The sequence below is a fragment of the Zonotrichia leucophrys genome, chromosome 6 (genome assembly GCF_028769735.1).
Source record: "Zonotrichia leucophrys gambelii isolate GWCS_2022_RI chromosome 6, RI_Zleu_2.0, whole genome shotgun sequence".
Classification (NCBI taxonomy): domain Eukaryota; kingdom Metazoa; phylum Chordata; class Aves; order Passeriformes; family Passerellidae; genus Zonotrichia; species Zonotrichia leucophrys.
This window is the reverse complement of record NC_088176.1, coordinates 29881157-29953245: the sequence shown is the minus strand read 5'-3', so window position 1 is coordinate 29953245 and position 72089 is coordinate 29881157. Positions and strand designations below refer to the sequence as shown.

At 43.0% G+C, this 72089-nt stretch overlaps 1 protein-coding gene across 2 annotated transcripts; it reads right to left on the bottom strand.

The window, feature by feature from the left end:
- Positions 1-33265: 33265 nt before the first annotated feature.
- Positions 33266-64621, bottom strand: IPMK (inositol polyphosphate multikinase). Of its 2 annotated transcripts, XM_064716493.1 has the most exons (7): positions 64500-64621; positions 64229-64302; positions 60071-60156; positions 47031-47127; positions 44151-44323; positions 37155-37236; positions 33266-36208 (listed from the first exon to the last, which is right to left on the bottom strand). In XM_064716493.1, the coding sequence occupies exons 2-7, from the start codon at positions 64248-64250 to the stop codon at positions 35574-35576; spliced, it is 1095 nt and encodes a 364-aa protein (XP_064572563.1). In that variant the 5' UTR covers positions 64251-64302; positions 64500-64621; the 3' UTR covers positions 33266-35573. The 2 variants fall into 2 exon arrangements, with proteins under 2 accessions (XP_064572563.1, XP_064572562.1); XM_064716492.1 differs by lacking the exon at positions 64500-64621 and having other exon boundaries at positions 64229-64454.
- Positions 64622-72089: the final 7468 nt, after the last annotated feature.

Genomic DNA, 72089 nt, shown 5'->3' with positions numbered 1-72089 from the left:
ACAATAGAGTAAGACTTCTTTTAAGTATAGCTGAAGAAAACACAAGACTATTTTGAATCGATTTTTGTACTACATTCAGAAACTTGCAAGTTTTTTTTGTGTGTGTGTTGATAAACTTGTCAAGTAAAAAATACTAGGACTCAGCTCAAATATTTGACCTAAACCTGTAAATCAGCCTTCTGGATTTCAGTGGATTTTGAGGAAACCACATTGCATACTTTTAGATTTACACATTGTCACAAAGAGCAATTAGTAACTTGTCCTAACATTGGCTCTCCATAATGCAGAGCAGACTTCTTTCACAGAGAACATTAAAATCCACTTAAATGCAGGAAATATCATAAGCAACTAGCCAAAGACTGGCACATTTATTGATGTGGTACTCAGTGGTGCCCAGAGTCCCTTCTAACAGTCAGAGAGCTGCTACCTTATATAGGATGTTTCTTCCTTTACCCTTGCTATCATAATTAAAGACACAAAAATGCCCTAGTATTCTGAAATTCCTCTCCAATGCACTCTAGATACTGCAGAAACATTATCATAAATATAGGAAAAAAACTGCTGTCAGGGCAGAACTCAAATTTTAAGAAATACCTATAAAAAGTAGTACAGAAACTCAATGCAGTTCAATATATCACACACTAACACCCACTCATAGCTGGCTGGTTGGCCAGACTGCATTCCTGATAGCCCCCAGGCACAAGTCAATACAGAGTTGGCTGGTTGCATCCAAGTACTCTGTATTTATTTTAAAAAATTTTTAAAAAAAGAAAAAAAATCAGCATATTCATCTCAGTGAGCACTGCAGACTACATGAACTCCCCAAGGGACCCCTAAACCACCTCACCCAGTGACAGATGGAGACACCTCTTGGACACCTCCAGGAGTGGAGACTCCACCACTTCCCTGGGCAGCCCCTTCCAATGCCTGACAACCCAAACAGAGAAAATTGGGTTTTTAATATCTAATCTGAATCAGTCCTCTCTCATCTGAGGCCATTTCCTCTGCTGATTCTCTACTGGAGGAGAGACAGCCCCACCTCAGTGCACCCTCCTGTCAGGGAGTTTGGAGAGTGATGAGGGGCCCCCTGAGCCTCCTCTCCTCCAGACACACAGCTCCCTCAGCCATCCACCAGACCTGTTTTCCAGACCCTCCATGAGCTTTGTTGTGCTTCACTGGACACACTCCAGAACCACAATGTCCTTTTTCAAGTGAGGGGCCCAGAACTGGATGCAGCATCCCAGGTGTGGCCTCAGCAGTGCCCAGTACAGGGGGACAGCCACTGCCCTGCTCCTGCTGGCCACACTGATCCTGATATTCAAGATGCTCTTGGCCCCCTAGGCACGCTTGGCTCATGTCCAGCTGCTGTTGGCCAGCACCCCCAAGGCCCTTTCTGCCTTGAGCTCCTGAGCCACTCTTCCCCCAGCCTGGAGCTGCAGGACCTGGCACTTGCTGACCCTCACACCCTTGTCCTCAGCCCATCGATTGAGTCTGCCCAGGTCTCTCTGCAGAGCCCTCCTGCCCTGCAGCAGATCCAGACTCCCACCCAGCTTGGTGCTTGTCTGTAAGTGTACAGAGTGTGCACTCAATCCCCATTCCAAATCATCAATAAAGGTGCCCAACAGGATCTGCACCAAAACTGAGCTCTGGGGAACACCACTATTGACCAGGTCTATCTCCACTTTGTTACTTCTATGATGCATGGCAGTATAACAGCACAATACTTCCTCTAACTAGGAAAATACTAGGATGAACTTGGACTGAAGTACAGAACTTGACCCTACTGAGTAGATATTACTTCTGCCAATCAAAATCACAACATAAATCTCTAGAAATGCTTTAGTTCTTCATCCAACAAGCTAATCCACCTGTAAAAGAAGGAGTGGGGGAGGATTCTTTTTGATAGATTTCTTGGATGAAAAAAAAAGTGCAAATGCGGCAATATTATATCTGAGAACTGGTTTTTGGTAAAGAAGGGTAAGTGTTCCTACTGAAGGGGGATAGAAAAGAGAGCAGAGAGAGGAAGAAAGAGACAGAGAAACAGAAGACAGCAACAGAACATCCCTGCTGTACCCCAAGAGCCCTGTGAGTGTCGGCTCTGCAGATGGAGCAGGTGTGCTGTGAGCAGCAATGGGCCTGCACAGCTCTTGTGACCAGCCAGGTGCCATTTCCAAGCAGCAGCAGAGGGCTCCCCTTTGTTATAGACGAAAATCTGATGATTGGCTCCCAAAATTCAGAGACAAATACCATGTGTACATTGAGAGAAATTTTGTGGATGTACAGGTATATTATTGTAGTTTGTTGTTTGGACACCCTCTGTTCTCCCCAGTCTTCTTCCCCCATCCCATATTGTTGCCACCGGACAGCCTGGGTGGTGAGGCCACATGGAGGGAGGGTGTGCACATGTGCCCCTTGCCTGGGGCAGGTGGGAATGGGGAACACCTCCCCTCCTATCCAGCTGCAAGAAGGTCCCCATCAATGGACAGCAAAGAAGAGCTGACTGGGAGATTTTGGGTGGGGCCAGGGTTGGCTGATGCAACCCCAGGAGTATAAAAGGGGGAGCCTCTGGCAGTCAGCCACACTCCCAGCAGTGCTCCTTTTTCCTTCTTCAGTCCTTTGCTGAGGTTTAATAAACCTTTGAGATTTGCAAGTGAGCAGTTGTTTCTCACACCATCACCTGTATAACCCCCTAGGGTAATTTTTCACCCCATGTATAACACATGTTGAGGCACAAATAAAAATCAATTTGGTCCATCTCATCAGCTAATGAAAAAAGACATAACACTTTGAAACAACTGGTTGCCCAAACTGCAAGGACCTCTTCTGTATACTGCTAGAAACTACTAAACATAGTTTGACTTATCTTAGCATCTTTAACCTTCAACTACAAAGGCCCTCAAAACATTCTAAAGACTATTTTATTGCAGCAGGAAGCATAGCATGATTACTACACAATCTCCTGGTCACAGCTATAAATGAAGAAAATCTCATTATTTCTGAACATTAGCCTTCCCAAATGCATTTATAATCAACATTGGAATAGTCTGAGAATTAAGGCCTTGATAACAAAGGCTTTGAGAAATGAGGTAGAAAAATCCCACCATTTCTGGGCTTCCAGATAATGCAAATTATTTGAATAAAGCTGCATAATGGAACTGCAAGAGAATTCCATTCATGAGGGCAGAATGAAGTATTTCTCATTATCAAAAAAAATAATCAAATCAAGCATTACCTAATTAGGGATTACTTATGGAAGCAGCACTGGCCAAGATTCAGGTGTGTGACCACAGTCACAACAGCAGGAGGGGTGGGAGTCCCTCTGTGACACACAGGTGGAGGACCAAAGGCAGTAGGAACTAATAAGAGCATCTCTTCAATGTTTTCCCTGCATGTATTTGAGTTATTTCTCTAAAACTAACTAAAATTTCTTTCCCCCTTTCCAAATCCTTAATCCAAACTGCTCTAACTTCATGGCAAGTTCCTACTCCTGCAGCACAACAAGGCAAAAATATTTTTAGGAAGATCACTACCTCTGCCACACTTAGAAGTTTTATGGGTTGTGTTAATAAGCCAGTTTTTTAAAAAGTAATTTGAAATGCAGGATAAAGCAAGCACTGCAGAAGTGGCTGATGACTGCCCCAGTTCTTTGGACTACCTGGTGGATAAGTGGATTTAATACCACCTGAGTTATAAGTTTCCATAATGCATTTTCAAAGTGTATCTGTCCATGAAGCTTCAAATCATTTTCCAATTTTATGCTAAATAAAAAACACATACAAAAATACTGCAGATAAATCTTCCCTGCCGGTATAATTGAAAAAATGCCACTATGCAAAGATAAGTTTGCACAGAACTTTCTTTTTAATACGCTATACATGAAATATTATTTGAAATATTTCAACTGAAATATACTTTTTCCCTTTGGAGGTGTTTTAAAGATCACATAGGTGTAGAGATTGAATAATTTGGCATTGCTTAGCCCCAAGAAAAGGAGATGAAAGAGGAACAAAAGGACAGACTACAAAAAAGGTTGCTGCATAAAGGCAAGGAATAATCTGTTCAGTGTCCTTGTGGATAGGGACAGAGATAACCCACTTCCACTGGTGCAAAGAAAACCTAAGTCAGGTAAGAAGTGAAACTTTTAAGAATTAAGGCCAGGGCAGTACTGGGGTTAGGCTTCCTGAGCTACCCTTGAAATATCTGACATGGGAGGTGATGAAGAAGCAGAACAGGGCAAACATTTATCACAGAGGGACTCAGGAGCAGCTGATTCTGGAAAGAAGACAAAAGACAGCATCTACTTTTGCCACTATGGATTTCTCCAGTTGTCTCCAAAACCAGCAATTACGATCACCAAGCAGCAGCAGCCTAAGAAAACTCCAGCACACAATACAAATGAAAACATGGAAGGGAGAAAGTTAGCCATTTAAACCTCTATTGAAAAGCAGCAACTACTAAAGGGACTCATGCCAAGGGTTCTATGCTTTATCCTGCGTGCAATAGTGCAGGAGGGGTTTGACACTGCAGCTCAGATGTGTGATTAACAGCATCAGCAGATGGACACAGTTTTGCCCGAGTCTGAGGCAGAGAAACACAAATTTCAGCACATGCACAGGCTGAAAACCCAAGTGTTCCCTGGTTTGACAGCAGAAGCCTCACTAAGAACCTCTGCCAGGCTGGACAGGGGAGCATCAGCTCAGCCATCTCACTTTTAACACTGTAACACACCCAGCACTCATGGAATGTGCTGAACTGGAAGGGACTCACAAGGATCATCAAGTCCAACTGCTGGCCCTGCACAGCACCAGCCCCAGAGTCACTTCTGTGATTGAGAGCATTGTCCAAACACTCCTTGATCTCTGCCAGGCTTGGTGCCATGGCCACTTCCTTGGGGAGCCTGTTCCAGTGCCCAACCACCCTCTGAGGGAAGAACCCTCTCCTGATATCCAACCTAAACTCCCCTGACACAGCTCCAGGCCATTCCCTGGAGTCCTGTCACTGTCACCACAGAGCAGAGATCAGTGCCTGCCCCTGCTCTTTCCCTCATGGGGCAACTGTAACTGAAAACACAAGGAGAACTTGTTTGCCCTTATTAAATTATTCAGAACCATAACTATGCAAGAAGAGTGTCGTGGTTTGACCAGGAAGGAGTGGGAATTCTGGGAAGCTGTGGTCAAACCAATGAAGGTTTTGGGTTTGAGACTGGCACCCGGTGTAGCCAGTGGGGTTTGGACACACCTCCGAGAATACACAGGGGTTAAAAGCAGGGCACTGCCCTTGGCACTCTCTCTCTTGGGACGTCGCAGCGCAGAGGTCAGATCTCTTCCCCCCGTCCAGCCTCTGCTGCTGGGCGGGGGAGGGGCAGCCATGCGGTAGGCCCGGGGCCTGGACAGAGATGGGGGTGAGGGGGCTTCGAGGATGGAAGGGTGGAGGAGCCCCAAGAGACATCGGGCAGCCATTCCCCCCCCAGGAGGGAGAGAGAGAGAGAGAGTCGGCGGTGATAGCAGCCGGCCCAGGAGGAGAAAGGGGGGGAAAGGGTGCAGCCCGGCCGGCCGCAGCAGCAGCACGTGTGGGAGTATCATCGTCCCAGGACAAACAGAGACTGAAAACTTTTAACCCTTTCTTTCATGATTGGGGCCTTGCAAAAATGCTAATCCTCCTCGAAGCTGAATAAGAAGGGAGATAAGAGATGAGTTGAGACAAGGACCTGGCCCGAAGAACGTGGAGATGATTGAATGGGGAGAGATGATTTGGAGTGGCCTTTTGGCTGGACTTTTCTTGTGGCCATGGACTCAGTTGTTCCTGTGACACAGACTGCATTTAGGGGGAGGCAGTGCCTCAAAACCAGGAGGGTTCATTTGTGAGGACCCCCCGGCCCCAGGGGGTTGGAAAAATATGGGGGGGACAGATGTCCCAAAGCAGAGACCGTGCCTTTTTGGAGTGAGACAAGGCATCCTTGAAAGACAACCCTAAAAGCAGCTCTGATCCATGCACGGTGGTGAGAGCACTGGGCATGGAAGGAAGATGTCACAAGCGGCAAAAGGACTTTTTCCGGGCGGTGCCGAAGTGACAGGGAAGCACACGAGGTTTCAGTGTGTTTCCAGGGGAAGCCTATGGAACAAGAAGGACTCCTTTCCTCTTCATGAACTGCAGTTTGAGTATACTAAAGTGTGGGGCCAAGGCTGGGCAGTTGATGATTTGGGAGAATGTATCGGATTGGGAAAGTCAGGTAGTGAGGAGGAGGAAAAAGTTTTTTTGTAAGGTTTTCAATTTTTTTTTCTTTTCCTTATAGTCTTTCCCTATTTTCCTGTAGTTTAAGTAATAAAGTGTTCTTTATGTTTAAGTTAGAGCCTGTTTTGCTTATTCCTGGTCACATCTCACAGCAGACACCAGGGTGAGGCATTTTCATGGGGGGGCACTGGCTCTGTGCCAGGCTCAAACCATGACAAAGACCTATCAGAGGTCTTAAATCTATTAAATAAATGCAGCATACTAGGTTAACAACTGGACTAGATCTTAAAGGTTTTCTCCAACCTAAATAATTCTATGCTTCTTCCCTGGACCTTCCTTTCTGGTATAGGGAGGAACTTCTTTTCATGACCTGACCCCACTACCACAGATATGAGCCAAGAGAAACACAGACTCTGTTTCCAGATTCATCACCACGTGGGCTGAAGAATGCCTTCTTGACACTGAATTTGCTTAAAAAAATATCATCTTAATCATCTCATTGAGCTAGTTATACATAAACAAAAAGCTCTTAAACAACATGCAAACCAGATGGTGTCATTGTAAGTGTTGGCAGAAAATACACCTGTTAAACAAAAGAAACCAGTAAAATTTGGGGTTGAATGAGACACTTGTCTCATCCTCTCTCTCCCTAACCTGTCCCCCATCCTCCCCTTCCTCTTTCTCTTTCACAGATGTGTTTTCTGCAAATGCCTTCTCAGAGCACTTTCATGTCTCACATATCCTTTCATACCTTGAGCTGCACACCTAAGCTCTTAACACTTTTTATTTCAGCTAAGTTCTGGAGCCAAGCTCCCCCAGACCCAGGGAATCAGGAGAGATTATATCCCTTCTACTGACATGCATTTTACTTCCTCATGTGCAGAAAAGCACAGAGCTTTCACTAGAGACAACATATAATCATTAAACCATGTGCTACCCCTTGTTTCCAGCTCAAGCCAAAGCCTCTCTGCCATGAGAGCACACTCAGTGTCAGCCTGTGCATCAGCAAACAGCCTGCACAAGGGCAGCTGCACGGGGCTGATGTGTTTGGCACATTACTGCCTTCAACATAAGGTCAGACACAATGCTACTTAACCACTTTGTGCTGGGAATGCTTTTAGAGGCAGCTCAACTCCTTTTCTGTCTCACTTCTAAATACAGGGTAATAAAATTTAACTAAATATAGAGTAATAAAATTCTAACTGTAAGCCATTGGAGTGCTTAAAATGATGTCCAAGTTTGCTGTGAATAACACAAACCTCCTATCATTTGAAGAAAAACAAGAATCAGGCTCCAAATTTAGGTCTCTTTTTGTTCCTTTTATATCCACAATAGTATTCAAAAAGCAGGTCAAGTTTAGTAGGTGCAATGATTATATTAAAACACATTTCATAGCCCTGCCTACTATCCTTAAAATACAAGGATAGTATTTTTATTCTATTTCAATACATTATGCCACACAAAGAAGCAGCACCTGGGATGTTAGCACAATTTAGATACTTGTATCTTATACAGACTGACAGCCTTCTGTGATAGGATTTTGCAGTTTCACATACTCATACAAAATATCTATAAGACAGCATCAAGAGGTAAAACTGCCTCCAAATTGTATCCTACTCCTTCTAACCACAACTGGTGAGACACCAAGTCATTTTATCAGCTGCTCACCCTGTAAATGAGATGCAGAGGTTAAGTAGCTTATTGAACTGAAACTCTACAGATGATCTAGTTTACTTGCTCATTAATGACCATTTAAGTACTTAGTTAATCCTTTCCCCCCCTCAGTTAAATAAAAGGCTTTGGTGACAGCCAGGCTTAAATAAATACCTAGTCTGTTTCCTTATGAAGAACTGCACATGCCATTTCACACCCTGCTCACCTCTAAATTTGCTGTTATGGATCTACAATGATCAGGCTGCACATTACAGATTAGAATAGTAGTAGCAAGAAGCTTTACAGTAAATAGTTCCTGTGCCTGATCAGCAGTTTCTTCCTAAATTGTGTATCTGTGCTATTTAATCTGAAGGCCACAGCAAGCACCTAAAAAAGCTGGGCATACTTATTACATCATTCACCTTATTTAAACAGCTTCTTGCTTCTTGGGTTCTCAGCAAGCAAATCACACTTCTGTAACATGTAGAGCTGAGCAGCAGCATACAAAACCCAAAGTGAGCTACTACTTACATACAAAACTACAACATGAATTCTGCAAAGTTTTACTGATCCTGAAAAAAAACCCAACAAGAACTTCATATTTTCAAGAGCAAAGCCAGAAGTGCAGGGATTATCTCATTGGAGGTTATACTCACAATTCAACTCACCTGAAGTGATAAATATTTTTTTTTAATCAACAGACTTTGAATCTAATATTTATTGATTAAATTTAAATGTTAATTCAAAGACAAAAACTAAATGCAACAGCTTTGCATAACAGTTTTAGTCTAAAGGCTGTACTTAGAAACCTGTTGGGCTTAGACCACATTTGCAACACAGTTCTAGTAAGACTGTTCCAGTCATTAAAATATCATTATAACAGCAGTTTACACCATTAATTCTTCTCTTAAATGTAGAATTCATTTTACTACAAGCCAGTTGGAACAAGTGTCCCTGGCACTGCTATTTAAGCTGTTAATGATTCATTATGATAATAATTTCTGAAATTATTTTCCAGTAATATATTCTCTTTTTTTTCCCTATGTGAAAAACAGCAAATGCTTTGTACTGTCCAGAGGTGTTAGAACTAATCATCACTGGCGCACTAATTAATCCACTCAAAATACCCAGAACTCCTTCCTTGGGATAGGGAGGAATACACCATATCAACAGGACAAACATTTAAAGGATTTTATCAAAAACCATGTGGCAAAACATTATCCTAAGCCCGTGTTTAGGCACAGTAAGATCTTGGACTTGATCTGATCCACTGAGACAGATAAGCAAAATATTTTGATCAAATCCTTACTAAAGAAATCAGGTCAACTGAAATGATTCACAGAACAACTGTACTCTTCTGTATTTCACTGAATTGAGAAGAAACTCCATTGTGGGTTTTTAAACTGTGAAAATTAAAAATAATGTTCTTTCATTTCTAAAAATACGAGTAACTGTATTTGCCTAAATGAAACATTTTCAAGTCGCATCTTGCCTCAAAACTGAAAATTCCAGCACTTGGAAAGTAGAAATATTTTTTACTCCATTTAATTCTTACCTTTGTCTATGATTGTCTTCCTTCAACACACCAGTTTATCCACAGCATCCTGCTGATGACACGGGCAGCATAATTCACTTTCTGAAATACAAACTTGAAACCAGCTCAGATCCAAAACCAGTTACTGAGGAGGGGTCAGTGGTGGATCAGGCAATGTCCAACTTTCTACCACCACTGTGTTCCCTTTCAGTTTTTCCTTTTTTGGCTTATCCATTGGAGCCTAAGCCAATTTTTTAATAAAAATGAGATTGTAAAAGAAAAAATAATGACTAAAATAAAACATTTCTGTTATCCCACATGAGTAACAACAGTGTTTTACTAAACTTGAAAGTCTTGGGGAAGTAAATAGATTTCTGCCAAAACAGTTCAACTCTGGAAATCAACCATCCAAACCAAAGTTCTGTTAAAGAACACAAACCACACCAAAAAAAGAAAGTCCCACAATGACAAAACTCAAACAAATTAACAAAATCATTAAAGAGATCAGAAAAATATTGTTGTCTTCTCCTTTCAAAGAAGTTCAAAGGTAGAACATAGGCAAACTTATCTCAGAAATCAATTCTCCTTCAGGGAAATTTTGCAGGAACATGAAGCATGGTTCTGTGCTTTTGTGTGCCTACACACACGCAAAAAAGATTTTACAACATTCAGTCTTCAGCAAACAATCTCTCATGAGGATCAGCAGGACCATCAAACCTCCCTAGTCACAGAAGTAATCAGTCAGAGGTGGTTTTTTCTCATCATCTAAATTTTTTTAAAAAGCGTAGATTATTATTATGTCCAGTCAGACTTGTGTAACATCTCAAAATATTATTTTCCTTAAAAAAAAGGCAGAAATAGTTTTCTTCATAGATAATAATTGTAGGGTACAGTAGTATACTTGTCAGCTACAAGTCCTCCAGAGCCCATGTGCTTTCCCATCACATTCCCCATTATAACAGAAATATTGTAAGAACTCAATATCTACTACAGAGCTCTGAGGAGAGAGACAAAGGAACTGAGAGGAGGCACTGACCGACCACAGGAGTGCTCACACTGGGGGTTGTGGCATCACAGGTACATGGGAAAACACCTTATCCCTGCAGGGACAGAAGCAAAGCCATCCCAGCTCCAAGCCAGCCCTCCACCACAGCCTGCAGCATCCATGCCCACAGTTCCCTCCCTGGCCCCTTGCAATCCCACCAGTTCCTTGAACACCTTGCAAGTAAGAATCAGGAGGGTCCCACCATGAAGATAATTTGTACACCAACAGCATACACAGCACACTTTGAGACTAAACTTAAAGCATGCTGTAACTGAGTTATGTCCCTAAGGAGACCATATGGCATCCTCCTTGTTAATGTTCCCTCAGCACTTCTCTGGAAAAAGTGCCTATGGCTCAGGATTGAAAAGAAAACATTGACAAAGTGTCTTCTCTGCACTGAATTAATACTGGGAGAAAAAAAAAATCAAATTTCACCTCCTGCAGTTTTGAATATCAGGTTTGGATAATAGCAAATCTTCTTTTATCAGGCCTGCACAGTCTGAAGGAACAGATATGCTGCTGTCCTCATTTCCCCTGTACAACTAACCCAGAGCTGCTGGAATGTTGCTGGCAGTGGCAGAGCCTGCAGCATCCTCCTGCCCCACAGCCTCCTTCAATACCATTGCCAAAGCTTCTTCCAGCCCAAGTTGACATTTGGGGATGTCACTGGGGCCCTTTTTCTACTCTGGCACCTCACATCAATGCCACCTTCCTGTTCTCTTCTAAATCACATCTATCTCTGATTTGCCTTTTCAAGATCATTAGCAGCAAAACTGCCAATACAGCGCATTCTGTGTGGGTTGCCTTGCCAAGGGAACACTCATTCATGCTAATTCCATTCCTGCATTATCCAGGCTTCATACAGAACCCATCACCTCATTTGGAGCACATGCAGACAGTTCTTATTCTGGGCTCTGCCTTGTTGAAATTCTTCCAATGCATGAATTTCTTTGCCTGTTGAGTCTGACAGCAGGTCATGGTTGTTATTTGCTTTTTGCTCATGTGGCTGGTTCACCTTTCATGTGGTGTCACACACTAAATTTTTAATTCTCATTTTTCATGCCACAATAGGTTATCACTAGGTGTCATAAAGGTTAGTTTGAATTTAACAGGGGTACAAACTTGCCCAGCTGTATGCAGCTTCTAGCCAAGCCCTTCTTTAAGAACTTAGTAACCCTCTTCAGTTAGGCAGCAGCTCCAAGGCTTCACTTTTCAGACCTTGATTAGCTATTCATTAACATGGCCAAGTCCAAGTCATTCAGCACAAAAATATTCTTTTTATCTTATGTATCAAGCTGGGAAGAAATCATTTCCACATTGTGAAGGCTCTTTGAAAACAGCAGCACTGAATAACCATTAAATCACAGCCAACTGAGGCTCTACAGGAAACATTTTTGCACATGAACACAACACTGAAGGATAATGGATCTCCACAGAGACAGAAAATTCTGCAGAGGTAAGAGATGTTTTACCTAGACAAGTAAGAGCTGCCAGAACATCATTTGGAAAGAGAAAACAACAGAAAAAGCTGTCAATAATGCAGCATGGAGACTCCAGCATTGCAGGGATCCTTGATGTGACACAAAATGCAGAGGCAGGCTGGCTGTGCTGCCCCAGTACACAACAATGCCATGCATGGCACTGCACCACAACACAGGACACAGTCCCCGATGCCACAGCCCCAAACACAAACCTGACCCAACTGATTGCCCCCCCCTGAGGAAAGGCTGCACGCAGCCCCAGAGGAGCATTCTGCAGAACCACTGGACAAACAATTTCAAAATTTTTCTCCAAGTGAAGGAAACCAACATTTTTTCCTTCCAGCTTCCAGCCAACCTGAGTTCTGATCGCCATAATGCTGCAAGGAGAGACAACTCCTCCTAGTGAATAGCCAGGAAGAAGAAGAAACTCCCACCATCAAGCTGATGTTAATTACAGTTATTTTATAATGCAATGTTTGACATCATGAAACAAGAGCCAATGAAAAATGGTTTTAAGGAGTAAGGACTCCAGAAAACACCAGTTCCCCAATTGCTGTTTCTCATTTTTACTACTCTGAATTTAATTATGCTAAGCAAAACCCATAATCGAACCATTTCCTATTTAAATTATTTAGAGGAAAAAACACAAAATGAAGGGGACACATGAACTGGCTTCATGAATCAGTACTCTAGATTGACCATTAATAAATTTTTCTCTTAAAGCCCCAAACATTAGTGGCAATTTTTTCCACTGTACTCCCTAAAAATAATAAAATTTAATTCTGTCATAATTCAGCATTTCCTCATGAAAAGCAGAGCTGAGAGCTTAAGTTTTCCCTCCTATGCCTGCATTGCCTTATTAACTGTCTTACCTGTCAGTGAAGGGTTAACTTAGCAATTTTCTCTGAGAACTCTTAGTGTCACTCCATGTTCTATTCACTTCCTACAAAGTATACTCAAAGTGTACTCTTTATTCACAATATTTTAGTACTTTTTCAGCTTTGTTGCATTTTCTCCCTTGTGTGAGGCATCCTCCTTCTCAACACCTTTCTCAGCTAGGAAAGAGATCTAAAGCTGAAGGGAAGGAAGCATTTTGCAAAGAGACCAGAGTGACTGTGGATGCCTTGGAGGGAATGAAATGAGTTTCTGCAGTGATCAAGAACACCACACTAGTTACACCCACCCAGTGCAAAGCAGTTGGATTTTCCCTGATGAGCACTGGCTTTGCTGCAGATTTTTTTGCACAGTATCTCAGAGTGAGGAGCTGCACAGGGATCCATCTGTGGCAGCAGAAAGAGGGAGCACATGCTCAGAGAGAGCTACAGACCATGGGTTTTCTCTGGGCTTCAGCACTACTGCACAGAGCATTCTGCTTAAATGAATCCAGAAACAGCAACTTGGCAGAAAGCTGCTCAAGTTCCCCACAAGAAACAAGGTGTTCACTGTAAAATCAATGAGGGAATCACTCAAACTTAAAACTCATATGGTTGGCCCCCAGGTGTAAAAAACATGAGCTATTTATTCCACTAGAAGGTTGGTAGCTCGTTTTGCTTTCCCAAATCTCCCATGAGAACTGGGTCACACTGGGCTAATTGCTGCATAGAAACCTCAGCACAGGAACAGCCCCTCTCCAAACAAGTCACACTCCTGACTGCCTCAATGCCACAGGCAAATGTGAGCAGAGCTGGCAGCACAAAGATCAGCGTACAGTGAAACCTGGTGGTTACCCACGCCACCCCCATGGGGCTGGGTGATTCCACAATATCATCTGGAAAAGTGTTAACACTAAAATACATCAAGTGGCACCTTCATTTTAATGAAAGAAATGGCATCTGGATGTCAGAAATCTTAGAGTGACCCTGCTATTATTGAGGTTTAAGTTGTTACCTAATGTTTTGAGTTTTCAAGGATAAAAAATTCATGACTGCTATATTCTGCTATAGGCAGAAACTCTGGAAAGCACAGGGAGGAATGAAGAACCACACAAAAGCTTAAAGATGGAAAAAAAAAAGGCAGGAAAAGTGGGAAAACATCCCATGCAAACAGTCTTTTTACTTTAGCAGTAGAGAATGTTGTTTTGCAGATATCTCTTCTTTTACAGAGCAAGCACCAGACCCACTCAATAACCTTTTAGACAGTAAAGACAGCAGCAGCTGTCTTATTTTTTGAAGCATGGCAAAAATGCAGTTGAGATTGAATCTATCTGCTGTTATGATAATCCATGTTTCTTTCTTGAAAGAAAAAAAACAAAAAGCAAAGGGAAGGAGTTTCTGCCTGAGACAAGCTGCTTTCTTACATGCAGCCTCCTGTCCTGAGGCTAGAAGGTTCAATGCTTAGGCTTAAACCCCTCCAAAAGCTGGACCCTGTTCAGCTGCTTTGTGCTAACAAGCTCATAGCAGTGTTAAAAATAAGTCACCTGAAGGTTTTTGAAAGAAATCAAAGAAGTCCAAAGGGAAAAAGGAATAACACTGAGAAAGATGAGGAGGTAGGCAGGAGTTGGAGGATAAAGGGCAGTGGGTCTCCAGCAAGATCTCTGCAGCTGGTTAACCTTACCCAAACACAGCCCTGCCAGCCTACATGTGCACACAACAAATGTAAACTTTCTATGAGTATAAAAGTGATGCTCTCTGGTACAAGCATGGCTCCTGATGAATGCAGTCACAGTTTCTTGACTTACACTCAGCTTCAGCATATTAGAGGGAGGCTCCCCAACTTCCACCCAAATTCAGTCAGATTTCAGGATATGTTTCAAAAAGTGAAACTCTAATGCAAAGAAAAGTGCTCAGTTACTCCATAAGATATTGCAAATAAAACCCACTCAAGCTTTAGGCCAGAGGAGACAAATATGCTTATGGAACTGCATTTACAGATCCTCATGTCCAATGGTGAACTTTTCAAAACAATGGGATTCCCATTCCTTTGACAACCTCATAGTTTTGCAGTTTGGGTTTTGGGTGAGCTGTCTACAAGGCTGTTAGAAAAGCCATAGTCAATATTCACTTATTCAAGCTATTACAGCAGTATTTTTCCTTAGAAGGTTACCTAACTTTATGTATCTATCCAAACATTGGACTTACTCCTACCTTTAAGTATTTCATTATAGTTGTTTGTCTTTCAGCAAGAAGTCTGCAAGAACAACAAATGCAGTTCCTGCAACACCATTCTTTTCATCAGCTCACATGAGACACAACAGCAGCAGCAGCACACTCACAAGCAGATATAATATGTATCCAGGTTTTAAGGAACACTGCAGGTCTGTCTGCAAGGTTCTGGCTTGTCATTCTTTTTCCTTGTAATTCTTTATTCCTCTGAACACCCAGAGCCACAGCAGCCACTTCACACTCACTACTGCCCACTTCAAAAAGCAAAGGAAACCAATGGGCAGCACCCACAATTTCAAACCCAACAGGTCCCCAGAGGCAGGCAAACAGTAAACACACCAGGAGGCAGACACAGCTTTTTCCTCTCCTCAAACACCCAGACTTGTTCAATGCCTCAAGAATTAACCAGATTGTTGAGCACACATAGTACAGAGGTGGCTGAGAAGAAATGAATTTGGCCTGTGGCATCCAGAGAAGGAAAACCTTGCACTGTAATATCCTTTCTTTACATGTAAGGCCATGGGGTCAATCTGCCACCTAATGACCCTTTTTATTTGGTTAATGGCAGCAGATGAGGCAGCCCTGAGGTGCTGTTGCTCTCAAACACTCACTCACCACCTCTACTGCATTCCAGCAGGATTTTTTGCCATGGTTTTTCCTATCCAGCAGCTACAAATCACTAAAAATCACTAGGGTTTCCTTGCAGGATTTAGGATCTCCACATCTAAACAGCTTCTAGGACAATACAAACCTTGGTCAAACACAAAAGCATCTGAATTATACATGCACCCTTGTAGAAAACAGTGAGCTAAATTGACATATTTCAAAAACTTTAAGTCAACAAAAAAACCTAACTTGCCACTCCCAACTTCACTAGAGGGCACAGACTTGTGTCACAGGGAAGACTTTGACCCTTGTGGCTGTGGAAGCAGAGAGAAATTCATTCAGGGAGTGCCATAAACTGAGTAACTATCCCCAGTGCTGGCACTGGGCTGTCATACAATGCCTTTCTCAAAACACACAGCTAACAGAGTGCTGTTCAGGAACTGCTTCCAGCATCTTGTTATGCTGCTGAGAGACTCAGATTTATCATAAACACTGGTTAGAGGGAACACTGAGTCTGCTCCTCTCACTAAAGAGCCACCCCATAAATTTGGAATTAATCATCTCTCTGCACTTTATGTACAAAGGGGATCACACATTATTACCAAAGGAATAGTGAATATGTGGAATAGTGAATATGTGGAGTGGCTCACTTGGAAAGAGCCAGAATACCAACCCAATTTGTTAAGGACACCAGTATCTAGTCTACCAGCATGGCAGGCTGGGAAAAGCTTTAAGGAAGTTTCTGGTAAATAAATTCCTCACTGTCTTGGCCTGATTAATACCTTTCAGTTTGTACTTCTCTAGGTAACCTTGTGAAGCTCTCTGGTGAACACTTGGTGTAAGTGTGCCTTGAGGTCACTTGAGCAATGAGGCAATCCCAAATTATACTGCTGAACTCTTATTAACCTTTTCCAGCATTCTGTGTCTAATATGTGCCAGCTTGAGGTTTCCTATTCTTTGAACCAAAAATCCTTTAGGGAGTCCATCTAGAATTCTAGATTTTTTTTCTCAAAGGCTGAATTCTAACTTGCTATCAATAAAATGATGGAAAGTCAGTATTATTACAATAAATGGACACCAGGGAGAGCTCTGGGGGCATTGCAAGGCCACACTCTCCTGTACCTGAGAGAGAGACCTCTGCAGGGCATTGGCTGCTTCTCCTTAACCTTGCACAGCCTGTCAGTGACTACATTTGCTTAAGAGCACTTACATACAGAAACAGCTGTGCTCAAATAAACCCAAACCCCAGACATTGCCCACAGTTCATCCAATCACTGCTCTCTCCAGACAGGGGGACCCAAAAGACCATCGAAATAGGCTCAAGGGCAGCATTTCTACAGCAAGTAAAGGAAAGCATAGATGCTCTTGCTGCTGCAAAAACGTTTCACTGAATCTGGACCATGAGAAGGATGGCAATGGCTCCCCCAGAAACTGAACAGGAGCTGCAGAGGCATGCAGCAGTGTTATGAGGAAAAAGCAGTGTTCAATGGCCCAGCACAGGCTGCAGGCACAGCAGGTTGGGTTTGGGCCCAGCTCCAAGGACAGAGGGACAGCTGTTGTTAAACACTGTGCATTTGCTCTTCTCTAAAAGGGGCTCTCAAAAAATTTATTTTGTGCTCAGATCACAAAGTATTTAAGTGAACAGCACACACGTTCTTCAGAAATAATTATCATTGATATCATGTGAATTAACATTCATCAGTGTTTGTGGTGATGTTGTAAAGCATTCAGAGAACTTTTTAGTGCAGAGGGGCTGCAGAGCAATACCAGTAACTTTCACTATGAAAAGCCAAGTGCCCACCACTAAAATGAAAAGCAACTTGATGCAGACAGTAAAAATATAACCTTACTGAGAAGTTCAAGTCACAAATCTTAGAACAGTTTCATCTTACAGACTGCTACCCCCATTTCCCTGTGGGTTAAAAAAGGCAGGACAACAAGAAAAAGCAAGGCCACCACAGGATGCTGTGCACAGCCTCTCCTGAACACACAGACTGACCCCAGCTAAGGAGGGGCAGACACAGAGCTGCACTTTGCTACTAATCAGCCCCACGTGCCCTGACAGCTCCAGCACAGACAAATCTCTCAGGCCGTTCATGGCAAGCTGGAAATGAAAACAAATTGCCCAAGAAGTGGGAAAAAAGGTTGTTTTTCTCCCTTGCTCAGAGCTCCAAATACTTGCTTTTAATCCTCCCTCTTGGGCTGGGTTATGTTTCCAGCCACTGTCAGGGACTCCACAGATTTCCATGCTGGCATCCCCAGCTGCCTCACTGCTGATCCCATTGCTCAGCTGTTCCCCACTTCAGCTCAGAAACAGCAGCCAAAAAACTCACCAAAAACTGCCCCACCTCAGCACTATTTTTCTGCTTTTACCAGTTTTCCTTTTTTTTTTTTTTTTCAGTCTTCAGAGGTTTTCCCCACTAACCTTTCTCACTCTTCTCTGATTCAACAGCACACGTTTCAAGGCACAAAATCTGCCTAACAAACATGAGCAGAGTCAAGAGCCAAAATCAGTAGCTTTATTCTGGAAAGAGCATTGATGTGAGAAACTCCCAGAGTAGTGAGACCCTCAGGCTGCATCTCCTAGTGATATTTCCTGCAGTGGCTGTCATAAAACCTGCTCTGTGTATTATGGAAGGCCTGTTCTGCTGTACAACAGCTTTGAAATCTCAGGCTCCCACAGTGGGTATGGGCTGGTCACACACGGCCACAAGCTGCTGGGTGAGCACCCTTAGCCTTAGTACAAGCTGTGTTGGTTTTTTCTGGGCCCATTTCCTCCAAGTTGAAGGTAAATACATGTCTTGGTACAACATGAACTTCACAGGGGCTGGGGGGTCGCTGATGTGCCCAAGTCACACAGCCCTTACTAAAGCAACCCCTTCCACAAGTGTTTGTTCCAGGTAAGGAAATCCCACCTGGCCCCCAGCACCACCAGGACATGCCTGGCTGCAGGAGTGCCCACACCAGGCTGGTTCTGTTCCAAGTAAAACATTCTTTTCAAGTTAAAAATCTCTGCTTCAAGAAATTCAGATTTCATTTTTTTTTTTTCCTAGCAGCTTACACACTTGCTTCATTCCTTATCCTCAGGTATTTTCTGCTTTTAAGTTACAACAAACCAGCCCTTAAAACTTTTCAAAAACCACTTTTGATGCAGTAGGTTGTTTTCTTTTGTTCTAACACAAAAGTCCTCAAGTTTAGTTATGTCAGTGTATCACTACAGAGAGGAAGGCTCAAATGTAACAAAGACTCCAACCTTCTTCACTCACATCCAGCAATTAGCAGGTGTTAAAAGCAGCATCATTTCTGAGTGAGCCTTTCCATTACACTCACATGCAGGAATTAAATTGGAAACCCAAACTTAGTACAGCCTCATAGTTCTCCTGGCTGCAGGAACTCTTAGGTTGGTTCACCATCCTTTTCTTTTAAATACCACAGCATCAAACCTCTTCCAAATATCTACTGCTGCCCTGAATTCCTTCTCTGGTACAGCAGAATGCTTTTCAAAAAAGGAATTCTTAATATCCAGAGCACTGCTGCCAGCTTAACATAAATGGCACCAAAGAGTGTCACCTCCATCACATCCTCTGCAGCTTCCCTCGGCCTCTTAAAGATTATTTCTATTTTTCCCAACAGAAATCTCTTCCCAGGTGCTTCTTCTCATAAAACCTTGATTGTTTCTTTATATAAAGATGGAAAGCAAGACTGATGGTAAGGACAGAAGGACCTGATGTCCCAGACAAGCATCTGCTTCTCCCCATGCACAGTCTGGGCTAAGGCTTTTGCACACCATCCCCTGCTCCATGGATCAGCAATACCTGCGGTCCTTATCCCTGATCTATCTTTATCAAACATCAATTTTTATTCTCTTTTCCAGCACACAAACTTTTATAGCCCCCAGTAGGAACAAACTCTCCAGTTTCACTGAACTTGGTGTAAAAGACATTCTTTGCCCTGAACCTGCCAGCTATTTCATGTTGCATTCCCAGCTTTTGTATTAGGAGAAATTAGGAATGCCTTTCCATCTCATTAAATCAAATGCATGCACATATTGTAAAGATTAGTGCCCTTGGTATATAGCAAGAAATAGACATTTTCAAAATATCAGTGTGTGGCTTAGATTCCTGTGTATTTGATGAGCTAAGCTAACTCCCTCTATACAACTGCCTTTTTTTTTTCCCCCTAAGTTTACATCTCTCCTCCCCACACGGCCAAAGTGCTGCACCTAAGAGGGGCAGCTGGGATCAGAACCCACCCAGCACCACAGCAACTGCCCAGAGAGGCTGCAGTGATGCTGAGGGAAGAATACAAGACTGAACATGAAACAGATTTACATTTTAAGTTCCATTCTGAAGTCAAACTTTTTGATACATGCTGAATTTTTACAAGAGCAAATCCCTGAGAAATCACCATGATCTCCACAAGCTCCTCCAATAACAGAAATTTGGGCTCAGAAATGTTGTGTTAACCGATTCAGTATTTCTTAGGAAAAAGCAGCATGAACCACAGAACCCCAGAATGGTTGGGGTTGGGAGGGACCTTGAACACCATCCCATTCCAACTCCCCTGCCATGGGCAGGGACACCTTTGGACCAGGCTGCTCCAAACCCCCACCAATCCAGCCTTGAACACCTGCAGGGATTGGGAAGTGGCTGTATTTACCCAGCTTCTGTCACAACAGCAGCCACAATATTTTTTTACTAAGAATTATGAACCAGGAAACAGTCTGGGATAACCATGAAAATGTACTTTCTGCTTTAGAGAATCTTTAGGAGAAAAATCTTTGTCTTCCAAGCAATTATGCCATCACCTTTTCATGTTAGCTTTGCTCAAGTGTGATAAAAAGCTCTTCACTAAAGCACCTTGCTGGCAGTGGTCCAGTGTTAAGTTTAATAAAGGCAAGCAGCTGAACCAGAGCTTTTAGACCTAGAGGTGAAAAATAGATTTGTGAAGAATTTTTTTTTTAATTTGACAGAAAGTTCATATAGTCTTGAACATTTGTATGTAAACATTGAGATAAAGTGTATTGATTTAATGTTATGGAATAGAGATGATGTTGAGGGAGAGATTGAATTAGAAATAAGTTTAAATATGTTTTAAAATACAGCTTGGTAAAAAGATGTATTTTTGGTAAAAAGATTAATTTTAGAGCATTAGAACTGTGAAAAATGTATTGTAGTAGGACTATGAGGGAAAAAAATATAGGTGATTGGTGTTAATATTGTGTGGTAAAAGTTAATAGATTGAAAAACATTTGTAAGGCATCATAACAAGGAAATAGGTTCATTTCTGATGGAATAACATGGAGTTTTATATTTCTTGTGTCTCACTATTGAGATTAATAATAGAATAACATCTTTTTAAATGCTTCTCCGTTACCCTGTTTTTGTATAAGTTGGTTTTTTTCTCAATCTACAAACACCACTGTCATCCCCACCTCACAAAGAAATTAGAGAACTCTCTACAAAAGAGAGAAATTACTCTATTAATATTTCAAAAAAGACATTATCTACCAAAAAAGACAAAACCCCATAATTTACAAGCTTATTGGTATAGAAATTGAACAAACTCTAGTTCAAAAGAAGAGTCTGACCCATCACATCCTGGCCCCATAAATACAAAAGAACCAAATCCAATTCCTCCTACTCCTATCTCAGAAAATAATTCAAAAAGACTAATTAAACTAAGATTACGTCTAATCTCATGCAAGATAAAGATTTTAATTCACCATACAGAGAACTCCTTACTATACCAGTTAAATATAAGAATACTACTCCTCAGTAAAAACCTACATCATATTATAATATTAAAGAGTTAACAAAACTATTAAAAACAACTTCAATTCCCCATATTTTAATAATGTAATAAGAAATACATATGATTCTTATTAACCTAACACCTTCAAACTACCATAATATTTCATCCATAATTTTAACAAACTCACAATAAATTCTGTAAAATTTAGAATAACAAAAACACCTTAACAAATTAATAGAAAACTATACTGAAAATCCTAATACCCAACTAACAATCAGTTAATTAACCAGAGATCCTCCAAATGATAAAGCTAAAAACCAAACTAAATCCCTTTCTAAAACCATAATAAAAGATATTAAAAATACAACACAAAACTTTTAACAGTACAACCTACAAAAGCCCATAAAAACACCTATTCTCTAAAACTAAACCTTACAGTACCTTGTTAAATCACTTGACACAAACAGTTCCAAAACAATATCCTAATAAAATAACATATCCTCATTTAAAAGTAATTTTCAATTTAATTTAAAATTAAAATTTTATCATCTTAAATACAAACAATAAATATAAGTCATTTTATCTATACCAAACCAACCACCAACAATACCACAAATACTCTACTTACAATAAACTAAACACTCCACAACATATTACAACCATACAAACTAATATACTAAAAAAACAAGTAAAAATTCCCAAGATTCATTAAAAAATAAATTTAAAAAAATTATTAAAACTCAAACCAAAATTATTTTTAAAATGTTCAGTACTTTATGAGTAAAGCCCATTAAAAACCTATTTTAACTATAAAAAACTTAGCCATTAAAAAAATTATGAAGCAAAAAACCAAAATTACCTAATATTTACCCTCAATATAAAGAGACATCGCACTAATTATGATCACTCCAAACATAAATGAGAAACACCTATCAAAAAACTTAAAAAAAACCCACACAACACCACCACATAAAACAAAAACAACTCAATCACAAAAAACCCCAAACAACCCAAACCAAGTACAATTTATAAAAATCACCAATCATCTCCCAAACAACCCCAACTTTTTACCCTCAAAAACACAATATAAACTTACAACTTCTAAATTAACATACCTTTAAAAAATGTTTGTCATTAACTTATACCCACAAGAGTAACTATTACTACACAACAAAAGCATTTTAATTCTTAGCAGAAACAAAAACATAGTTCTTAAATTTTCAGTTCTTTCAAATATATTTCAATCAATTAAAACAAAAAACAAATAGTTTCAACTCTTACTTACTCTACTCCAATAATAATTGAACCAAAACCACTAATAACTATTACATTACCAATCAGTAGGGTACATTTTTAAACAGTAGATTTATTTTTACAAATAAAAAGGTTTTTTGGTGGTGTTTGGATCACTTTGGAAACTTTCACACCTGCATTTTAATGAGCAATTGTGACAAGAGGGCTGTTTTTGCCAATTTACAAGCCCAGATGCAACTTTGATACAGTAAGAACTGAACAGCCAGTGCATGGTCTAGGGAAATGTCACAACACAGGTTATGTTTGAAAATTGGTGACCTAAGATAGCTATTCACCAAGGACAGCAAAGTAAGCGAAAACACAGTTTTGAAGGACAGTGTATTTGTATGTATTTATTCCTGAAAATATGGAACAAGGAAAGGGCACCATGTGCCAAAAGCCAGCAGCAAATAAAACCTGCAAGGGCTGACACGGACACTGGCAAAGCATTGCTGACACCTAGTGCCACACCACAGCTTGTCAGCACTGAACACACATTTCTTTCTAATCCAGAAAGAGAGCTCAAAGCTATACTTGGGACAACACTAAAATACAATTTTACTAGTCAGGACTCTTCCCATTTTGGCAAAGACTGGAAGTATAGCGTCACAGTCACTACAAAGGAGCTGCAGTACCTCCAGTATGTGGAAGTCTTGGTTTCTCCATGTTGTCTCACCTGACATTGCTGCAGCATAAAAGCAAGCAGCAGCTTGCTCAGAGTGCTGAACCCTAATTCAGCCTCTGCTTGACCTTCCTCTGCAGGTCCCTACAGGAACACAATAGGCAGGAAAGAGGTGACAAAGTGCAGGCAAACCCTGTCAGATCAAACCAGGCTTTTATCACAGCATAAGCCACATATCACATCAGAAGGCTTCTTGTTCTTTAGCCCAGCCTTTTGTACCCCTCCTTGTTCCTGCATTGCACCTGTGTGCCCTCTCTACCTTTTCATGATTGATCAGTGCACCTCGGCACTCCATGGCTCATTGCTTTTGTTATAGATAGATATCGTAATATTGGCTTTTCACCAATATTAAAATGGGTATTATATGTGTAGTGGTAAAGCAACTTTGTTATGAAGATAAAATTTTTATTTCCGTTGTTAATTAAGCTTAGACATAGCAGTGAAATAGCTGATATAAGTATGTTTGTGTTAAAATGCCTGGATGGGATAACATCCAATGAACAGAGAATGAGGACACCTGTACAGATGTGCCAACGCTCAGCACTCACCATCGGGAGACAGTGTGGACTCAGGCCCAAAAACTGGAGCTGATAAGAATGGACTACAAGCACAACCAAGGATTCCACGTGCTTGGAAAAGGCAGGTCCAAGGAGGAGATATGCTAAACAATTCTTGGAACATGTAAACTAGTTTGGGGAAAAGTTTACTATGCATAAGGATCTATGAATATGCAACAGGCATAAGGGAAAAGGTATTTAAGGGGCTGACTGTTAAGACGCACCTGGCCGTTTTTAACCCTTGGCTTTATTTCTGTCTCCTACTGTCTTTTTATTGAACTTTTGTTAATTTTACCAGCAAAGTGAACCTTGTTTTTCACACTTTCAATACTGTTCGCCTGCTTCCCACAGCTGTAGCCCATTGGGGATGAGGCTTGGCCGCAGCCCCACGCCCAATTCCCACAAACTGTGTGCCTACCCACAAGAGTTTAAACACACAAAAACATACACCTATATGCCCACCATACCCCTTAAATATGATTCTTCCCTTAATGATAAACTAATTAAGACAGTCCCAAATTACCACAAATTCTGTGCCGACAAGATTTGAGCCCTCAGCTCACCTGATCGAACCGCATCACTCCCGCTGGCAGCGCTGGGACAGGATTCACCTCCAGGACTTCAGAGCAGATCCCAGCTTAGATGAAAGCAGTGTCCAGCAGCACACCGATGGGATAAGCTCCAGGCTTGATCTTTTTTGCACTTTGAAAACAGCAAAACAAGCAACACAAGGGAGTTCTACCCCGCAAAATCCCATGAGAGCCCCTCCTGTCATTGCACAGCCCAGCCTGCAGCTCCCCTCAGTCAGGGCGAAAACAAACGCCCCACGAGCCGGGCTCCAAGGGCTAAAACAAACTCTGTGAGCCACGCTCCAAGAACTAAAATAAACTCTCTCTCTCGAAGCCAGGCTCCAAGGCTGTGGTGCAGGCAGACACCTGAACATCGGCAAATGTGAAATTCACCTCTCGATCCGCAGCTGTGTGCCCGCGGAACGGAGCGGCTGCGGGCGGCTGGGTCAGCCCGGCTCAGCGCTGAGGGCAGCCCCAGCCACTCCCCACAGCGCCCAAAGCGCGGCCTGGCCCGCCCGGGAGCCCAGTGTGTGCTAATTAATGTGCGCTAACGGCTTTGCTAACAATTCCAGGGCTGAGGGCAAGCGTGCCAACGTCTTGGAAAGGCGTCTTCATGTCTCGAGCAACTTCACACCACGGGTTTTTCACAGAACTCAGTGTGACTGTGAAACTGACTAACGGGAGGGCACAAGCCTCAGTTTGTCAACTCGGAGGGAAATGGCAGAAACCGAGGGAGAGAGAGAGAAAACCCTGCGGCGGCGCACTCTCCTTCTTTATTCGAATAAACTTGCAGGTGTACGGAAAATCGCGCTATTGAAAAGCCAGTATCCCTAAAGGAGACAGAGAAGCCCTCGAGGTTTGGAAGGTCACAGCCCCTTTTATCCCGAACTCCCAGCTGCCCTTTGCCCTCATCCTTTCCCCATGGGCTGAGGTACTAGCAAGGTACAGCCTTTCCAAATCGCCTAGCACATATTCCCCCTTAAATGTATCATTTTCCCCCACGAAGTGCAGAAACTCAGGCTTGTGTGGGCCCATTTTTCGGTTCTGGAGTCAGACTGCCCGGGTTCTGTAACAAACCCGTGCCTTGAGGTTGGCAGAGATACTGACATTAAGAACGTCAATTTCAAAGACATTGACACCCATCCCCTCACCCACGGAATCGTTTGTAAAGACATAACCACACTCCTTTCCTATCATCAGCACAGAGCCAGCGGCCCCAGGGCTGGGAACGGCCCTCACGGGAAAGGAGAGCTCTGCAACCTCCAGGTCAGCCTCTGGCAGGACTTTTTTCAGTGTTTTTTAGACACGCACCAAAAAAAAGTGCCTCCCAATACATAGTTAATAAGCATTGCAAAGCTTTGCACAGGCAGCTAAGTGCTAACTTTGGTCAGTTTTGGTTTTTAACATCTCAGGTTTTAAATTTAACCATCCCGTCCCCTAATCACCATCTCTGAAACAGCAGTAGCACACAAAAGCCATGACAATCCATTAATAAAAATCCACATTCACTGTCTATATTTCCTAAGTTTCATCAATCTCCTTTTTTCTCTGTTCCAGAGGAAATTGATACCCAGCACAGAAAACAGAGGTGGTCTCATACACTGATGAAAACCACTAAAGCTTGACCAGCAAAGGCACAGGTGAATACTGCATTCAGAGACCTCAGTAATACATTTGAAGCTTATAGGTGCAGGACTAAGTAAAACTAGTTCATTTTTAATCACTCAAAAATATAACTACCTTCAAATGGCCAACATGCCACCTCTTGAAAGTTTCATTTTGGCTGAGAGGAAAAAAAAAAAAAAATAAAAGGAAGCAGCTGTGCTGAAACACTGAGCTTACAGCTCCCTCCAGAGCTTCTGCTGCTGGAGCCAGCTTGGAAACACTGCTGTAAGTGCTGGTGGAGCTGAAACTCCCTCAAATTTCATCAGGAAGAAGAAATTTTCCCAGCCACTGTGACAATAGGACTCCCACTGCCCCACACTTTCACTGCTGGGACCAAAGCTCCTACTAATACATGTCAGTCACACATTGCACTAAACATGCACCCGTGGGAAAGTGCTCCTGCTTATTAGTAGTAATTAATAATTAGTCCAAAGAGTATTTACCACAAATCCACTGATAGAAGAGCTCTATTACATTGCCACATCTGGCAAGATAATCCCATTATGTATAGATTGGTTTCTCTCTAATAGACATTTATAAAGCCAGCAGATAAGCAGCAGCAAACCTGTCTTGGTCAGGTTTAATGCACTGTCTCCTGTATTTATTGAGGCAGAGCAGATCTCCTTATTGTTGGCAATATCTCAGCTGCTGCCTCCAAAGAAAATAGTTGTAGATCTCCCACTGGGGAGAAAAATTCAGAGAGGTTTCCAGCAGTTGTTGTCTATAATATTGTTGTCCATTCAGGGAGGTTTTCAGCAGCCCACTCAGGAAACCCCCTTTGTCCTCACCTGTTTGTACCCAACACACAGACTATGTCCAGCACCATGGGAGCTCCACCAAATACTCTGGACAAGCCAAAATTTCAGCCTTATCTAACCAAATCTCCACTTGAACCTGAATGCTGTACAAAGGACTGACAAGTGTTGTCAGTCCTTTGTTGTCATAATTGGAATGCTGATTTTAAAGACATCCCACACCTGAAACACAAATACACAGCATTTTTGAAAGGCTCCTGAAGGATGCAGAGCCCAGCTCATGCATCTGAGTGGGGGGAGAAAAAATTTGAAAAAAGAAAAAATACAAATCATCACTAGCAGCAGTGCCAGAAAGTGTAAGAGAACCTGGGAGGCTCCAAGGCCTCCTCACTGTGCTGGCAGGCAGGAAAAATGCAGAAAATACTGTCTGCCCAAGCCTCCAATTATTCTCTGTGTGTAAGAAAGCTGCATGATATATTTCCTATGTTTAGGGTTGCACGAGCCTGAATAGCTGTTAACATGTTTGGAAAGAATGTGCCAGTGGTAGAATTCAAAAGTGTCTGTTGGTGGTGAATTTAGCTCCTGCTGAAAGAAAGACAGGGAAGAAGAAAAAAAAATCTGAAGCAAGAGAACAATCTCAAGAGGGTCACCGGAAATGCTGGAACCAGGCAAGCTGAGGCATTGAGCCAAAACAGGACCAGAATTTCTGTTACTACACTGTTATGCTGGTGTGCTATATTGCTATGTAAAACTCTTTTTTTTGGTTAAACGTCTTTTATTTCAATGCACTTTTCTTTAAGGAGGAATGCCCCGTTTCCTGTAAATTAATTCCTCTTCTTCAGCCTGGTTCTCTCTCCCTGCCCTTTTTTAGTTGATTGTCCATTCTGCCTTGGGAACTACGTAGATCTTTTCTCTTAATCAAAGCTAGTATAATTGAAGACTACAGGTTGAACTTTCCTTTCCTGGTGGCAATAAAATGTTCATTATAAATACCTCCTGCTTCACTTCTCAGGCTTCCCTGGCTGTCCTGCTGACTGCTCTAACACATAGCACAGCTGCTTTTGCACAGGTACCAGGTAAGGTGGAAGCCTTTAAAGTAAAAAAATACTCAATAAAGAAGCGCAAATCAAGTGCATACTCAGGACTTCTGTGTCTTTGCTATTTTCCTAGAGGCACACCAGCCTTTGAAAATCAAACAATTCATCATTTTACCTCTCCAGGCAGAGGTTTAATAGTGTTAATACACTGGTGCTTCTGGTCGTGCTCCAAGAGCTGCATTGGACCATTTTCTTTGTAGCTACTCCTGGTTTGTTTCTTTCTTTTGAGAAATAATTTTGCAAAATTAGTACTTGGGCATTTTACCTGTTTGACAGCTTCCCATCTGCTGGCCCAATTTATATCCACTGAAACTGCTAAAAAAAAATCAAGTTTTTATTACCAGCCACATTGCAGTTTATATAGCTGTGGAAAAATGGGCTGAACTCAGTTCCTTCTTAAGCTTTATCAACCAAAAAGTGTGCACTCACACCAATCCTTTACTGCCATCCAGGGCTACAGGCAATTGGCTGCCCATCAGATACACTGCACAACACACAGGTGGATTTATCTGCTCTGTTCAAGGTCAAAGAAAGCATAGAGATGGCCAGAGAAAAATGTGTATATGGCAGGTATTTTATAGTTGTTATTCTAGATTCTGTTTACCCTCAGATCTTGTGCTGGTCTAAACCACAAACTACAGTTACATTTGGGGATGGCACAAAGGATGAAAAGTAAAAGCAAAAACAGCAGAGCAGCAACAGGAGAGAAGGGAAATATCTGATATTAAAGGTGAGACTTCTAAATAGCTCTCTAGACCCTCCATTGTTAAGGAAACTTCCCTGTCTGAGCATCCAGGACCACTCTGACACTCACTCTTGCACCACCTGAGCTGGACCAAAGCCCCTTCACAGCTGCACCCACACTCACACTGGGTTCCCCTATGGGCTCAGACCCAGGTTTTCCATGGCAGACACTCAGACATTTGAATTCTTAAATTTAATGTTGGTGCAACTAACCAAATAACTTCAGCCAGTTCCTTTGAGGAGAGACCCCTAAAAAGGAACCCTTGGCTTTTATCCTCTCACAGTCTGAGGGCAAAACTCTGGGGTCCTCTGCTCCTGCTGTGTCTCTGAGTGTCCCTGCCCAGGCCCCTCATTGCACAGAGGGCCAGCAGGGCACAGCCCCTGGCCCCAGGCTCCCCCAGAGCTCAGCCTGCAGTCCCCTCACTTACCTGCACTGAAAGGATTCTGTAACACCCATTCCCCTCCCACAGCCCAGCCTTTCCTCCACACAGAGAAGGAAAAAAACCAAGCCAAACTGAGGAAGCCAGGAGCACAGAAAATATTTATGTGTCACATAGGTAGGACTGTAGCATTCAGCACCTGCCAGGCATCAGTCCCACTGTGCACAGAGGCAGTGAACACAAACCCAAGAGCTGTGCCAGCAGAGACTCACAGCAGGTCTCTGCACTGAGGAACAGGGGGCTTGCTTGTCACACAGGGCCATATCTCAACAGCCTCAACTCCCTGCCCACCCTTGTCACACATAAGGCAGCCATAATACAGACTGTCACCACACAATTTCAGAAGGTTTTAAGCATTCCCCTATACACAGTAACCCCTTACCTGATCAGAAGGCTTCAGGTGTCTGTCCATACAAAGCAACATCATCCCACTTCAGAAGGCTGCAAGCAACTGCCCTTCCTGTTCTTCAGCCCAGCCTTTTATCCCCTCACGTTGATGCACTGCACCTGTGTGCCCTCTGCTCCTGGGTGATTGGTCAGTGCCCCTGGGCTCATTAATGGCTCATTATCTTTAATATCACTCACCTGTCCTGCACAGCTGCAGCCCATTGGGAATGAGGCTCAGCCCCACTCCCAATTACCATAAACTGTGTGCCCACCCATTCTGGATAGGCTGTCCCTGCGTGGGGGCTCTGTGCAGTTCCCCAGCTTCTCCCCACATGGCATTTTCTCAGTCTGAGGCAGTTCTCAGCTGCATCAGCTCCCTGAGATATTTCACAGTGCACTGTTCGAACACACACGTGTGAAAGGAAGAACAGAGACAGTAACCCCAGCCAGGCAATACCCCTGACAAGTGATGTGAGCAGGCAACCAAGGAGTGTGATTCCTTCTTCACTTTAAACCAGGAAATGGGGATTTCTTTACAAGACTCTTCAGTGCATAAGCACTATTCATTTTTAAATTCAAAACTCAAAAACCCCTAAATCCTCGCAATACTGGGGATTTTGAGTTACAGCCACACCCCATCATTTCTTCCAGTTCTGGAGCATGGGAAGGAAGGCTGCACAGAGCCATGGGACAGCACTTAAGACTATTAATGAACACATTTAGAAAGCTTTTTGTAGACAAGCAAGACAACACAAAAAAAAAAAAAAAAAAATCCCAACATAATTCCCCCAACCAAACCAACTTAAAAGTGAAGCACTAAGGCTGTTCCTGCATGCTTTTGGAATTTGGGACCAGATGTTGGATGTAAAAGGACTTGTAATCAACAACATCTTCAGCCTCTTGTGGTGCTGTTAAGGGTTTTCTAGGATGAGTTTAAAGCATTGTGGAATTTCTTATTTTATTTTATAGAGATGATTCTTGTAAACTCAGCAGGTATTTCCAACAAACAATGGCTGTGACAAAAACATGGTGGTAAAGCAAACCTGGATATCCAAGGGAAACCCATTACAGAGTGCACAGAAAAAAGGAGAAATATAGATGGAAAGAAAGAAGGATTCATCATCAGTGCAGGTAAGAGTCAAGTAAATTTCTTCTCAACAATCTTCTTATATTTAAAAGAAACCAATTATACTTGCAAATCACTTGCAGAAAATTTTAATAATTTGCCAAATATACAGCTATTAGAATGACCCTAAATATCACTAATAATTAAGTTACAAAAGTTGGTAGATAGCACAGTACAATGTTCTATAAAATAAACATGGGTAATATTAACAATACTCCCTGTGGTCCAGGAATGTCAGAAAATAGCAAAAAGAAATTACAAACACATACAGATCAGAGGAGATTGGGGGGAAACTTTAGACACTTGGATCAAAGAAACTGAGACCAGACTAGACACATTCATTCATCAACATAATGAATGTAGAACTTTAAATCTCAAAACCAATTAACAACACAGCATCAGGTGCAATTTCACATGGTTTCAGCTATGTTCCAGTACAGTTCCCAGAGGATTAAAGTGCCTTTGTGCACTGTAGTTTCATTTAGTCAGGTGCAACACACATTGTGTTTGGAAGTTACTTTCTTTTTTAAAAAGTGGCCTATGAAATAACTACTTGAACCAATGTCCATAATTCAAACTAAGGTGTTTTGAAGTACCTTTATCCTGACTCTGCTACTAAATGTCCTGTAACAAATTAAACCCCAAATCCACAAGGCCTATCTCCACTAAACAAGACCAGAGTAAAAGATATTTATTGAAACATGTTTCCTGTGGTACAACCCTTAGTTTGCTTATTTTCCCCTTTCAAACATATTTACCCTTTGGATGACAATTTTCCACTGCAGTTTCCATTTCCAGGTTGCTGTGAACATGAAAAGCAGCCAGATTTGGCCCGTGGCTATGGTGATGAATGCACTTCTCAGGTTAAGATCCTGTTTTAACCCAGTGAATAAGCACAGCATTTTCTCTGTGGGACACCTGGGGATCTGCAGCCTTTGGATCCTCCCTGCAGCCATTCCCTGTGCTACTGCAGGGACCCAGGGTCCTGCTCGGCCCTAGAACCCACTCCTGCTGCCCCTCTCCAACTGCTCTGCAGGAGAAGAGAGTTATTCCCACCAGCATACAGAACAAGCAAGCTCATGTGTGGTTTTGCAGATATTTGCCACGTTCAATAGGGGAGTTTAATGGGGCATGAGCTTTTTAGGAAATACAAATTTCCATCAGTGATGCCATCTGTGCCAAGGGCACTCAGGAGGGGAAACTGCCTGGAGGGAAAAGAAAGCCAAAAAGAAATTGGGAGGATGAACAACTAATCCTAACGTGAAACAGCAAGTGTGGATGTGAGTCTGCACTCTTCCAGCATCCTCCTACATTTGAGTGTGCTTCACATCATGAAGGAGCAAGTCACTCCAATGATTTCAGGCTCACAGTGTGAACACTCCTGCACCCCTGACGTGGCCAGCACAGGTGATGCTGTTCCTGCAGCACTGCTGCTCTCACACCTGAGGCCATTTTAAACTCTCTGCAGGTGAGGAAGTTTTACTGGGGGTCTAGATTTGTAGCATGTTAACATTACTCACAATATTACATGCACTGAAATATTTTAAGAACATATGCACTCTGTTAATCAAATTCATGGAAAATAGTGGTTTCCTAATCTACTCAGTACTTTTAAAAGTCCCCCATGAAACTGCGAGATTATGGAAAAGAACACCCTGGTGATACATTACAGTAGAAAAAAACAAAACAGTGCAAGTTTCATCTGAATCACAACTACCAGTAAAGTCTCCAGTTCAGTTCATAAAACAAATTGATTAAATTATGTGAAGTATTTCATAGTGGTATAGTAACTTCCAATGCAATTTATGCAACAAATTTCACCCATATTCAAAAATACATTTGTAAATGCTTTTCATAAAGCTTTAAGCAACTCAAGTTCCCCTTAGGTAATCCCAAGCACAGTCCTCACTCCACCTAGGCAGAAGCCTGTATTCATTCTCAGAGTCCATGAGTGACAATGCTGTGTGAGTTCTTTCTCTTTGAGAGTCAGCTCTGCTAAACCCAACTCTTATTGCTTAAAACCATCCGTTTCCTCAGCAGGCCTAGCAGCCAGCTACACCACACCAGGCTGGGGCAGCAACCCACTGTTTTATAGACATAAACACCTACAAGCCTTGTAGCCATTCCTGTAAAGAATTCCATGGGATGGTTGCCTGTCCAGAGAGCAAAAGGGGCATTGCTGAGAGGGAGGGAGATCAGTCATTGAGAGTGCATCAGTTCAGTGACCCATTGTCTCCCTCTTCATCTTCTGATTAATTATATATAATTATATATATATATATTCTGTTTCATGATTTCTGTGAATACATTTCCAACTGTAACTGAAAACAACTGGCTCAGACACAAGACACACCAAGCCTAAAATCTGCAAGAACAGAAGTGTGAATATAAGGCCTCTGCAGGCTCAGACTCACAGCTGGTACTATGCCCAAACATCTCCACAGCAAGCTTTATTCACACAATTTCCAATAAAAAATACTGTTACTTCTTAAGCTACATTTTAAATGATCAGAAATACATTCATAATAACTACTGGTACAAAAACCATGATAAAATTTTTTTATTCAAAATATTCTGACAGGTTGACAATATTCCAGGCATGTTACAAATACTGCCATAGCCAACAAAACAATCAATACTTAGAGAGCATTCAAACACTGAGGACATGTATCTTAAAGCAGAGACAGGAGAGTGCATGGTACTAAGTGCATACTAATCATTTTCCAATAACTAATTTGAGGAGAATACTCCGGTACAAAATGGATTAAAACCCAGAAGAGATGAATTAGAGAGGACAAAAATGATGATGTTAAAATGTTTTTGCCCGTACTTTCCTGTAAAACCTTGTACCTTTATCATACAAGGCCACTACCAGTCTGGACTACTCTAGTGTTGACTATTTAAGGGATAGAACAACAAAATCATAACAGAGAAACCAGTGACAAAGCAAACAAAACCACAAACTCTTTCTAGAATATGGCTTAAATTAATTCACAGAGAGTTGGGAATATACTAACTATAAGGTGCAAGAGAAATACCAGGTAGGAAAAAAGCTCCTTTTTTCCTGGTACTTTCCCCCTCAGACTTCACTGTATTTCACATAAAAATTTTAACACACTGGTCTCACCCTTCCTGCAAGCCCCTTGTTCCATGCTTCTAAAACATCATGTTACTGAAAGGTTGGTTTCATTCTTGAATGCATTGGCCAAACATGAGTTCTAAAGTTTAAACCATGTAATTCTACACATAGTAATACCCTGTTTCTCCCAATTAACCCAAGTTCTCAAATAGAGCTAAAAATTCAGCTTTATTTAAAACAGCAAATTTGCTTGAAAAAAGTATGAATCTCTTTGTCATGTAGAAAACAGATGTCCAATGAAGAACTTGTCAAGATGTGAACACAGCTGAGTGCATAGTGCAGAACATCATACAGAGAGAGCAGCAAGGCCACAGGGTCACTAAGTCCACATGAAAAAGATGTATGTTTCCAATGACCAAATCCATTCTAAAACACTTTTGTCCTGGAAATGCTTTAAGCATTAAAATCTTGCTCTAGGGATGGCAGGACTCCTCCATTCCCACTTTTCATACAGCTCACTGGAACATGCATGGCAGCACAGCCACCTACACACCATACAGAAGAGACACACCAAAATTGCTTTGGATACATCATCCTGATCTCAAGTATTCCATACAAATGCTGAATTTTCTTGTGAAAAGGAAGGAAATGGGACAGCTTTCAAATGCTGCAGTTTGGAGCCCAGGCCGGAGAGCCACAGCTCCTCTGGCACGAGCGGTGGCACAGCTGGTGGCTCCGGGGCTGAAGGATCTCACAGGAGGCTCCTCTGCCTCTATTGCTTCAGGTTCCATCAGTGCTCCCAGCAGCTGAGGCATCAAACACTCACTGCAAAACTGCAAGAGGCTTACAGCCAGCAGAGCTCTGCACACTCACCCAAAACACTTCTGTCCCCATTGCACTGGTTTGCTCTTTAAAGCAATGTTGTTGGAGAAGGGCCACGAGAACAACAGTGAGACATTTTCCTTAATCACAGCATCAGACACTCCATTAACAGACTGACATAATCTCCTAAACCAAATTAACTCCTGGAACATCTTGCATTTGCCTTCTTTTGCTCCTTCTTAGGAACAAAAAGTTTCTCTGGAAGTTGTGCAGTTTAAGCCTGTTATGGTGTTGTACTCCAGCATTTCCTTAGCACCTCAACACAAATTACTTGGTAGCTCATCTGTGGTGAGCATCAGTTACACACATCCACGAAGGGGGAAGGGCTGAAAGAACAACAATATTGTCCCATGACATGGAAAAGCACTTTGGGATGCACTGGCTTCAGGTGAGACTGCTGACTCAGAATGGGATTTCTCTCCAAGCAGAGTTACTCCAGTTATTCAAATACAGTAAACACAAGGGCAGTACTGAGGACATCAATCCTGCACCTTAACAACTTTCAGTCTATTTTCTAAACACCTCTTAATGGAGATGTGGCTCAGTGTCAAGGCTAAATGGGCAAAAATGTCATCTATGCTAAAGTCATTAGAGGAACTAACATAACCCTTGCTTCTGGTAGTCCTTGGACTTAAGCCACCCACATACATTTCATTCTATTAATTTACCTAGCCCGCTTTATCTCAAGTATCTTCATCCTTTCACACTTTCTAATTAACTATCAATATTTTTCCTGAGTGAAATTATAAAAAGTTAAACCCTTCTACCAAAAGTACAAAGACAAATAAAATATAGAACAATACAAACCCAGTTATACAGCATTACAAGTGCAGAAATTCTTCATGTTGTTGCTCTTTATCATTGGCCCCCAATAAAAAACATAGCAAAGAATTTAGTTATCCAAAATATTTTGCAGTACTGTGATGAGATTCTTCAGCCCATAAATATAGCCCTCATCCTTTGTGTTGCTGGGAAACACGTGAGCAAAATCGATCATTCGCACCTCGACCTTTGCGCTTTCCTTGGGCTCTGCTGGCATGTGATAGAAAACTTTTTCCAGTTGGGGTAGAACATTTCCATTCAGGTGCTCCTGTGTGATGCATGTGCTGCTTTTCCACACATTGTCTTGCTCTGAGTCCTCAACTTTTAGTGAGAGCTGGCTGTGGTGCCTCTTGGAGCACGACTTTTTGTGAAGTGCATAAAATTTAGACAAGCCTTTACCTACCGAGGCTTCAATTTTTCCATTCTCTGTAGAATTTATTACATGAATATTATTATTATACTCCAACACATCTCCACCTGACAAGAGGCCTTTGGGTACTCTTCTCTTCTCTGCCAAGGTGACATCACTCAGCCTCACGGTTGTTGCTTGGCATGAGCCCTCATAGACAAACAGCAGGGAGCTTGCGTAGAAGTTGAGCTGTGTCTGGCCCTCAAACCACTCCAGAATCTTTTCAACCTTCTGAATGCTGGCAGCTACCACATCTTTTCTCAAGCAGTACCCACTGTGGAAAAACTTGGAGATGCCTGCAAGAAATGCACACATATTGAGATTATTTTCACTTCTGAACAGAAAACAGATGAATTTTTTGTCCTTTGGGATGAGAATAGTTCTTATTTGAAGGAATGGACACAATTTAGGGAATTTCTCTTTAGGCAATTACTAACTAAATCCAAAGTGAACCTAGGAACTCTGACACCTTCAGTCACATCACTGCTGTGTAATACCACAGCTTGGGCTTGGGTTGTAAGCACAAGTAAATGTATCAAGCACACAGTAAAAGAACATGGTGCCTGCTCCTGGTCAGCTGAACAAGTGTCTGCACAGTTCTGGGCAGGGACCCATCAAATTCTCCATGCACTAACAGGCTCAAGCAGCTTGTTATTATGAGTGTGTTTGTGTGTGCACCTTCTGTCCCTTGCTGGGGGACAGATGAGCAGGTGTCAGCTAATATCAAGTCTGCAATCTTTATCACCAAACAGTCCCACAATTGCAGCATTTTTATTAATTATTCATGTAGAGCAATATGTGGACTGACTTCATCTGATAAAGTCCTTGGAATTGAAAGATGTTTTTGTAGTAGCTTTCTAACAGAAAACACACTTAGATATTCACAGAAGATAACTAGAGACAAAAAAATGTATTTATAATAAAAACATGTAATACTTTTACAACATTCTAGTTTCAAAGCTGCAAAAAAGTTGAATTCTAGAATTCTCTCCCTTATTAGTAGTAAGAGAAACATGAGGAGGAAATTTCTATATTCTGCACTGCTGTTACAGCCAACTGCACACAATTTAAGGTTAGCAGGCAGTTCAAACACTACAGGGAACAGCCAAAGACCCATCTGAGGGTCTCTGAGGACAAAAAAGGACTTTTGAAACAGGAACACCCAGAATACTTTTTCCACACAGTTCTATAAATCAGTATTTAAATGAAAAGATCCAAGCACTCCCCAATTCCCTTACTTACCATCCTTTACTGTTTCCTTGGTCAAGCTCCTTCCATAGTGCTGGTTTTGTGTCTCATAGCTGTCTGAAGACACGTGGTACACCTGAAAGAGGCAAGAAGGGGACTTCCCTATGTATTTTGAACCACCAGGATTTCTGCAGAGCAAGAGACACCTCAAAGGCCACAAAACATTTAGCCCTCACACTTTTTAAGTTTCTTGCAGTGCCCAGCAAAAAAAAAAAAGTGCTCTCCAAAACTCTCCCTTCATCCCTTGGGCTCCAAGCTACAGCTTTCCTGTGCTAGGGACATCCTGGTGGTGGCAAAAAGCAATGTACCCTTTACAAGGAACTCTTTTTTAAGTTCTTGCAAATCACAGCTGAGACCTGAAACTATCAGACTCCTATCTGTGGTACTGTGGATATTAGATCAGTAAGACTACAAAGAAAAAATTTCAGTGGAATTATTCTGAGTTCTTAAAATTATAAAACTATTTTAAAACAGAAAAGTAAAAGAAAACAGTAAGAATTACTGTATGTGAGCACCAAGGCCCATCTCCCTAAGACACATCTGCCACTGTCAGCACAATGAGGCTGCACTACATAAATGGCAGCAGCCAGGCAAAAGCTGGTTCCAGCATCAACAGCAGTAGTTCAGCTCTCATCTGAAAGGGAGGCAACTCACATGGGGACAGTTTTGTCCATATCAGGAATTGTACATGCTTAAGAGCTTAATTCAAAACTGCCTCACATATAGACATATTTTCTCTCACACTGAAATATTTCCATAGCAGAAACGAGCGAGGCAGCAAGGCCCAAGTATAATTTGTTTATGAGAGTGCAGACAATTTTTATTTGCAGAAATAATGGTGTTACCAAGCAGGCAGCTGTCTCTGGCAGGAACTTGGTGCTTGGCACTTGTTCAGACCACCCATCCCTGTGGCATCCTCCCCATGCACAGCCCTGCCCTCCCTTCCCCGCTGGAAACAGAGAGGATCCCACTGGATGAGTGTGGGCACACTGCTGAGGTGCCTGCTCCTCATCCCTCCTCTGGGGCCTTCGTCTTGCTGAAGCCAACCAATAAACTCCACAACACTGAAACAGCAGCAATAAAAAGAAATTGTACAGGAGAATTAAATTTAAAAAATGGAATTCCCTGTTTTCATTACAGCCCACCACCCTGAAATGTCTTTCCCCCATCCAAGCAACAATAAAGTTGACCACAGAGATCCCCACCTCCTGCTTTGGGAAGAACAGTCTCAAATAGCTTTTATTTTGACAAAAAGATTGATTTTAAGTCTCCAAGCATGAACTGAAGAGGCAGTAAACAGTCCTCATTATTCTAAAAAAATAAAGAGCTGTAATTCTAAATGTTTGAATTCAGCAGCAGAGACACTTCACACTGTTATGATACTTGGAGAAACTGAGGCCTCCATGTCTATGGAATGTAGAAGGCCATAGCAGAGATGAGTTACTCTAAGACTGCATCTGACAACTGTGATTTTGGGTTCACAAGAATAATAATTTTTCTCCACTTAATTTTTGCTGGTTTTTTTTTCCAAAGCACATGAAAAAATACCAGCGTACAACACAGAAACTCACGGATTACTTATGTAAACATTTCAGGTACCAGAGTAACCTTCAAAAACATACCAAAAGTTTCAAAACTTTTTACAGAGCTCCAAGTCAAAGGCAGTTAAATAAAGAATAATATTGCTTAGGAAGAGAATCAAGAGTCTGAAGACTAAATTTAAGTTTTCACTAGCTGTGCCTTCATTTTAATGATATAAAGTGTTGTCATGCAGCTGGACTAGGGGCAGCTTTCTGCAGACATCAGCACTGCAGCAGTACCTGACCAAATCTTGTTTACCAGAACCTTCCTTATCTCTTCCTGTAGGAGCTGCACTTTTTCTGACATGGGCACTAGCTCAAACAAGCTGATTAAAATCTGCAAGCTCATTTTGTTTTCCAAAGAAACGCTGGAGCAGCACATCAGACCCTGTGTTTCTGAGCTGGGCTTCCCAAGAAGGCACCTCACCTCCTCTCATAATTTAACAAACCCATTCCCCAGATATCTTTCTATATAGCTTACAGACAGATGTGCATGCTGCATTAAGAGCACATTTTTAACCACACAAAGCAGTCAGTGACAAAGCACCAAGTCCCAGGGCCACAGGATGAGTGCATGTGTTTAATTAACTGCCTTGTGCACTCAGAAGGCACTGGGTCACCCAGAGGCTTGGCTGCAGCCAGGAGCACTAAGGGACAGCAGATCTGCATCACCACAAAAACCTCCTCTGACCAGCACCTTGAGAGTTTGCACAGCTGCAGGAAGAGACTGGCTGAACATTCCTGGAAAACCTCACTCAAACACAGCTACATCACACCCCATTCTCAAACAGAAACCATCTCTGACCAGCCTTTGCTCCACCCTCACCCAGCCAAACACAGGGGTGGCTGTGCTGGAGGAGCAGGAGGCTAAAACAACTTCCTGACTGACCTCTTGCTCTACTGTGCTTTTGTTCACATTGCCACCATCCATCAGCGGCTGTCAACCCTTCCCAAAATGACATTGTGCCTCTGAACCAAGCTTTTTCTGCATCCCTGTTGTTGCAGCTGTCTGTACTGGCCCGTTTCTGTCAGAACAACAAGTCAAGCCAGAGCTGTAACCTTAACAGCAGCCAAGAAATGATTAGACAGGGAAATCTCATTTCTTGTCCACCTGCCACAGCTTGTTGTGTGTTTGCTCTGTATCCACTGGCAGGTCTCCTGAAGGGTGCAGGACAAAGAAACTCCTTCTATGAGCTGCCACACACTGCCTTCAATAAACTCCTGCTTCATCAGTCATTTTATACATTCTTACTATGCAAGATCAGAATTGCTGTCAGTACCCAGCTGCTACCACAGCTGGAGCCACAAGCTGAAAGCGGGGCTAAGCAGGTGGCACCCAACTCACCTAGGCACATCCCAGAGCAGCATCCATGCCCCAGCTCTGCAGGGGGTGCCAGGCAGATGGGCACAGCCATGCCTGGGCACCTTCTGCCCGTGCCCTGTGACTGCACCAACAGAAATACAAGTTTCCTTCATGCTCACATAACCCAGGTTTCTCTGCAGATTCTTCATCCTGCCATGGTGCAAGACTTCAAGAGTTTCAACAAGCCTTATCTTTTCTTTTCAAAAAGAAAGTAAAGCAAGGATTTGAAGAAAAAATAACAAAGGGAGAAATTTTGTTAAAAAACATTCTCTTATTTGATATGTCTACTTTATAGCAATGCTCTCAAATTACCACTGCTGCTGAGAGCATGCCCCATTGTCCAAATCCATTTATCTAAACATCTCCCATTCTATTCTCCTATTTATTTAACATTCCCTAATTTTTACTTTTTTTAACCTTATTTATTGTAGCTAGACCTAGACCACAGGTGATGACAGTGCACACATCCCTGCTGCCTTGAAAATGCAGCACAAGAAGGATGCATCCCTGCTCCCTCATTTCCAAGACTATACTTTGATATTTCTCTGCTCATTTTGCTTCTTTGTTCCTCTGGACTATTTTGAGTGCTTACATGACTAATTGCACCCCCAATGCTCTGACAGTCAATATACAGTTTTAGTCAAGTCCTTACATAAATAAGTTGTAGAATGAAATTATGCTGAAATTGATCCAGTGGAAAAGCAGACTATTAATCTGCTAAATAAAATAAACTACAACATTGCAATTAAATCATGAACCGTCTTTAAAACAGCTTAATACAGTAATTTTAGACTCCCAGAACTTCCATGAAGCATCTCATTAGAATAAATTTCTTTTATGTAATAAAAGACCACCTGCTCCAGCTTGGAAGATTTTTATTTCAGGGCTTTTGGTTGGTTTCTTTGGCTTAGGGTTTTATTTATTTATTTATTTATTGTTTCATTGATTTTTTGTTTGCTTTTTTAAGTTTTGTTTTGCTTTGTCTTCCTGTTCCCTTAAACATCAAAGCTTGAATTAGACTTATAAATGTAAAAACCCCTTTTCTGGTAATTTTTCAGTCTAGAAGAATCTGAACAGTAGATGCAAAATTTAATACTTTTACGACTTCCCTCCTAAATCTTGTTACTAGCAGACCAGAGCTTGTGAAAATTACCACAATACTAGAAAGAGTTCATAAGACCCTCATAAAATAGAGTCAGTTACAGTCTATTTCTGCAGGAAAATATCCTGCAGAATCATGTGCTGCAGATTAGAAAATTCACTTGTAAAACCAGCTTTGATTATTATACATTACTGCCTGCATGTTCATAGGCACTAACAATAGAAGTCAATGATGGATTATAATGTTAAAATTACATAATCACCAGTTTGTGTTTTAAAAAAGCATTTCAGAAATATTTTGGAGTAAGTGAGATTGCAATCAATGCCTGGAAACAAAAGGAAATCTGCAGGATCTGGGAACTGTGGATTCCAAAGGGCTGTGAATGTGAAATGAGAGCACAGCCCACACATTGTGCTTGCACTCAGCAGCATGAGAATGCTCTGTATTTAACATTTAACATTCACAGCCTGTGCTGTGAAGGGATTTCTTACCTGTTTGCATGTCTGCTACTGAAACCATATTGCAATTCGTATTTTTGCTATTGCAAAACTACATGAGACTTCCAACTTCCTTATAAACTCTAACTACTTTCATAGCAAATCATGTCCACTCTGACAGCATCCCAGGATGATCTGGTTTCAAAGAGATCCAGTTCCAATCCCCTGCCATGTTTCACCAAACCAGGCTGCTCCGTGTCCTGCCCAACCTGGCCTTGGACACTTCAGGGATCCAGTTGTTAAAGAAAGGAACTTCCCCACTAAGTACAGAATTGTGCTTTCAAACAATGTTATTAAAATAACTGTGCTTCCTAAATGTATTCCCATGCATTTGTTCTGTCTATTCAGTGTGTTAAGCTAAATACAGATCACATGCCAGAAGTATGTACATAAATTAATGCTGGGCTAGACAGGAGACTCCTATTTTTAAGGACACACCACACATATTTTATATATGAACAGATGACTGCTTGTTTACCAGTGCATAAGCAAAAGCTGTTTCAATACCCTTTTGGGTAAAAATACACTGTAAATAGCTTTTGGGCTAAAACCCCCACCTGTAACACTTCTTTGCTTCTATCTCTTCATGACAACTTATACAATGGGTGCTTTAGAAAAAGCACAGCTACATTCTTTGTTTTCTCTCCTTCTTGGCTTTGTAAAAACTTACCAGACAAGCCTACCTCCCTGGTACAAAACACTGAATGGAGAGATTAAAACCAAACCCCTGAACTCCTTTGTTACATCATGTTTTGTCCAGTGAACAGGAACAACCTTCATCCAGCCATGAGCTGTTCTGGGCAGTACATATCTGTGCAGGAGTGTTTTATAGTATGGCCAGAATGTTGCAAAAATAAAGCAAGCACAGAGAACACCCCATAACCAAGAGGCAGAAAACATGCCTTGTGAATTCAGACTTTGCCAAGTGCTGTGTGAGGGCAGGAGGAACCTTTTCAGTTCTCTTTGGAAAACAACTTCCAACATGTAATTGGGTGCCAAAGGCAAAAATCCAAATCTCATCTAGTTAAACACTGGATGGAAAACTGCACTACTTGGGAGAATCATCATTATACATCCAGTCTGAATTAGGGGATTGAAAAAAATTCTGCAGCAGGAACAAAGGCACAAATGAGTGACAATGTTAGAAACAATAGTCACAAGCATGCCACAGAAGCAATCAATCATTCCTTTTGCACTGTCATGCAACATAGGACATGAAGTACATTGTTTTACCCATGAGATAAGAAAGGTCACATAACATCAACCAAATCCAAAACTATAATCTCTAACCTTCCTTTTCCATCCAAACTGCTTGGCTGTTTTTTGACTTAACTCCCACATTCTTGCTCACAGGCTTATGTAATTACTACTCATGACCACTATAATTTATATAGCAGCTTATCTCAAGGCAGAGTGAAGGGCTGGGAGGCTGGGCAGCTCTGCACAAAACATTACAGAGATACTAGAATTATTCTGAACAATGGTGCAATCTGGCTGCTGGTGCTGTGGAACAGCAAAGGGGAAGCTTATCAAAGTCTCCAGCCTTTAATGCTGCACAGCTTGAGGAGCCCTGGCTTTGTGTATGAGAAGAAAAACAAAAATCCCACATCAAAAAGAAAACTATTCCTGTACCTATCATTGCAGAGAAAACGACTTTTGAATTCCATCAGTGACATCAACACATTTCTCTTACTGAGCCACAAATGTTCTGTACAGCTTTTCTTTACATTGAACTTTTAAAGTAGCCAATACACACATACTGACTCTTAGTATTTCTAAGAATATTAAGAATTAATAGGGATGTCTCCATGTCCAACTAACCTTCTCCTGACAGCTGCTCCTTGAGCAAATATCAAAAGAAGTTTGCTTCTGATGGAAAACCTTTTAAAATGTAAAACATAAGCAGCTGTTCATGGCTATATGCATCACCTCTGAGAGCTTACTTACTCTTCCCTAGACAGAAAAAATATCTAAAATTGTTTTTATTTAAAAGCAGAGTATAAAGATGAAAAATGTGGAGGATACAGCTCATTATTCACTGAATTATTAGAAAGACTGGTTCAGTACATAGATCTCTGATATAAGCCTGAAAGAAAATAAACACACAAAAATCTGGTTAATAATTTTAAATATCTGCTGTGGTGGTGAAGAAGTAATTGCAACTACATTCAATTTTAAATACTGAATATGAGCCCATCTCTTGTACACATTTACAGTGCCCAGGTTGCAAATAGCTTGCCCTAATGGACACAGCCAAGTTAAAGAATGGTTTAGGGCAGTGCTTTGGAGCTGATTTCACAGCTGATACCAGCACTACCCAGACATTGAGGTGACACTGTATTTATGTACAGCTCAAGAGGATTGCTGTTTGCTAGGAAAACCAGTTGTTGTACCTGGTGTGGGACAAGAGGAGCATAAACTAAAAGTGGAGACAAAAGAAGTCCTTACCCTCATTCCAAGAACCAAAAAGCCAATCTCTTCCATCAGAGGGTACTTGCTGACCTGCTGCTGTATCTTCTCTGCTGAAGCATAGGGATCATAACTTTTCTGACCTATTTTTACATCCATTATGCAGGGCTTGTTAAACTTACGGGTCACATCTTCCAGTTTTAGATATGTATCTGTCAAAAAACCAAAACTTTTGTTAACAGTGGGTCATAGCAAAATAATTACATAGCTTCTGCTGAGCGCCTGTGGAGGAATGTGAAGAGTTTAAGGCTTAATATCACATGAATTCAAGAGTCAAATTTGTCTCTGAATGCAGGCTAAGTCATGGTCACTGACACCCACAAATTGTATTGCTATGAAAATATACATGCTTTCTTGTTTAGAAAATTGTATACAATTAACATGCATTAACCTAGCATTCAAATTCCAATTATTGCCCAGATAAAATCCCTGAGTAGCCTTTTTTAAGTCACTAACATATCACAAAGATCATTACTAACCACATACCAATGCAGGTTTGCAGCTGTGTGGCTACTTTTGCCATTCAGTTGGTCTCCTGTGTCATTTTAAAAATGAAGAGAACATTTCAGTCCTGGCCTTCAGGGGCTGAAGTGCAGCTCATTTTGCTTCTTTTTATGCCACTCCCATCTACACTTGTTTCTCATGGCACACCTTTTGGGGAAAATGCTCTTGGAATCCCAGGCTGCCTTTCATCCATTTCTAACAGCTCTTTGGCTGGACTAAGAAACCCCAAAAGTACTTGGAGTGCTTGAAGATTGAAAGGAGTATCTAAGCCCTGATGGAAACTACCATTACCAGCATGACCCCCACACTCACTATCAGAACTCAACAAGGCAATGGAGTCAGTACCCAGCCAGCTCTCACACAGCTGCTCCCACCTCCAGCCCTTGCCAGGACACAGCACAACCAACACAGCCTCAACAGTGGCCTCATTCTTTATATGTGCTGTGTAAATCCACCTGTCACCAGGCACAAAATTCAAGTCTGGTTTTCTGCCCAGTACAGCCTACTCCATAAATGTATTTCTTTGGCTTTAATGCAGTTTGACACAAAAAAAACCCATTGTATTATACCCCATTCCTGCAGTATGATCTAAAATGGGATTGAGAGAGAAAGCAAAACTAGCTTAAAGTTTAAAGAGGCACAAAGTGCCTTGTTTGAAAGCTGTACAGCCAGGTAACAAAGCAGTCCCACTCAAGATAAAGGGAACAAGCAACATTTCATTTACACTTAATAAGCAGAAACACTTTCTTAAGGAAAAGAAATAAAAGGGACTTGTACTACTTTAAGTGACTGCCACTGATTGTACAGAGCTGTGATCCCAGAGCCTGCAGAGCAGTGACTGCCAAGGGAAAGCTCAGGCTTCCAATATCAAGTCTGCAGCAAACCTACAAACGTATCTTCAATCTACATTTAGGAACAGGGTACACATACACTCTGCTAAGCTCCATCATCTGCAGCAACTTTGATTTCTATCAAGACTACACAAAGCTCATTAGCACTACAGATAGCAGAGTTGGAAGCGCAGTGTTTTGGTTGAACTGTTGCCACAGCTTTCTATGAAGAGGACTCATGATAGTGCACAGCCTTTTCAAGAAGCAAAACAAACAAAACCAGAAGTTTCTCTCCTTTAAACAGTTATTCCTACTGCCTATGTCTGACTGACTGGGGGGCACCTCCCAAAACCCAGCCCCATGGTGCACAGTGCTTTTGAACCCCCAAAGCAAATGAGCAATGTGCTCAATTACTGTCCCTTGGTTAGACCACATATTTTCACATCTTAAGATCACACTGCAAACAGAAAAAAATTATTTGCAATTGAGATGGAATATTAAGTGAACTCCATGGCACATTAAACTGTGAGGGAAGGAAAAAGCTCTTGTAGAGCTATTTGAGTTAGTGCCAAACAGGAAAGCATGAAGGCAAATCTGAGCTGAGAAACTGCTGGTACTATCACAATCTTGCTTTCAGCTTTTCCTGTAGATATTACACCATGTCTTTGGATACTGTCCTACTACTTCTTTGAAAAACAAGTCTATCAAGTGATAGCATAAGCAGAAGAAGACAGAGTTATTTTAAAGGAGCATGGCATCTAGTTTGGTGCCCACATATTCAAATAGATTCCATGGCATCCCTTTGTTTGTGTGCTCCAGAAGCTCCATTTCCCCAATATGAATTAAAAAAGCACCTAGAAAAAAAAAAAATCTAGTTTCTAATACAGCAATATCTATTTTCTCCTGAAGACACAATCTTCCAATTGTTCTACCAAAACCACCCTTTTCTTCCTGACTCCCAATGTTATACAAACACAAATTTTAAGACAGTAGATCTTTGTTTCATTCAAACCAGTAACAGGGGATGACAAGCAGAACTCCCCACCATGAACCTGCTGAATTAAGTGCTTTGGGTGGTAAGGCACAGTGATGGGATCCAAGCTCTGGAGAAACAGCAGCAGATTCCAGTCTGAATGCTTCCCCAGCACCAGAGTATCCATCTTTCCTTTCTTCCACACCACAAAGTGCTTCTTCCTCAGATCACCTGGCTGCACATGACCACGGAACCAGCCCACTCCTCCAGCACGACCTCACCCAGAGCAGGAGCTCTGGGCCATGTCCATCAGGCCCAGATAGTCAGGAAAGCTCTGCTGTTCAAACAGCCACACTCCATCTTCCCTGGGAGGAAGACTCCAAAGATCTAATCCAGCCACCAGACTGCAGACTGGAACCAGTTGTTAGAGGGAATGGCAGTGGGTTCTGAAACAAGCTCAAAAAAACCCCACAGAGCTCACAACTGCCAAAAATTAGTCTCCAGAAATGTTTTCCAAGAGGTTTGGATGAAGAGATAAAATTAGAACAGTACCATTTGGTGCAGTAGGTGGTGACCAGACACCGAAGTATTTTGGCAGATATTCCCGCAGCTCCAGCAGAATTCTGTCGCAACAGTCGGAGTCATAAACCTGAAATAAAATAGGGAGGCTTGCAGAGATCATTTTAAACATTCATTTCTGCTGCTGGGGGAGTGAGCAAGTAGCTGCATGGCACTTGGCAGCTGGCTGGGACCAAACCATGGCAACTTCCCATTGCCCCATAATTATATTTTCTTACAGTATTTGTTTTCATAAGTCTAAGATATTTACCTTACATTTAAAAAACATACAAGATGAAGATGATAATTATCCCAGTCCAACATAAATGAGTGGCATCCTTTCTTTCAAATTTTAAAGTGCAATTGATGCATCAACCCTAAGCACAATTTATGGCTCAACTTGAATAAAAATCTAAACTGTGATTGTTAACTTTAAAGCTTAACTTTTGAAAAAGGTGTTCTCACATTTGCATTCAAGACTGTGTAAGATTACTGAACTGTATTATATATCCAAATCTTTTTAATTTCTATCAGGTCAAGTATAGAAGCTCAGACTAGATAGCATTTTCTCATCTTCTTCAAGATAATTTATGCTGTAGCTACATCACACAGACTATGCACAATTCAAATATATTTCTTTTCATTTGCTTCTAATGCTTTCAGCATTTTTTTCAACTTCTGTAGGAAAAACAGTAACAGTTTGGAAACAGCAGCTGGTTTATATTCCTGAAGGAACAACTCTGCAGTTAAAATGAAGCTTTGGATATTATCTGTTATGGAATTGCATGACTGTTACCAGTTTGCAGCATGCTAAGAGGGTTTCAAAACCAATCCCTTGCCCAGACTCCCCCATCCCACCCAGTGATGTAGTTGCAGACATAGGGGATTGCCTACATCATGCTTCCACAAGCTTTGTAGACTGAAAGATCCATATGCACACCAGGTTATTACAATGACTGTCCCAGCATTTAGGAGCCATCACACCCCACTCCCCACAGAGATGTCCCAGCTGTGCTGCCATCACAGTGGTGTCATCCCCTCAGGCCTACCCAGCAACACCCAGGGTGCTGCACAGTGACCTGCCATGCTCAGGGCTCTGCTGGCACTGCAGTTCAGCCAGAGCCCACTGCAAAGCTGGCAGCAAGGCAAAACAAATGTCAGGTGCTAACAGCTCTGCAGACTTGGCTCAGCTCACTGTCAGGCCACGTTTAACCACTCTGGGGGGGATACCTGCCAACAGCAGCTACAAAGGGAGGTAATGTAAAATACAAACCTGGAGTGTTATGTTAATACAGCTAGAGAGAAAAAAAAAATGGATCTGAAGTCCACAGGCTATTTTAGAGCATGGAGGCAAGCCTTAGCTCTGCTCACCAGCGCCAGTAACTCAACACAGCACCTCATGCAGCAGCACTGCTAAAATTAGTTATGGGAGTTTGTCCTAAATTTAGGCTTCACTGCAAAAATCTCAAACTAGGTGAACTCAAATCACCAGTGTGCTTCTAACAGAGGGACTTCTCCACAGCTGAAGCAGGGCTCTCCTGGCCTTGCACCAGGCACAGTTCTGCCACCCTGTCAGTGGGCTGTGATCAAGAGCATGATACACCCATGCTGACTGTGTGCTAAGGGATGGAATTTGACCCATTCCTTGAACCAACTCATGGTATAGGCCCCATTTGAAAGAGACTAAGGCAAAGGGCTGAATCCTGAAAGCTCAAAGTAGACAAATATGTGCACAGTGTATTGCAAAACTCTGGGGTACACCCAACACCACACCCTCTGCCACTACTGTTGCTATCTTAAGTACAGAGAAGTTGCTGGGTGTGTGCCTTTAAGTCACAGTGTCACATCACAGGGCACTGACCTCTCTTCACATGCCATGGTTTGACAAGCTGGCATGGCCACTGAGGATGACACATCATTGTATGTCTAAGTCCAGTTTCCCTCTATTTTAGCATAAGCTGGTATGCTGGTACATTGATAAGATAAAAACCTTTCTTGCCCCTGTGATCAGTGTATTTATGCAACATTTCCTCACTGAGCCTCAGGGGTGCCAGCAGAGGACAGTGCTTTCTCCAGCAGACTGCAATGTAGCTTGATCTTATTTAATGAAGAAAAGAAGTTAAGGGTGGAAGAGAGGGGAAGATGAGCAGCAGGCAGATGCTGAGGCACAGCCTTGATCAGGCACAGACCTGATCCCTGCTCTCTCTGATAACAGCTCACACAGCTCTGCAGGCAGCACTTTCTGGGCCAGCACTCCAAGCACTGACTGCTGCCATCACTTCATGCTGTACACAAATAGTACAAACCCAATTTTTATTTACTGTGGTAGCTTATGATCACAGCACCTTACATCCAAGGCAGGGCACTCCACTGCACTAAAGGAGCACTAATGCTCTTTTCCCAGATGAGTTTGAGGAGATCTGAGAGGCAGAAACCATCATATCTTTTACATGGGAGCAAGGGCATATAAACAGGTCAGGACCAAGAGGAGCAACAAGGAGAAACATTGAATGCAACTGAAAAAACAGGCAAACATAATACATCATTTACTTAATTTATTAGCAAAAGATTCTGAGAAAGTGGAATGTCAGGAGGCACTTTGGTTTTTTTTAAGAGAGACAAGACCCTCGACTTACTTTTTAAAGTAAGTCAACATTAGGCCATTAAACTTTGCAACTCAGCAAGTAATTATGAGTATATTCCTGTGTATTTCAAATAGCAGGATACAACAAAGATACTCAGATAATTTATAATGGGATGTAATAGGCCAAAGTCGAGACCAAATGGGGAAAAGAGCTCCAGAAGCAGTATCTTCCAAGGAGTCTATTCCTCAGTAACCTGATATAAAACATTTTAAATGGAGACAGAACTCCCAATAATGCATTTTCCAGTATCACTACTTTGACATAACAGAACTAACTGCATTACTTCTGTCTCTCAAGAAGTTATCTTGCTCTCAGAACCAGTAAGAAACTCCTCTCATAACTGACATAACATTTACAAGGCACTTATTTGACCTTAATACAGACCTCAATCTTAGCCTGTAATGTATTCACATGTCAAACAAGAATAAGCACTCAATTAATAAAGATCAGAAGAAGTCATTTGGTGTGGGCAAAGCAACAAAACCAGACATTTCAGGAATTATGCTCATTGCTATGCAGGACAGAACCACTTCTGTTCATCAGAACTGGGCCTCATGAGCAGTACACTTCATGGGCATTTGTTCTCATTTCATACAACCTGGTAGCAAGTCACAAAATACCAAATAGAAATATAAGCATGATAAAACCATCCCTAAAGCTACAGAAAATGCACCTCATGCCCCAAAATGTATTGCTACCAATACTGCTGGAAGATTCCTGAAAAATGCAGGTTATCATTCACCTCAGGAAAACCTTAATAAATAAACCATTAGATTTTTACTTACACCAGCAATATTCCAATTTTACTTCAAGAAACAGAACTTTTTTTTTAATGTAACAGCGGAGGTCCATCTCTCCAGCCAACATTGACAAATACAACCAATTTCTGTGTTAGCATATATAACATCTTTATCCAATAAATCAAGAAATGCAAAACAACTCTATGCCAGCTCAGCCTGGGGAGTTATCCCTTCTACACATCACAGGCTACATTCTTCCAATAGCACAGACTGGAGACATAAAATGTCCCCAGAAAAGCAAGTAAATAGGATGCTGACATCTGGAGAGCTCACAGCATGACCATTACAAATTACAGCCACTAACTCACAGGAGGAACATGCTCCAGATATGTTCTGTGGCAGCTCAGATATTCTAATAGACACCATGAAGTCATAATTTCCAGTCATGCAGGACTTTTAATTCTGAGGCTTATTTACCATCCCTAAGTTTTTTATCCAAAGTACACTCTGGGGTTTCCTGTAACAGATTAATCTGCTTTTAATGCAAAGAGGGGCTGCTCAGGACAATGGGAATGTTCTTTTCCTCATTTAAAACACAACATTCAGAGTTTTTTTCTAAAGAGTAGCTAATGAGTTAAATGATAGAAGGAGGGTAAAACAAGTGTTTAAATTTCAACAGGAAACTAACTATAGCAGTACAGACCTGTCTTGAAATGTCCTGATGAAAAAATACCACTTTGACAGGAAAGTAATCTATAGAGAACCTTCTAAAGTGCATTCAAGAGCCAGTTTAATAGAATTTGTATTTTAAAGCTGTATTTGAGTAGGAAACTTGAAGTGTCAGAGCAGGCACATCAGTCTGAAGCATCACCTTTCTTTGCTGCCAGCTACCATAAACTGTCCCTGAAGGCAGCAGCACTACAGCCTGCAGAGTCTCACATTACACAGCCAGCTGCCAACATCAGGCAGAGAATTCACTGTCCACCTTGGGATTTGAGACTTTTTTTGAGCAGTTAATGCAGCTAAGTCATGCACTTAAATTAGCAAATGCAAGATTTACAGATGCTAGGGCAACCTCAATTCCCTCTTCCATTGGGAATGTATTATATCCCAGACTTTAATTACCTGAGCACACACTGCATTTCCCTCCAGACTCTTACATCAGCCAGTTACACCAGGCAATGGCAAGGGTCAAAAAATTGAGGTTGAAACAGCAGCTGTGATTTCAGCAATTCATATCTGCTTGGTTCTACAACTCAGACAGCCCTGGGTTTTTTCTGAAGTGGTACCATCATGGTTTGAGCTGTGTCACAGAACCTGTTTCCACAAAAATGACTGGCATTGAGCCAGCTCTGCTTGTATTCAAAATCTCACAACTTCAGAAGTTAAATATTTGTGAATGCTGTTATATTAAATGCTATTATAGCAAATTGTTTAATTTACCATCTAATATGCAGCCATAATAATGAGATTGCAATAATTTTCACGGAAAATACACAGGGAGCACTCCCTGATGGCTCATGGTGAGTTTTTCAACAACCCTCATCCCCAAGTCCTTCTCCCAGGGCTGTTATCAATCCCTTCTCCCAGGGCTGTTATCAATCCCTTCTCCCAGGGCTGCTCCCAATCCCTCTCCTCCCAAGCTGCTGCCCTGCACTTCCCTTGCTGAGCCCCTTGAGTTTCCACTTTCCCACTTCTCAAGCCTGTCAGGGTTCCCCAAGATGGCCTCCCTTCCCTCAAGTACATCATCAGTGACAACATTACAAGCCTGTCTGGGTTCTTTTTAAATCTGGAAACTAGAATTCTTTTTGGAGATTGAATTTATTCTGTTTTTCTTTCAAGTAGGCAACCTACACTTTCCTCATTCTGTCAGTTCACCAACCATATCTTACTTTTAAATGAACTTATAATGAGAAACTATTTTCTGTCTAACACTAACATGTATTAGTAAGCTGATCCATATTCTAAAACATTCATAATTAAAGTCTAAACTGTATTTGATCCAAGCTGAAAAAGCACTTGCATGACCCTCCAGCAGAGCAGGAGCACTTTGCTGGGTCTTAACTCAATTTAACATACTGTGCACTTTACAACCATGCATTTTCATTTATTTCCAACCAGATCTACTCTTGGTAAGGAATATTGCTCAAAATCAGGTTGCTGAGAGAACTGGATTTTTTTTCCTGCTTGTTTGCATAGACTACAGACTACTCAGTCTGTTCCAAACTCCACCCAGTTGTTCCATAATTGCATCAAATTGCAATAATGGCCTTTTACTGTCTCCCTTTTTAAAGGGTTTCCTAGCTTGATTAAAGTGGGTTGTAGTTGATTCTGTGATACACAATCCTCAAAGAGCATGGGAAACAGACACTCACCAGATCCTCCTAGGTTCACTTTCTACTGTGTGGTGTGTTTCTTCCAAACTGGTTTTTGCTGCAGAGTGCAAGAACCACAAAAATCTGCCATATTTTCCAAGTCCTACTGGCCAGTCATTTAATAGTACAAAAAAAAACCATTTATAGAGCAGTAGGAGCTCAGCAGATTCTTACAGCTACACTTCATCTTTCATCTCTGTCACACAACTCCTAATGTGAAACAAGATCTGAATTCCAGCTGCCAGTATTTCACAACTTTATCAAAACACCATTTTCTTCTCATTAGTTAAGAATTTCTATGTGTCCTTGCTTTTATTACCAATGCCCAGGCTCATGGTTAAGAGGCAACTTCACATGCTGGTTTGCTCATTTCCCCAGCAAAAGAGGATTCCCTCTAGACAATTCCTGAGCAGAGGAGTGATGCTGAGGGCAGGAATGAACTGCATCAGAACATGCTCACTGTGTTTGCCAGCAGGCAGTGTGGACACTTCAGTACCAGTATCTCCTGTGGCAGATCCAGATGCACCAGAATGAGGCACAGCCAAAGATCCTTTGGAGCTACAGCTCCCAATGCAGCAGCAATGAAAGGCATGGGCAAGGCATTGCTTCTCCAAAACAAGATGTTAAGAAAAGCAGGCATCCTGTATTTATGTCCATACAAGACTGCAAATCAAAACCTCAGCCAGAGACGTGAGCACAGGATAAGGATATTTTAGTACACAGCAGCAGCACAATGGCCATCATCCACTCCTTTTTCAGCCAAGGATTATCATCTAAATCAGGAGTACAAAAGCACTTCACTGAGCTTACAAAATAGGATAACTTATCCTGAAACAAGACGTACTGTGCCTCCCCAGCCCCTTTCCTTTCCTGTCAGTAGCACAGAACAGTTTATGGAACACAGGCTGCCTTATCATGATTTATGCTATATGGGCTTCAAGGGAGCTGAGCCTTATGACTCAGTTCTTGCAATTCTGTGCAAATTCAGGCCAAAACCCATCTTTCAGACTGCTGCCTTCATTTTATGCCATTTGAGGGGGTGGGGAATCACCACAACTCTTCTGCACTGCCTAAAAGCTGTTGGACTTATTAAAATTAGTAAGAAAAGAAGCAAGCATTGAGCAGGAATGAAAAGACATAACCCAGGAGCTGCAGCAGGTTATTGAGAACAGAATAAATAAAGCAGTAAGGAAAATATTATTGCTGATGGTCCAAATGGGCACAATTCCTGAACATTTCTTCTCTGCAACCCCAGAAGCACAAGAACTGTGGTTTCAGAAATATTAACATAACTGGGTTTCACTAATACATTACTCCCTGGTTACAAACTCAAAGACTGACTGTTAAAAAAGACAGCAAAAGCTGCAAAACAATATCCATCCTGCCTGGTATCAGCTAGTGAGTTCTGAGGGAAAGCAAAACAAACACAGGTCATTGCCCTATGGAAACTGTATTTCAATGCATCCAAAGGAAACTTCAGAACAATTGTGCAGCAACCACAAAACCATTCCTTCCTAGCTTTCAAGTGCCTAACTCTCACCTAACCATTGTAAATCTCTTTCACATGTTGGAGCTATTTGTGTCTCCTATATCCTGGCTTTGTTTTTAGGACACATAACAAGAGTGAAAAACATTTTCTGCTATCTCTACTTGTAACAACTTCCTTGCATTCAGACTCAATGTCAGCAGGACTCAAACCCTGAACTGCTAGAGCAGTTAACAGAGCCATCAGTGAGTGGGCAGGGTGGAGGATTTGTTAACCACAAGAGCCAAGTGATTAGCTGAATTATCTTTTCACTCTGCTGTGCAGTTAATCATCTCCCTTGGTTCACAAGCATTGGCCAGAGGTAGGAGTTACCAGAGCTGAGCTGGGACTGGGAGAGCCCTGTCCACCTTTTCAATCCAACTTCCCAAAATCACCCTTGCACCTGGGACAGAACTCTCTGAAAACCTGGGTACAAATTGCATTACAATAGCCTTGGAAACCTTATACCATTGCAGCAATGTCACTTGGAGCCATGGCATGGCAACACCACTAGAACCAGCTGGGACAATTCTGAGGTACAGCCAACAGGGAAAAAGGAAAAGGAAAAGGAAAAAGGCATCCACTGGAAGCTGCCCAAGCTGCAGGAGCTTTCCCAGGACAGTTTTCAGCAGGTAGCAGGAGGAGGGAAAGTGTACTACACATCCCCCACGTGCCATACAGTCACCACAGGCAAACTGAAAGGCAATTCTAATAAAAGTTTACAGGAACATTTATTGATCTGTTAAGCATAAAATCCCAGTTTATTAGCTGTTCCACTAGCAAAGTTTAAATTTCAGTAGGCCATGCTCAGAAAAGTGACACACAGTAACAGGTTCACAGCAGCACTGAGTGAAAGCCAAGATCAGAAGTCGGAGTAGCCATTTTCAAACAGTTCAGCAACTTTCTCTGGTTCCACTGAACATTAAGAAACACTCCATCTCCTCATGCTTAACACACAGCTTGTAGGAAACCACAGTCACAAAGATAACAACTGTAAATTCTCTCTTCCTCAGTTTTCATAGAATCACAGAATGCTTTGGGTTGGAAGGGACCTTAAAGACCCTCTTGTTCCAACCCCCTGGTATGGGCAGGGACACCTTCCACCATCCCAGGCTGCTCCAAGCCCTGTCCAGCCTGGCCTTGGGCACTGCCAGGGATCCAGGGGCAGCCACAGCTGCTCTGGGCACCCTGTGCCAGGGCCTGCCCACCCTCACAGGGAAGGATTTCCTCACAATGTCCCATCTAACCCTCCCCCTTGTCCAGTTCCTCAAGGGCCTTGTCCAAATTCCCTCTCCAGACTCTCTTGGAGCCCTTTTAGGAACTGGAAGGGGCTCTAAGCTCTCCCCAGAGCCTTTTCTTCTCCAGAACAACCCCAATTCTCCCAACCTTTCCTCACAGCAGAGGTGCTCCAGCCTTCCCATCACCTTGGAGGCCTCCTCTGGACTCACTCAAAGAGCTGTGCTGGGGACCCCAGAGCTGGAGGCAGCTCTGCAGATGGGGTCTCACCCATCCCCAGCATCCCCTCCTTGCAGCCCAATCCCCCTTTTAGTGCCCACAAAAGCAGCTGTCCTGTTTAAGGGTTGACATTCCAGCATCCTCCCTCTCGTACAGGACAACAGTTTGTGCAATGCTGCATTCCTGCCATGACAAACTGAGGAAAGCCCCGTGCTGGAGAGCTCTGAAATGCAAAGGCAGAGCTGTTCTAGCACAGAGTGCTCTGGGGCACAGCCTGCAGGGCAGGGACAGGAGCCCCACACCCAGCTGAGCACTGCCTTACCTCACACAGTAACTTTTTCAAACAACACTATCCTCCCATTTTTCAACTCACCTGGTGCAACAGATCACTGCAGGAGTGCTGAAAGGTTTCCTCCTTCTATCAACACTGCTGAACTAAATCAGAGCGTTTCAGCAAGGATAAATGAGCCCTGGCATAAATCAGGCTGAAGCCAAATCCCAAAACACACTGAGGAGCAGGCCACTGCTGTGCATTTCTCAGCACGCTTGCATAGGCAGCCTACCATGAACTCACACTGCCTTTTACCAATTTAGTCTCTCTAACTGCAAAGACTACATTTTCAAACAACAGTATTTCCCTGTTCCCACATCCCTGTATATTGCTGCCTCCCAAAACCCCTTTAAAAGGAGTCCTTTGGAGCACCTCCACCTACACAGAGCATTGCCATTACACAGAAACAACTGATCAGCAGTGCAGATAGCCCTTAAATAAACACCACCCTTATGCCTCAATTAGTTTCATTCCCTTGTTGCTCATACCTATTGAAAACAAAGTATTTTGGAGCTATTCAAGGTTAAAAAAACTGGTATTTTTCTCACACAGATAAGGGTACCAGAATACCAAGCAAAACACTCCATGGCTGTGCAGGCAATGCTTTTAAGGAGTTCATGCCCTCAGGTACAGCAAGGGAGTTTGCAGAAACAAAATTAAAAGGTTATTATTTTGATTAGATAATTACTCAGATTTACAGAACTCAACAGCAAGTGGACATTGCAGCTAGAAAGTCACACTCCAACGAGAAGTTAAGCAGTGCACAGTAAGCTATTAACAAACCAGTTAAGCTATTAACAAACAGCTCATTGTTTTACTGTGTTTTATCATAGAAGGTATTCATGATAATCTTATCATGCTGGTTTTCCCCTCCCTCAACACAGGGCAAGCCCCTTCCCTAGCAATAGAGAATGAGACATAGTGCTCTAGTAGATAAAGTTTAATTGGTGAAATCATCTCTTACAAAGAAAGACCTCTATTTTTGACTGCTAAAGGTAAAACACTGAATGAAGAAAACAGAAAGGTAACCTGACAGCAGCCTGAGCAGGAATTACTTCAGCAATTTTCCGGATTTGATAGAGACCTGTGAAATTCCTCCAAACTTCAACTGCCACCTGCTTCTGAGCAAGTTTTGGATCACTGACCAGTACTTTGCAGTACATGTCTTCCTCAAGTTTCCATTCCAAAACAGAATCCCATTTTGTTTTGGCTCTACTGGTAAGTATTTAGCACCATGCTCAACAGAAAATAAGCCATCAATAATAAGGGAAAAAACATCTGATTCACTGACAGACTTCTACCTCTGTCATGTTCACTTATCAGGCTGCAAGCAAATCCAGCAGTTTCAGAAAAGGAGAATTTTTTGGTCAAAACAGAAGATAATATCCACCTGGTATCACATTAAATATATCAGAGTTCCAGTCAAACTTGTCCCTTAATGCCTCATTATCATCTATCACGACACATTCCCTGCAGCTGCCAAGTGCTAGGGCTGCTCACTGAAATACCATTTCCTGCTTCTTGGAAGAACTTCTGCTTCAGATCTGCCATAGCAGCTCTGCAGCTGACTCATCAGCTGAAACTGAGACATGCTCCCCTTCCTGCTACCATAAACCACAGAGCTTCTCAGTTACTTCCCATGAGGAGGTGTGCTGGTCCAGAAGGAAAGATTCCCTCCTTGTTTCTCACCCAGGTACTGGGGCACTAATTTTCATTCATGCTAGAATAAGGTGGGATGCAAAGGGGAGCAATAACTCACATAGCTACACACAAAACAGTTCTAAGCACATATGAAAAAACAGGAGCAGAAATTAAAAAAAAGTCACAATTAATCCATATATGCTATTGGACAACCACCTGCTTTGATCTTACCAACCAACCTGCTGTTTTGCTCTGACAAAGGGAGAGCTTGGGACTCATCGGGCTCATTTCACTTGTTTCATTTCAAACAATTCCCTGTCTCAAGGAGCACTAAAATTATCCTTCCCTCCATCTCTGGAGGCTCATCAGCCTTCTCCAAGGTGATAATATCTCTGATTACAGCCCACAAGACGGGCTGAACTCAGCCACCAAAGCAGGGCAGCCTTGCTGTTGCTCCCTTTTCTTGTCAGCTTAGTCCCCTAAATTGCCAGAACACTACCAAAAAAAAAAAGGAAGTTTTGCCATCTTTTAAATAGGTCAAATTAGTTCATAAATGTCCAAAAAGCACCATCATGGTACAAGGTAAATGGCAGGAATGGGAAGAAAGGCATTTATTTCCCTTTTGGCAACAATGAGCTATTGGACCAGCTCAAGCTGCACGTGGAACTGTACCCTACCCTGAACCTCCCAACCCAGAGCAATTATCATTCTGTATGATATTATCTAGTGCTCAGCTGTCTAAACCCACATCCCACAGCTCCTGCCTGAGAGTAAACATGACAGCAGGTAATCACTGAAGAGCAACAAATCCCCAAAACCTTTCTCCTGTAATTTCACCACCACAACACCCATGGACGTGCTCTCCTTCCCTCCTCCCACTAAAAAGCCTCCTAATGCACACACAACTAACCATGTCTACAACTTTGCCTTTCTCTGTTATTTTATGGCTTATAATCAAAATTAAAAAAAAAAAAAAATCAGTGTTTGAAGCAGCCCAGCAAAGCCTCAGGAGACAGAACAGAAGCTTACTCTGCAAGTTACCAGCATTGATATCTGGTTCTCCACAGCCAATAACAAGCACACTAAAACAGACACCCCCTCTCCAAGACTCTGCCCAGGTGATGCTCACAGCTTGTCACACGAGTCTAAGCTTAAACAGGCAAAATTATCAAGTCTCTGATGTGAAGAGTTCATGTGCAAGCAATGCCTGAACTCAACCCTCTCACCTGCAGGCTCTAGGCAGGGACAGCATGTTAGTGCCTTTGCCTGAGGATTTCACAGCACAGAACGCAGCCTGGTGCCTAAAGGAGTTTGTTCAAGCTTCCTCCTTCTACTCAGGTTACCAGTCAGGCTGGATGGCATATTTTTTAACCTCATCTCAATGGGAGTCACAGAGAAACTCAGAAAAATATTTACATTTAACTGGCTCCTAATAGGTCAAGATTACTGTCCTGTCCTATCATGAGAATTATCAAATATTGCCAGTATGCAAACACACTGTTCACTTAAAGCACTTTGCTTTGTTTATGTGAGACATTTCCATGAAATCTGCAAGGTCTTTTGGTAACTTAAATAAATACCCTTTTAGGGAAAAAGAAACCTACCAACCAAAATCCAGGCCAAACACCACAACCAGCAGAGGGTCTCAAGACTCCTCTTACATCAAGCATGAAAATTTTAATAGCTTTTTGTACCTAATAAGCCATGGAGAGGCATGGCATATCAACCTGACACACAAAAACCACATGACAGACTGCCACAGGCAGGTAGCACAGAGCAGGCTCTACAAATTGGTCACAGGAAAGCAACAGCTTTCCTGGTGTGCACTTGTTACTGACAAACCAAACTGAGGATAAGCAATAGGAAAAATGCAACAAATAAAGTTAAAACAACTTGAGAGGTTTGATATTTATTGACTTTTTAAAGGAGCTGAGTTTTAATACAGTGAACAGAGCAATACTTCTAGCAGTGAACCAGGTTAGGAAGAAGCATAAAACATGCTAAATTTAGATGTAAGCAATGAGAGACTCAGCTATGTGAGAAAGCTGGGATCAAACATACAACCCTTTAAACACAGACAGGAGATAAGGCTTTTCAGTAAAATCTTAGATGGTGTGTAAGTCTGCTGTCCTATGAACAACCAAACAAGCTTAAACCCTGTGAGTGAAGTAGGTCTGAAATGCAAGAGCAGAAAGTTCCAGAGAGGACACAGATAGCATGGCAGGGGATTCAGGCTGCACTTTCCCAAGTGCAAGGATAAGGATTTACTTCTGCAGGCAGCACAGCCCCCATTCCACCCTCCCCACACTGAGGGACCCTCACCTTGCTGTAGAACTCCTGCTCCCTGGGCCCACGGGGTGGTGGCTGCAGCTGCTTCAGCACAGTTCCATCTGGATGCTGCAGTATGCCTACAAGAGAAGCATTTCCTTCAGGGCTCAGTTTTAACAGGTACAGCTTTCTTTTTGCCTTTTTTTCCCCCAAGAAATAGTGATTTCACCATCAAGGACAGCCTATTGAAAAGCTGCACTGTTTCCACTGCACACATAGTAGAGACAAAATTATCAGAATTATCAGCTCCTACATATAACCCTTAGCAGAGGTTTGCTTGCATTCCTTTTATTTCTACCCACTGAATAATTTCCTGGGTGTAGCTCTGCCCAAGGCCAACACAGTACTGGGATTTGACATTAAAACTTCCACCCCCAAAAACCCCATCATTAACTAAAAGAGATTACACAGACACTCCCTTTTTAAATAATTCATAAATTGTTCTCCAACAATGCCAAGACTTGAAAGGAGTAGCACATTTCATGCATTTCCCACTACTAGAGCAGAAATAAATGTCCTGTGGATGCACATCTACACTAGTGGCACAGACAGAGTATGTCTTTACTACAAGAAGTAGCATCCCTACAGCACTCCAAGCTATCAGGTGTATTTGTATCACTCATAATTACAGTACAGAATTTCATCTCAGCCAGGCAACACCTCCATCAAGCCTGCACAAAACCCCCTCCAAAATGCCCTCATGAAACAGCCTTATGACTCTCCAGTCACCAGTATTTCTGAAGAACTGCAGCTTGAGTATCTGAGGATGCTCAAGACATAGATGTAGGCAAGAATGGAGAAAAGTAACTGCATCCCTCTGAAATGTGTCCTGTGTTGCACCATTAGGTTCAACAGAAAACCAAAAACCCACTTCTGGAAAAGAATTTTTCTCCTAGGATTCATTTCTAGCATTTCAGACAGTAATTTATTTTGCTTAGAAGAATAGAAAAAATGTCAACTGTATCCAAAATAGGTTCTATTTTCAACTGAGAAAATGTGAGAAAACAGAAAAATGAGCCTGGAGCCTTGCATCCCAAAGAGAGTTTGCAGTTGTAACAGCAATTGTGTTTTTCACTCCTCAAAAACCATTATCTGTGAATGGCTCTGTTGTGCAGTCTTGGAAACTAAACAAAGTTTTTAGAGACCAAGATATTTACTTTAAAACGACCACCAGACTTAGAATAGTTGTTTCAACAGTTTGCTATGCCAAAGATTTGCTTTTAAAATTTGCATTAAATAGCTCTCAAGCCATGCTTCTTGCCTAAAGTTGGATTTTATACACTTTTCAAAACTAGAAAAATATTGCCACACATGTGCAGGCTACCACAACACAAGGGGAGCTTGTGTTAGCCCTCCCTGTACCCTTTTGCATGTGCTGGTAACCACTCTGCAAAGAGCACCCAGTACTTCGATGGCACATGGGAATTGTTAACAATCACATTAAAATAAAATAGGTTAAACATTAAAATGGGTTTTAGAACACATGCTCCTCAAAAATCTGCATTTTGCCTTGGATAAGCAGACAATCTACAAGGTAGAAAGATGAGGCAAAGACTCCTGGAAGCAGAATCTATACACTATTGGGTTATACATATTATTTGAAGAGTTGAATATAAACTGACATCCAAAGTTCCCTCATTCTCTGCATTCTAGAACACTTACTGAATTATTCTGTCACTGACACTGGGGCAGGCCTGAAAACCAGAACCATGTTTCAGCATTCACCACAAAGAGGTAAAATCCATAACCTTCCTTCCCTCTGGTCTACAAGAAGCACAGATCACCACCACCTGCAGATCACACCAACAGATGGATGCTGGCCATGGGTTTGTTGTAGGCTTCCTGGGAGTTTTTCAGCACAGACAGGGAATAGGACTGTTTCAATATATGAAAAAGCAAATTAACAGAACTCTGCTGAAAATAAAACCCTGAAATATCTCACAAACATTTCTCCCTGGCTGTGGATGCAAAGCTTGCTGCCACTCTGAAATGAGCAAGCAAGTGACTCTGAGGGACACCAGCCCCTTTAGCTACAGAACCCCACCACTGTTTGGGGACCCCCAGCATTTTGCAGGCACCACACTCAGGCAGGTGCAGGGGGCTCTATAGGTGCCACATCCCACCAGGTGCTGTCTCTCTCTGCCTGCCTAGGGAATGAAGCTACAGCCCAAAGTCATTACTTTACTCACTACACATGATTTATCTGGGAAGCACTACTGCACACAGCATTCAACAAAAGGGCACTCACAATGCACAGCAGCCTAATGTCTACACATGCAGGCAGAGAGGCTCTGAGAGGCCTTTCTCTGCAAGGCAGTCACAGGGAACAAAGGGGGAAAGGAAGGTTATTCAGGAGAAATTTTACTGTGTACTTTTACTAAAAAAAGTAAAAGTTCAAAGTACTTTGGATACCTTCAAGTCCTCTGTCTGTTTGTAAGTGGGAATAGAAGGGAAAATCGAGTTATAAAATGAGAGCTGTGAGTACCAGAACAGCTTTGGTCTTCACTTCAATATAAAACAGTTTCCAAGAGGAGAACATCAACCATGGTGGTGCCTCTGCAAAAAAGTCTTGGTCTTGCCCATGAGATGCAGTGGAGCAAGCTTTACCTAACCCATTGCAGTGGCACCCAAAATACAGATGATCACCTGTGCTGTTTGACCTCACTGCAGTAAGACTGATGTGCCAAAGGTGAAGCTCTCCCTGACTGAGGCTTTTTTTGCCTGATCCCACCTCATGCTATGATGCATGAACAGGGAACACACACACCTTCCAGAACCCAATGCACCTCCACCTGCATTTTATTGCAATGGGGCAAGAATTACTTTTCTGTGGAGATTATCAGCAGCAAGACATGCCATGGAAACAGCCTGCAGATAAGACAAACTTACAGCACCCTTAGTGTATAATTCCAGTCAGTGATGATCTAAAAGGTTCTGAAGTTCAGCCCTTGGCAGGGGCAGAGAAGAATGTTTTTTGTTGAGATTATCTGCAGCAAGGCACACCATGGATGCAGCCCTAGATAAGACAAACTCCCAGTGCCATTAGTGCTGTAATTGCATTCACTGAGAGCTGACAGGGTTCTGTAGCTCAGCCCTGGCCTGTTCAGCAGGGGCAGTTCCTACAGCCAGGGTCCAAAGGCAATATGCCAGCAGGTGCCCATTATAGCTCCTCTCAGAGAGCACAGTGCAAACTGAATGGATGCACACCTTCCATCTGGCCGAGAGGCAGGACTTACCCCAAATGCAATGTCCTGGAAAGGCGAGAAATGCCATTTGGCAACATTAACTTGGCCACTTGCTTTGGCACTGACCACTGCCTATGCTAAGAGGCCCCTCCATCAGAAGGGCCAACACCTTACTCCTCACCATGGAGCTAAAACAGAAATTTAGAGCTGGGGGAGGCACACTGTATCCTCATGTTTTGGTATTATTAGATCACTTCCTAGCCATTGGCTCCAATTTATCATCAAATAAACAAGCAAATAACTATAGCTTAGTAATAATTTGCTGAAGTTTCTGGTGGCCACAGGTCCAGGTGGTCCCGTTAGATAAGTCACGTTTCTGACATCTGTTCTGAGAAAACCAGCATGCTGTCACTTCAATCCCCTTTTAAAAAGGTGCCTGATAAAATGAAGCTGAACGGCACAAGTCCTTCGGTTTAAGGGTGCCCGATAACCACCACGTCCTGACAGACTAACGCCATTTAGGAAAAGCACCAGAAGAATGAAATTCAGCAGGGGTTTCACCGCTCCATCCGCGGCCCGTGTGTAGCGGGGAGCTCACCGGCCGCCCCTCCGGCCTTCCCGGGCCGGCTCCGGTTCCCCGGCGCTGCCCCAGGCCCAGCCCCGGCCTCCCGCGCTGCCGCGGCCCCTCGGGCGGGCAGGTGCGCCCCGAGCCCGGCGGGGGAGCTCGGCAAGGGCCGGTCCTGCGCTCGGCCCCCGGCGCCGCTCCCGCCCGCACCGACCCTTGCCCCGGCAGCCACAGAGCTGCCCCCGCGCCGCCGGGCCGTGAGGGAACGCGAAGCCAAACCCGCCGGTCGCAGCCGGTCTGGGAGCATTCAGCTAAACGGAGGGGAGGGTGGGGGTGGGAAGAGCTCCCTCGCGGGTGTCCCGCCAGGCCCGCCGCCCCCTCCCCGCGCCCGTCGCCGCTCACCGCCTTTATCCTTGCCGTACATGTGCCCGGCCACTTGGTGCGACAGCGGCACGCATCCGTTCAGCGCCCGCCGCCGGCCGCCCCCCGCCGCCGCGGGGCCCGGGGAGGCGCCGGGCACCGGCTGGGCCGCGGCCTCGGCCTCCTCCGACTCGCCGCGCCCGCCGCCCGCGCAGCACCCGCGCCCGCCCTCGGGGCGCCCCGCCGGCCGCGGGGGCTCCGTGGCCATGTCCCGGCGCTGGGGGGCTGCCGGCGGCGGGCGGGGGATGGCCGCGCTCTGCCGGCGGCGGCGGCGGCTGCGGCCGGGCCTCAGCGGGCCCTGCGAACCAGGACGCGGGCGGCGAGGGCCCGCGACTCCATCACCCCGCACCGCGCCGTCCGCCCACCCCGCGCTAGGGCTGGGGCAGCGGCAGCGACCGCCGCCGCCCCGCCCCGGGCGTGGCTCCGCCTCCGCCGCCCGGCCCGGCCCGGCCCGGCCCGGCCCGCAGCGGGACCGCCGCTGTGCTGACGATGACGGTGGCCCTGGTGGCGCCGCGTGGGGCGCGGCCCCGGCAGGAGGCCTGGGCGGGCAGCGCCGGTTCAGCGGGCGCTGGGGAAGGGACCGGGCCCGGCGCAACCGGCCGAGCGGCCCCGAGGCGCAGAGCGGCCGGGCAGCCCCAGCCGCGGGCACCCCGGCCCTGGCTCCCCGCGAGAGCCGGCAGAACCGAGCGCTGGCGGGCAGGGGGCGTTCCCTCCGCTGGTTCTCGGTAACCTGAAATACCCCCGAATCCTCTTCGTTTTTAAATAAATCTACCGTCATGCCGGGGTTTGTTCCATTTCTTCTGCAGCAAACCGGAGTGACTGCAGGGAGATCCAGGGGAGGGATGCAAACAATGTAAACCTTGACAGCTGACGAGGAGCCCTTAAAGCAGCCTAAACCAGAACCCTTCCACACGCTCTATGTGCTGGTTGTGCATTATAGATGAGTTCATCTGGCCCAGCACCAGATTAAACTGGATAACAGATTAATCTCTAAATTGAATTTTACCTCCCCATGAACAGAGGAAGGTGTGCATGGTCCTGCATTCACTCTCAGGACCCCAAAGCTTGGCTAGGAAACTTCATTAACACTTCACTAGGGCTCATATTAGCTCTGTTTGGCAGCCTGTACTGCCTTTTCTTTTTGCTGTTTCTATCCTTTATAAAATGAGCAGATCTCTGTGAGTATTAAATCTGCACTTTTGCTATGATATCTGCCAGTATCAAGTTCTTTTTAGCAGTAGTAGTACAGGAACAGGAAAAAAAAGGCCAGAGACAGGAAAATTAATTTTAGCAGATATAGGTTGTTTTCCCAGGTTTTATAAAATGGTCTGATGCATATTCCAGAATTGGCATTAACATCAGAGAAACCTCGATATGATGAGCTTGACTATTTCCCACCTCTTCCCCATCCCACAGCTGGGAGATGTGGAGATGTAGCAGGGGCTTGGGAGAAGTGGCAATTTAAGGAATTTACTGGGGACATCAAAGTATCAAAAGAGCAGGAAGGTCACAGGGAAAATTAAAATTTGAAGAGTGAGAGAAAAGAGCAAAACATAAATCTGTTGAAACTGAGTTTCTCAGTTCATTGTTCATGGAAGAGTTTGTTTTACACACTTCATTGGATAAGGTGGTGCAGACAGGGGCTATAACTCAGCAAGATCCTTCCTGAAGGAACAAGGCTGGGCAAAAAACATTTCTTCCTCCTGAATATCCCCTTCTCATCAGTCATTACTGTACAGCCCTTAAGATCAGGAGACAGATGGGTGCAAAAGTCAGCTCCTATCTTCAGATACCCCATGATGAATTTTCCCAGGGAGGTGCTGGCACAGGAAATACCACAGATTGGCCAACCCTTGCACAAGAACTAGTGAGGTGTACAGTGAAAAAATGCACAAGTGTGTGTGTTTGGCAGAGAGAAGGCTCCCAGTCTTGACAGCAGGAGCTGCAACAAGGTTTGGATGCCAACCTGAGCCTTGCAGAAAGGTATTTCCCTCTGCAGAGATGTGAGGCACTTCAGCTAATCTGGGTCTAAACACTGAGAGAAAAACAGAGATGGCATTTCAAAGCTGTCTAAGTGCCCATCTAACACGGCAATCTGTCTGAAGTCAAAATCTCAGTGGAAGAAAGAATGGGATTAAAAGGCAAAACACCCTGGAATTTAAAGATTATTCAAGCACCTAGTCCTCAGTGGAGTTGCTAGATACTCTTGCAGCTAACAGAAGTGTGCCTGGAGGGCATGAAAAGAAATACAAAAGCATGAGTAATTGGAATAAGTAAACACTGACTCTTTCCTTTTCCCTGACATTTGCTTTAGTCAGATTTATGCATACAGAAATCAAGTGACTCAAGTGACGTGAGACTATCCTCCACTCATCACTCCACCCTCACACCTCAGCACATGGAGGTCACTAATCTTTCTGGGAACTTCTCCTAAAATGAAACAAGTGCAACAGAGAATAGCAGAAATGGCAAATAATTCCTTTCTCCACAGTGTGATCCTGTAAGAGATTGCACTGAAAACTGAACCTACCAGCAAGATTCCCAAGGAAACTTCTCATCTCCAGGCTGTGTGACTGCACTCCAAGGGAAAGCAGAAGAGGCTGTGAACGGCTTCTAAAGGAGGGACATTTGTTTGAGAATCTCCTCCAATTCTCCTGACAAAAGGCATTTGGCACAATTATACTTAATTCTGGATTACTCTTTCCCAGTGTTGCTGAAGATCAATCTTCCCTCAGTCAGCCTGATGACAATGTACAGACTAAGAATGTGTAGAAAACACCAGGACTGTGTTTGTGCTGTGCAGGGATGTGTCATGGGCAGATTGCACAGCTGCCCTGAACTGAGTGAGGATTACAAAAGAATCCCCTTCTGCTGAAATAAAGGCCTTTTTCAGACACAAAAGCGAGTTAATAACTAACCACAAGACGCACAGTAGTTTAGAACAGGAAATGAGCTCCTGTTTAAGTGGAAGTGCAGGAGGACATTAGGTAAACAGAGGAGTGGGGCTGGGTCTTTGCCAAAATATCAGTCCTCTAGAAGTGTGCTGACAGCAAACTCTGCTGGATTTTTCACTGTACTTTCACATGGTTCACAGCCACCTCTTCCATACCTCACCAAAACTACTGCTCTTTTGCCAGAGCAGTGCTTTCTGCAAGGTCTGTGTGAGACGTGGATCTGCTGCCCACAGAGCCACTTCCTGCATCAGGCTGCTGCATGTGCATAGCTTCTGTGAGCCCAAGAGATTGCAACAGAGCCAGCCAGGACCAGACACGTGGGCTGAGAGCAAATGTCCATCACCCAGACCAGGAATCTGCTGGGCAGGCAGAAACATCTGCAGTGGGGCTCCTGCAGGCAGGGAGGGCTGTCCCACTCACACAACACAAGGCAGGCACCTTCACAGCAGCAGGAACTTGTAGCAGAACTGCAGCTCTTTTTTCTTGCCATTTCAAAGCAGAAGTGTTGCTGTATTGTGACCTCTTAAAATCACTCAGGGCGTCTAATTCTTTGTTAAATTCACAGAAGTTCTGTCCTGTCTTGATCTTGTTAAGTGAAGGAAAATCTAAGCATACCCTTATCTGCTACAGCTGTAAAATTCAAGGGTGCCATCCTGCTTTCTTTCCCAGCTATGGCCTTGTCACTTAGGCATCGTGTCCCACAAGGATTAATATTTTACTTGGCAAATGGATGCAAAGTCTGTGACACTGCTCTCCTCCCTGGCAACTGGTCCATTTGGGTTTTCTAGAATGAAAACAAAAGGGATGCTGTCAAAAGCCAACCTACATCTCTGTGATAATGTGGTACATTTAAAAAAATTACTGCAAGGTTCACTCATGGCAGTTGTGTATCTTCTGCATCACTTCTTCTACAATCAGAACTGCAGCTGTGATTATTGGGAAGTCTGTTCTGTATTAGAAAGATACAAGGACTATAAAAATGAGAAGCTAATTTCAACAGTTCTTCAGAATCCTTGGATTTTATTTTCTCCTTGGTTATCAATTAAGAAACCAAGCCAAGTGTTTGAAGGAAAAGTTCATTTTTGAACTGAGAGTAGATGAAGGGCTGGGAGGCAAATGAAAGGGCTTTTATGCTGGAGAGGAGGCAGCAGTGAATCTGTGCTGAGACTGGTTTTATTCAACATCTTCATTCACAACCTGCAGGAAGGAGAGTGCACAAAATCTCTGGGTCTACAGGTATTCCTGACCTCCTTAGGGCAGTCAATGCCATGCCAGTGACAACGTCCTGCAGGATCTCACAAAACTGAACAAAAGGCACTCTTGGCATAGGAGTTTCAGTATAGATAAATGTAGGGTAACACATGTAGAGGAAAATAATCCAAACCAAAGCTCTTTGATGCTGATGATGGAACTGTCCACCATGGCCCAGGGAAGAGGCCTGAAGTTGCTGTTAAGAGTTGCCTGAGATTGCCAGCCCAGTGTGCATCTGCAGCCAAAAAAAGCCAACAAAACTTTTGGGAAGCAGCAGGAAGTGTTGAGGTAAAGACAAAAGGTGTCATTTTTTTGCTCTGTGTAGCCTCAGTATGACATACAGAGTCCAACTTCCGTGCCTGGTCTCTCACAGAGAATAGGAACATACCATTAACTATCAGTGTGAAAGATTAAACCATGATTTGTGGAGAGCCTAAACAGCTGAAGCATGCTTCAACTGCCTCCAGTTCTAGAAAACAGCAATGACAGCTGTGTGTGCTTTGACATCCTTGAGAAAGCAGCTGAGCTTCTACCTGAAACAGAAACTTTGGACCAGTCTTTGGTACCATTTCCTGATCTCATGGCTTACATGCAGATCCTCCTTTTGTCCTTCTAAACAGGGACTTTTTCCAAGCACAGTGTTGTATCACTATCAGGGGTTCTCAGCGTTTATGAATGCATGATGGCATTTGGATTTTACCAGTCACATCCTAATGCTTTAGGATAAGCCCAGAACTTGATTTAAGGTGATTAACATGCCAAGAGGTTTATTTAAAATGCCTTTTTGTCTTTCCCTAGAGGTGACTTAAATTGCCTCCACCTGCAGTAAAATTAAACACTTATTTATTGGTTAAACCCCCTGGCATTAAAAAAGTCTGTTCTATTAAGTGGCATTCTACTGCCAAAATCTGCAAAACAACAGCCACAACCCTTAAAAAGTAATTTAACCTGCACAGCTGTTAGAGCCAAGACTGAGACTGAAAGAACACACTGTTTGAAAAGAGCATCAAATTTGATAATTACTGCAGTGGAAGTCTGTGCTGGCCATTGTTTTGGTACCCAAATCTTGAGCAAGAGCCCTGGCAGTGAACAGACAGTGCATCTTGAACATGTCTTACCCATGTATGGTGATATTTTCCAGCTGTAGAGAAGTATTTGAGAAAAGTTATGCAGTGTGGCCTTATCATTCATTTTGCTGCCTGTTGCCAGCTAGCTTGACTGAACAGAACAAACACTGCAGTTACTGAGCAGACCCTTGGAATACACTAATTTTTGAATGCTTTACACATTAAAGATGTCATCTCTGGGATGCTTAGGAAGCTTTTTTGCATAGGCTGCTCAAGAAGAGGAGAAGACACTTTTTTTTTTGTGTAAGTCTGTCACACATACAGAAACAGCAGAAGAAAAACAGTCTGCATGACAAAAAAGGATGCAGAGCAGGGTGGATTAAGGGCAGTGCAATGTCAAATACCAAAGAGGGATGGCTGAGTCTTCAGCTGGGAAAATTATAACAAGAGACATGATCTGTCTGTGCTTATGTGAGACCTGTGCAGCTTCCATATATTGAAGGAAACAGAAGTTGCTTGAGAAGCCAGGTAAAGCTCTTCTTACTTCTCCAGACTGCATATGGGAAAGGTGGATCCTGCTTAGCTAGTCCTGTAAACCCACTGTGATTTTACTGACTTCTGGGGGCATACATTAAATTCTATTTATTACAACTGCACATCTAATTAAACAGCTTACAAAGTGGGGTGTGGAGGAACAGGAGACTGCTAAGGGGACCCACTGCACTGGTGTGTGTTGCTTTCTGTCCAGCAGGATTTCACAAACAGTTGAGGAGGAAAAACCCCAGTAAGAGATGTCTGCTCAAACACATAACCCTTCAACTCTGAGCAGCACAGGTTTGGCTAACAGAACCACCACTTTGTACTTTTAATGCTTGACTCTATTAGGGTAGAGAATGAAATGCAACATACCATTGTGTCCTTTGATTGATCCCTTTTTGCTCCTACATAGCACTGTTAAATGATGGTCAATCTTCTCTATCTCATGCTCTCCTCCCATCCACCACACCTTTTTTCTTCTTTTTCCTCTTCTTCTCTTCACAAATTTGTTTGTTTATTTTTATGTTATTTAATTTTTATTCAGTTGCTGAGGCTGCATTAGCCTCAGCATTAGGCAGCTTGGAAATTGTCCTGCCAAGAAATGCACTACACACCCCAGCAGCTATAGAAAAAAAGCATCAGAGAACTTCAAGCAGCAGGCCCAGGTACCCATTCTAAATTAATCACGGCTCTAGGAAAATTATTATGACAGTGCAAAACAAAGAAGCCACTCATCAATGCAAGAAAACCACAACAGAAAAGCCTGGATACAGAGAGCAATTGGGGGAACAGGAATCTGACACTGCTGGACTGAGTATGTGTCAGTGCAGATGTGTGTGAAATGTTCTGTCTGGGCTGAAACAGTGATGGGGAACACCAATAAACTCAGCTCCCTGGCAGTGGTGCTGGGCATCCTCTCTCTGCCCACAGGCAAGGGGCAGGTTGTGCTTGCCCACCTAATCCAGTCAGGGCTCAGTGTGGGTTTTGGCAACCTTGATGCTTCAGGAGTTGAAACAAAAGATTTAGCATGAGACTTCCATGTCCAGGGTGGCTAAGGAGAAGCCAGCTGACGAGGTTCCTCTGCAAAACCAATGTTTAGTTTCATGCCTACATTGTTATCCTTCCTGCTATTATAATAATGTTCTTCCGTTTCTTGGATGTCAGCAGCTGTGATACAGCAGTGACTCACGTTTCCATGGCTTTAGCTGCATTACACTGAAAGGAAAATCCACCTCTAACTGCTGCACAATTGCACAAGGTAAGTTTTACAGACCCCAACTGCACCTGAACAAGGCCCAAACAGCATCAACAGCATTGTAGCAGGCTTGCTGTCAGGAAACTGGCAGTACAACAACTTCTGGACTCAAAGTGCATAAGGCTCTGGGCATGAAATGCTGCTTAGTTGCTAACATACTTATGCAGCACCTCCAGCTGCCTGGGCTCAGCCAGCCAGCACTGCTGCTGAAACCCCTTAAATCCATGGCTGTGGAGAAAGCCCCTAGACCAGTGCTCATGCAGGCACCACTGCACAGTGGGTTGATTTGGCACAGACTGGTTTTCTGGTAGCAGGGGAGGGCCACAGAAGTGGTTTCTGTGAGAAGCTGCTAGCAGCATTCACCATGTCCAACAGAGCCACTCTCTGATGGCTCTGAAGATGGAAATGCTGCTGGCCCAGTTAGAGAGGTTTCAATGTCTCTGTGATGACCTATTTAAGGAAACCAAAACAGCACACAGACAGTTTTTTCCAGGGGTGGCAAGGCACCACCACCAGGGCTATCCCAGCACAGTGTACAATGATGTGCTGCAGCCACTGCCATCTCAGCATGGCCTGCAGTGAGCCCTGCCCGCCTGGCCACCCCCAGCCAGCCATGGCGCAGGCAGGAGGGCAGGGGTGGCACAAGGGCAGGGGTGGCAGGGGGGCAGTGGCCTCTCCTTCCCAGCCCTGCCTGAGGAGAGGCACAGAACAGCCCCAGCACTGGCACTGCCAGTTCAGCGGCCGTGGGGCCGACAGTAGAAACACAGTGAGCGATTCTC

Excerpts from the sequence above, each read along its gene's own strand:
- IPMK (XM_064716492.1), bottom strand. The coding sequence starts at position 64,454 with ATGGCCACGGAGCCCCCGCGGCCGGCGGGGCGCCCCGAGGGCGGGCGC. Across the intron at positions 60,157-64,228 it reads GTACGGCAAGGATAAAGGCG|GCATACTGCAGCATCCAGAT; the intron begins GTGAGCGGCGAC and ends CTTCTCTTGTAG. Across the intron at positions 44,324-47,030 it reads ACCACCTACTGCACCAAATG|ATACATATCTAAAACTGGAA; the intron begins GTACTGTTCTAA and ends GTTTTTTGACAG.